The sequence below is a fragment of the Triturus cristatus genome, chromosome 1_2 (genome assembly GCF_964204655.1).
Source record: "Triturus cristatus chromosome 1_2, aTriCri1.1, whole genome shotgun sequence".
NCBI classification, from domain to species: domain Eukaryota; kingdom Metazoa; phylum Chordata; class Amphibia; order Caudata; family Salamandridae; genus Triturus; species Triturus cristatus.
In genome coordinates, this window is record NC_140580.1 from 436,249,172 (window position 1) to 436,321,260 (window position 72,089).

Sequence of the window (72,089 nt, forward strand, 5' to 3'; positions counted from 1 at the left end):
TGTATCCTTGATATCCAGAAGAGGCCCCACAGAGCCAGCATTTGCTCCTTACATTCCATTCTTTTACAATCCTGAAGTACATTTTCATAAGGTATTTATGGATGTCCAGATAAGATAGGCTCTACCTCATTCATCCCCACCCAAATCAAATTATTCCTTTACAATCCTAGAAGTTCACTCCCTGCATAAACTGAGCTTCATCAGCTTGAATTAATTTTATGTTGAATTTAGGAATTTGCTGAAAGAGATGCACGACCTTGAAGGAATGGACATTTTTACACCAACTATACTCCCCAACAATGTGATCAATTCATGTTTCCATTTTTTATAGCCCCCTTTTTTTTGTGCATCCTTTATATAGCGCGAACTCGACCCTAAGGTATTGGAGCGCTGTACATGAGCACCGTATTTACATTACATATTCAGGCACGGGGAGATTAAGTGATTTGCCCAGAATCACAGGATGTGGACGCGACCTCGAGGCTCGAACCCTGGTTTCCTGCACCAAAGTCGGCAGTTTAAGCCGACGGACCACATCCTCTCCCTTCTATGTGACTGCTGAATTTAAAGTAATTATGACCAGTAGGTAGCTGGCATCCCCTCTGAGTAGGACTCTCGTTGCATTTGTTTCTGACCAGCATTAATCATGAGAATGCCAACCCAAATCACAAATATGATTGCATTGTGAAAGGAAGAGCTTCAGTTTTCTTAAGGCCCCTCTATTTTTGCCAGTCTGGTTTTGCTAACTGTAAGACTGTGTGATATACCACTGACAAACATAAATATAGTGCTTATGCTTTCCCTCGTAAAAGGTGTTGTGCATAGACTGTTCTTTAAGGTCCTGGTGGATAGCACAGAAAATGTACCAACGGCATGGAACTTAAATTTAAATGCCATATACGTGCTGTAGTGTATATTTACACCACTCAAATATGGCTGCCAGGAGCAACACTGTGCCCTCCTGGCTGCACTGTAATTTAATAGCAATGTGATCTGTATAGAAATGTGAAGTGTGCTTCGAAAGCACATAGGGCTTGGAGCTTAATATATAAAAAAATGGCACATTACATATCTGATATAGTGTCACAATTTGAGTGTTTTATGAGAATCACAAATGTCTTAAAGCCGACAGTCCAGCTGTCCATCTGTTCCAACTGAGGCACATTTAGTGCAGTGGTCAGGCTTCAGTCTTTTCTATACGAAGAGCTACTTAAGCTCAAGGAAAATCCTTATGAGCCATTAGGAAACCACCAGTTTTAAATGTGTTTTGGAAATTGATCCTTTTGTCATCATCAAACTATCAGTTTCAGAAAATACACATATTTTCCTATCGAACACTACTTTCCATGTTGGGCAAACAAACTAATTTTTTCCCAAAAACGTTTCTGATAAAATATAACTTTTTCTTTCATAATGCCGTTTTTCATTTTAAGAAAGTGCACAGCCCCTAAAAATTGATTTGTCGTCATTTTTAATATATACATCTTCCTCATCTTTATAAGCATTTCAGTATTATTCCTTAATGTGCAGTGTGCTTTCCTACTTTTAATACAGGCATACAGCTTCTTATTTATGTTGTTTTCACCCTATCTGCTGACCCTATTGACGCTTTAGTTGCTTACATCTGCTACAGTACTACTCTACGCCACTCTACTCTACACTACTCCACTCCATACTACTTCACTCGACTATATACCACTCTACACAACTTCACTCTACGACACTCCACTGTACTCTAAACCCGGCTCAAATTAAGCACCGACTTTGCAGCAAACAGCTCGCTTTCATGCTGCCATGAGAATTAATTGGGTCCACCACCAACACACACAGGGAACACCAACTACTATCGGAAAGGACAGAGCAACTGCCCTAAATTTAACAGCTGTTTTGTGCACAACAATGGGTCTTTGCTTTGTTTTCAAATTACTTTTCATTGTGTTTTCACTTAGCATGGACTTTGACATCAGGGGCCATATCATTCTGCGGTGTGTCAATTCAGCACAGAGCTGTGCGCCTGTGTTTTTTGTGTGTGAGGCATCAAAGTTTATACAATTAACTCAGAATTTCTCTGAGTTCATTCATGAACTTTATCTAAACACATTTCCTACTTGTTCTATCTGACGTTGTGCATTAACTGTGAGAAATTTCAAATTAAATTAATTAATTTTAGTTCAGAAATTCCAATTTAATTTAATTAATTTTAGTTGCCTCTGGAGCAAAAAAGCAAGGTGATTGGCTATACGATGACTCAGTGCGCCTGTCATGATATGGCCCCATGTCTCCAGAACGCAGAGCACTGCCACAGTTTTATCACTTCATATCAAATGGTTGGTGTACATTGTCTACTACAACTTCATAAAGTTTAGAGCTATATTTCACGCTCCATATTCTGCTAAAGTCGAACCCACAAATTAGCCTCTATAGGCATACTGGTGGTATTGTTATAGTTGTTCTTTTTGTAAGTTATTTTAAATAGTATTTTGAATGTGAATCTACAAAAGTAACGCAACAGCTTTCCATTACGTAAAATGATAGGCATCACAATTTGCTCTTGTTGACGCAAATAGTTGTAATTCTGTGCAGTGAAACCGTTCTCTATTATTATGATGAGGGCGTTTAAATGATTACTAACAGTGGGGTTTTGAAAAATGAGTCAAATGCTATACCCTAAACACAAGAAGATGGGGGGACAGGAAGCGTTTAGAAAAAAAAATAATTAAACTGGTCCAGTACCAATGCTCCCAAGAGTCACTATGTATCACAAGGGGTAACAGTTCCCAAAAGAGTAGAGTCCGCAGCCAAACTTTGGTTGCGAGTTAAGGCCGAGAAGGAGAGAAAGTGAAAAAAGAAATGTCTCTAAGTGATCAGGTTGAGATCAGATGAAGCTGGGGGAATTTCTCCTTGAAGAAATAGTGCCCTCACACACTCTTGCAAGTGTCATGCTTCATCATCGGGTGTTGCTCCTCATGGGGGTGGCGCTACAGTCCTACACGGGCCCCGCGAGAGTGCTCTTTATCGGAGATCTTTTTTGGAGACATTTCTTTTTTCACTTTCTCGCCTTCTCGGCCTTAACTCTAATGCTATACCACCTGAACCGCAGTCATTAGATCATCCTGTCGACTGTTGAGATCACAAATTATTCAAATTTGTGGCCATCCAGCCTTTCAACTGACACCTGCAGGTACATCTTTAACAACTGGCGACTGTGACGAGTGGTATGTGGTGCGCATCAGTCTGGGGAATGGCAGCCCATGCGGGGCAGTGCAGCATGAGGAGGCTAGATGAATGCAGTGGCCAAAACATGGGTGTGAGAGGATGGGACCAGCACTGCACTAAAACATCGGAGAAAAATGCAGACATGTGGGGCATTTTGGTCCAATACAAAATTAACATGACTATAAACTTTAATGCGGTTTTCGCACAATCATGGTGGCCTGAAAGAAACAATGTATTTAGTTGCAGCCCTCCCATTGGCCACAGATCCATCAATGAGAATAGTGGTTAGAGTTTTTAAACGATCCAGAAACTGTGTTCTATTTTACATGCATTTGAATGCAAGGAAGAAGGCATTACGCTGAAACACATCTGCTGTGAATTGCGATTAATAAGCTTCAATACCTGTGGGTGCTCCTTATTATTTGATGAGAGTGGTTGTGAAATACACAAGTCCTATCCTCGCGAACCAAGGATGCACCCATCTGGGAGTTCTGCGGTGCTGCCATTTCACATCCAGTGTTACCCATTTGGGTCCATTGGGTTCTACATTATCCTGGCCACCCAAAACATTCTGGTTCTCCTACCTTGCTTTGTACTACTATATTCAGGGGAGATCTCCTTCCCGACTTTTCCGCACTTAAACCTTGACCAGAGGTTGGCTGGTGAAAGTGGTGGGGCATAAAAGTTGTGTGCGGTGCACTGTGGCGAGCGAGCGTAGCGAACTAGCCTGAACATATCAAGGGAGGTTTGGGGGGGGGGTTCTGCCCCTGAGGAAATTTTTAAAAAAGAGCGGTCAAATGGTGCATATTCAAGGTTATTTCAGAAAGCAAGAAGGTTAATAAAGCAATTGGGAAAGTGTAGCAATCACATCAATACTTACATTCATACATCATAGCATATCAAGTGCAACTAGGAGATTTTTCCATAAATCGGGCTTCTCTGAGACTGGTCAAACTGAAAGAGAAACTAACTTTCATTTCTGTTCGAGAACTGACTGGAGAAAATGCTGAATATGCTGAATATTTAACACAGCAGACACGATCGTAAATACATACATCTGCTAAGGCGCCACTTCAGTACTGGGAGCCAGGGGCCCACTCGCACTCCGAGGATAGAGGGGGTGTTGTTATGCCCCCGCCAAACCCTAAATAGTCCTTGGATATTAGTGCACATTTTTATTACAGCCTATCTTACACCGTGTGTTGTACAATTTGAAAATAATGACAGGTTTCTGGGAGTAAGACAGGTACCAGCCCTGCACCTGCACTAGTGCAGGCAGAAGGGCGTATGGAGGGGCCGTGGAGGCCATCATGAAAGGAGCAGATGTCACTCATCCAAGCAGTGCGGACACAGACCAGGCGAGCACTGCATATAAAGGTCACTGCGCCGTTGGTGCAGGCGAGGGCTTCCATGCTGTGGGAGCCACCACAGTGCTGGCAGGGAAGAGGCCCTGCCTTGTATCCCCAAATGGAAAGCAAAGCTTCTCGGAAGACTGTCTCCACGCCTCCGGATGTCAGCGACGGCTGGTCACTGGTCGGGGTGGCTGATGGTTCGCCCCCTAGGAAAAGCCCTGGTGGGATCTGAGAGAATCCACCAGTCCATCTGAAAAGCCGTCATGAGGGTTCAGAGTGGAAACTGGATCCACGCACAACTTCTCTGTACACCGCTCTTGAGAGACAAGGTCCTTCTTCTGGTGCTGGGGGGGACATGTTGACTGAAAGAAATCCCTTTTCTAGCCTTTATCCCTGCATTTCGCTGGCCCGTCCCTCGTTGGATGTCTTCAGTTCAGAAACAACACGGTGACAACGAGTTCTTTCTGACGATGAGTCGACTACTTCTGGTACTGCACGTTCACGAGGCCAGCCCAGGTGTCTCTGCTCTGTTACGTCACACCCTGAGGGGAAGGACAGCGAGCAGGGCTGACTGAACAGCCCACGCAGCAACGGTAGAAACGGCCAATCACTGCATGCTTTTGCAATAAGTTCTTTTCCTAATAACTTTGGCGCCGGTTGACGAATCTTCACGAAATTTTCAGAACTTGTGGTCCGCTCTAGTCAGCTCCTATCCCGAAAGTGGGTCGTGCTGGGGGTGGTGTCTCAGGGGTTAAGGCAGTGCAGTGTTGTTAGGGCAGTGAAGGGGGTCATGCAGGGGGTGGTGTTTAAGGGTTTAGGGCAGTCCAGTGGTGTTCGGGCAGTGTAGGGGGTTGTGCGGAGGGGGGTGTTTCAGGGCTTAGGACAATGGTGTTCGGGCAGTATAGGGGGTCTTGCTGGGGGCGGTGGTGCAGGGTATAGGGCATTGCAGTGATGTTCAGGCAGTGTAGGGGTTGTGCTGGGGCTGGTGTTTCAGGGTTTAGGGCAGTGCAGTGGTGTTCGGGCAGTATAGGGGGTCGTGCTGGGGCTGGTGTTTCAGGGTTTAGGGCAGTGCAGTGGTGTTCGGTGAGTGTAGGGGGTCATGCTGGGGCTGGTGTTTCAGGGTTTAGGGCAGTGCAGTGGTGTTCGGGCAGTGTAGGGGGTCGTGCTGGGGGTGGTGTTTCAGGGTTTAGGGCAGTGCAGTGGTGTTCGGTAGGGGTGGGCGGAATTTGAGAAAGTGACTTTCGCAAATTATCGCGAAAATGTTAAGAATCTCCGCAAACAAGCGGAAATATCGTGAAGATGCGGAAGTTTTTTTCCTGCCTGTTCGCGGTATTTTCTGCGTGGTCGCGGCTCGCCAACTTACCCATGCGGTTGCTCGCGGGCGCGGCCATCTTGTTTTCACTCTTCTCGCGGTGCATGATCGCGAGAAGAAAGACGTGATCACGCGATGAATGACATTACTGCGGGCGCGAACTGTCGCGAGACAGCGCAAATGGCTACCAACAATCCAACATCTCGTGGAGAACGCGACCGGATCGGGAAAACTTGTCGGCGAACGCGGGGATTCAGGTAAGGCAATCGCGCGCGCGCGTGAATGTATTATTTAACAGCGCGAGCAAGAAACAAATTATCGCTAAACTGCGGAATGCGGAAATTTTGACATTTTCGCGCTCTCCGCGGAACGCGAAAATGTCAAATTATTGCAATTTCCGTGAGCGGAACGGAAATTTAGCCCAGGCCTAGTCTTCGGGCAGTGTAGGTGGTCTTGCTGGGGGTGGTGTTTCAGGGTTTAGGGCTGTGGTGTTCAAGCAGTGTAGGGGGTCTTGTTTGGGGGTGATGATTCAGGGTTTAGGGTAGTGCATTGGTGTTCGGGCAGTGTAGAGGGCTTGCTAGGGGTAGTGTTTCAGGGTTTAGGGCAGTGCAGTGGAGTTCGGGCAGTGTAGGAGGTCGTCTAGGGGGTGGTGTTTCAGGGTTTAGGGCAGTCCAGTGGTATTCAGGCAGTGTAGGGGGTCGTGCTGGGGGTAGTGTTTCAGGGTTTAGGGCAGTGTTGTTCAGGCAGTGTAGGCGGTCGTGCTGAGGCTGGTGTTTCAGGGTTTAGGGCAGTGCAGTGGTGTTTGGGCAGTACAGGGGGTTGTGCTGGGGCTGGTGTTTCAGGGTTTAGGGCAGTGCAGTGGTGTTTGGGCAGTGTAGGGGTTCGTGCTAGGGCTGGTGTTTCAGGGTTCAGGGCAGTGCAGTGGTGTTTGGACAGTGTAGGGGGTCGTGCTTTTGCTGGTGTTTCAGGGTTTAGGGCAGTGCAGTGGTGTTCGGGTAGTGTAGGGGTCGTGCTGGGGCTGGTGTTTCAGGGTTTTGGGCAGAGCAGTGGTGTTCGTGCAGTGTATGGGGTCGTGCTGGGGGTGGTCTTTCAGAGTTTAGGGCAGTGCAGTGGTGTTCGGGCAGTGTAGGGGGCTTGCTGGGGGTGGTGTTTCAGGGTTTTGGGCAGAGCAGTGGTGTTCAGCAGTGTAGGTGGTCTTGCTGGGGGTGGTGTTTCAGGGTCTAGGGCAGTGCTGTACAGGCAGTGTAGGGGGTCTTGCTTGGGGCTGATGTTTCAGGGTTTAGGGCAGTGCATTAGTGTTCAGGCAGTGTAGGGGGCTTGCTAGGGGTAGTGTTTCAGGGTTTAGGGCAGTGTGGTGGTGTTCGGGCAGTGTAGGGGGTCATGCTGGGGGTGGTGTTTCAGGGTTAAGGGCAGTGCAGTGGTGTTCGGGCAGTGTATGGGGTCATGCTGGGGTAGTGGTTCAGCGTTTAGGGCAGTGCAGTGGTGTTCGGGCAGTGTAGGGGGTCGTGCTGGGGTGGTGTTTCAGGGTTTAGGGCAGTGCAGTGGTGGTCAGGCAGTGTAGGGGCCCGTTCTGGGGCTAATGTTTCAGGGTTTAGGCCAGTGCAGTGGTGGTCGGGCAGTGTAGGGGGTCGTGCTGGGGATGGTGTTTCAGTGTTTAGGGCAGTGTAGTGGTGTTCGGGCAGTGTAGGGGGTCATGCTGGGGGCAGAGTTTTAGGGTTTAGGGCAGTACAGTGGTGTTCGGGCAGTGTAGGGGGTCGTGCTCGGGTAGTGTTTTAGGGTTTAGGGCACTTTAGGGGTTTCAAAGCTTATGGCCTGCTACAGTCAGCTCCTGCCCTGAAAGTTTCGGGGTTTAGGGCAGTGCAGTGGTGTTCGGTCAGTGTAGGGGTTTGTGCTAGGGCTGATGTTTCAGGGTTTAGGGCAGTGCAGTGGTGTTCGGACAGTGTAGGGGGTCGTGCTTTTGCTGGTGGCTCACGGTTTAGGGCAGTGCAGTGGTGTTTGGGCAGTGTAGGGGGTCGTGCTGGGGCTGGTGTTTCAGGGTTTTGGGCAGAGCAGTGGTGTTCGTGCAGTGTAGGGGGTCAGGCTGGGGGTGGTGTTTCAGGGTTTAGGGCAGTGCAGTGGTGGTCAGACAGTGTAGGGGGTCGTTCTGGAGTAGTGTTTCAGGGTTTAGGGCAGTGCATTAGTGTTCGGGCAGTGTAGAGTGCTTGCTGGGGTAGTGTTTCAGGGTTTAGGGCAGTGCAGTGGTGTTCGGGCAGTGTAGGGGGTCATGCTGGGGTAGTGGTTCAGGGTTTAGGGCAGTGCAGTGGTGTCCGGGCAGTGTAGGGGGTCGTGCTGAGGGTGGTGTTTCAGGGCTTAGGACAGTGGTGTTCGGGCAGTATAGGGGGTCTTGCTGGGGGCGGTGGTGCAGGGTTTAGGGCAGTGCAGTGATGTTCAGGCAGTGTAGGGGTTGTGCTGGGGCTGGTGTTTCAGGGTTTAGGGCAGTGCAGTGGTGGTCAGGCAGTGTAGGGGGTCGTTCTGGGGGTAGTGTTTCAGGGTTTAGGGCAGTGCAGTGGTGTTCGGGCAGTGTAGGGGTTGTGCTGGCGATGGTGTTTCAGGGTTTAGGGCAGTGCAGTGGTGTTCGGGCAGTGTAGGGGGTCATGCTGGGGGCAGTGTTTTAGGGTTTAGGGCAGTGCAGTGGTGTTCGGGCAGTGTAGGGGGTCGTGCTCGGGTAGTGTTTTAGGGTTTAGGGCAGTTTAGGGGTTTCAGAACTTGTGGCCCGCTCCAGTCAGCTCTTATCCTGAAAGTTTCGGGGTGATTCACCAAGTAGTGGCTGAGAAAAAAGGGGGGCCCCAAAACGTGTTTTCTCCATGTTACCACAGAATGACACCAAATTCGGCAAAAAGGTAGCACTTGGTTCAGAAAGAGACCTATTATTTTAAATAGTCTAAATCCGTTCAGTAGTTCCTGAGAAATTAAAAAGATAGAAGTCAAAAAATCAATTTCCCATAGGAAACTTTAGACACGGTTACAGCTGAAACTGCTGAACGGAATTACACCAAATTTGGCAAAAAGGTAGTGCTTGGTTAAAAAAGCTACCCTTTTTTAATTGGTGTAAATCTGTTCAGTAGTTTTCGAGATATTCAAGGAAAAAATCTTGATATATCTGGGCGGGACCTAACTACACAATCACGAGCTTGGCTCTCATTGGCTGCCAACACTTCAGTTATGTTATGTTATGTTATCACCCCCAGCAAGACCCCCTACACTGCCCGGCCACCACTGTACTGCCCTTAACCCTGAAACACCACCCCCAGCAAGAACCCCTACACTGAACGAACACCACTGCTCTAAACCCTGAAAAACCACCCCCAGCACGACCCCCGACACTGCCCGAACACCACTGCACTGCCCTAAACCCTGAAACACCACCCCCAGCAAGACCCCCTGCACTGCCCGAACACCACTGCACTAACCTAAACCCTGAAACACCAGACCCAGCACGACCCCCTACACTGCCCGAACACCACTGCACTGCCCTAAACCCTGAAACACCACCCCCAGCACGACCCCCTACACTACCCGAACACCACTGCCCTGCCCTAAACCCTGAAACATCACCCCCAGCAAGACCCCCTACACTGCCCGGCCACCACTGTACTGCCCTTAACCCTGAAACACCACCCCCAGCAAGACCCCCTACACTGAACGAACACCACTGCTCTAAACCCTGAAAAACCACCCCCTCCATGACCCCCTTCACTGCCCGAACACCACTGCACTGCCCTAAACCCTGAAACACCACCCCTGCAAGACCCCCTACACTACCCGAACAACACAGCACTGCCCTAAACCCTGAAACACCACACCCTGCATGACCCCCTTCACTGCCCGAACACCACTGCACTGCCCTAAACCCTGAAACACCACCCCTGCAAGACCCCCTAAACTGTCCGAACACCACTGCACTGCCCTAAACCCTGAAACACCACCCCCATCATGACCCCCTACTCTGCCCAAACACTACTGCTCTGCCCTAAACCCTGAAACACCACCCCCAGCACGACCCCCTACTCTGCCCGAACACCACTGCTCTGCCCTAAACCCTGAAACACCATTCCCAGCACGACCCCCTACACTGCCCGAACACCACTGCTCTGCCCTAAACCCCGAAACACCAGCCCCAGCTTGACCCCCTACACTGCCCAAACACCACTGCACTGCCCTAAACCTCGAAACACCATCCCCAGCACGACCCCCTACACTGCCCGAACACCACTGCACTGCCCTAAACTCTGAAAAACCACCCCCAGCACGACCCCCTTCACTGCCCGAACACCACTGCCCTAAACCCTGAAACCCTACCCCCAGAAAGACCCCCTACACTGCCCAAATACCACTGCACTGCCCTAAACCCTGAAATACTACCCCCAGCATGACCCCCTACACTACCCAAACACTGCTGCACTATCCTAAACCCTAGAAAAGTAACCTCCACCCCATGCCCAATCCCACTTAAAACCTCTCACTCCTCGTCGTTCCTCTCTCCTCGTGGTTCCTGCTTCATGTCGTCTCTGAGGGGCGGTGTGTGTCGTTGTGAGGAAACGGAACAGCCTCTGTTTCCTTTCAACGGCGTTGATCGTCTACATTTTTTTGGAACTCATGGTCATTTACCATACATACCTTTACAACAAAATTCGTTGTAAAGGCATACGTGGTAAATGATCATGCGTTCTAAAAAAATGCGTAGTAATGACTTCGCGATGTACAATGCATGCGTGGTAATGCATGCGTTGTAATGGTATCGCAAAGTAAAAAAGTCGTTGTAACGGCTGTTTACCGATCGAAGCTGGCCCCTGTTCTTCAGTGAGTCATTTATTTGATAAATTAGGATGAAGGAATGTGGTTTTTTTTTTTACCGAAAAGTGCATTCCCGGCTGTTGTATTGTGAAAGTGTCCGCGTGGTCTGTTTTCACTTCCGGTGAGAGAGTGGAAGAGTCTGTTTAGATCTAAAGGGGTTCTGCTGTTGGACAGGGCCGGCGAGACACGTCATCAGAAAACACAGCTAATATCCGTGTATATCCAAACTATATCGCTGAAAGCTAATGGTGTTTCCATTTTATATAAAAAATTATCTAATACGTTAGGAAGTAACATAACGATGATTGCAACCTTCTGGAATAATGAACTTTCACTTACATTGTCTAATGATTCATGGGAAATTATATGGATTAGAAGTATTTCTGGTTGGTTACCTGTCTCACTTTATCAAACCAATTCCTATATTTTATTTAATGCTTTATGGACTCCAATACGTTTATTCCAGGCTAAACTCCTTCAGTCTGACACTTGTTGGCATTGTAAATTGCATCCTGGTTCGTTACGACATATGCTTTTTGATTGCCCTTTAATTGCAAAATTCTGGACAGAAGTTTGGGATTTTATTAAGAAATTGTTAAATATACATGAAGACTTATCATATAAAATGTTAATTTGCAAATCAGTTACATTATCACAATCTCTAAGTTCTCTTGAATGTAGGCTTTTTGATTTTTTGATTTCTGCTGCGTTAAAATATATTTCCTTTTGTTGGAAAGATGTTTCTAAGTTATCAGTTCATGCTTGGTGGTCTTGGGTTATCTTTACAAGAAGAGGTGCTCAATTATCTTTGTCTGGGGTTAATCATAATCCTATTTCCTATCACTCTTTTTGGATTCCTGTTGATTTCTATTTTGCATCTTAGGGGTATGTTTATGTATTGTAATGCTTTTTACGATTTTTATACTAGTTAATATGTCATAGTAGCTCTATTTATTGCTTACTCAATAATTTGTTATTAGATGTTTCCCTTCCCCCCCTCCTTTTAAGTTTATAAGAATATGACCACTTTCTTTTCTATTGGAATGAATTTGCTAATTTTTGTATGTCTATGTTGTTGCTGTTCATTATAAAATTTCAATAAAATATTTTGAACTCAAAAAAGAAAACACAGCTAATGGAAAGCGTTGTCCTTGAAGTTTGGAGCAGTTTCATGAGAGGTCAACGAGTGTGCGTCCCACCGCAGTATGACCGTACCGCGTGACCCATGTGCCGCCTCCAGTGTACGGAAGGCAGAAGCGGAATCCATCGCAGGTCCTCTTGAAGACTGTTGTAGCACTAATTCTACATTTTGGAACTAGGGCATTTTAAGAGAAGATCCTGTGTTATTCCTTGCCCTCGTTACCTTTTCTGTGGGTAGTGGTGCTTGTCACTTCGCTGCCCCGCCGGTGCACACGACTGGGCTCCCCACCTCGTGTGCCATCTGCAGGGCCTCTGCCCTCGGATCACTGGTTTCGGTTCCTGGAGTGGCAACATAAACAGTTGCTCCCAAAGGACTAGCCTGAACACTTAGGTGAATATTCCTAGCTCACCCACGTCAACGACGATGTCATAATAGCACGGCTCCGATCGCAACACCGTATGACGTCATGGGAGCAAGAAGAGGACCTCGTCAGCGTGCTGACGTCAGTTCCACCCATTTTTTCCGTGCCGCCAAGGTAAACAGGTGGACCGACACATTTTCACATGTATACATAGTATACTAAATATATATATATTCACTGAAAAAAACATAGGTTTCAGGCCTGATATAGTTAGGAATTAGCATTTAAAAAACCTTAGAAATTCACTGACAAAGCAATAGGCTTTAGGGGTGTTATAGTTAGCTCCACATTTCACTCGAACAGAACCATTGAAATTCCTCCGATATAGTTAGTTGTACTAACTACATCTCGCGCGCCCGCAATCCACTGCTGATGATGTCACATATTACATCATTCATGACATGGTCAGGGACATCACTGATGACATCTCAAATGACATCACTAATGACATCACTGATTACATCATCCAGTGAATGTGGTTTGGTTCGTTATTTAAATATGTATTATATATATATAGCAATTTGCATTGAAGAATGAGTGGATATATAAATATAAAAATCTGGATGGAGGATTTAGTAGCAGTGTGATTTACTGTTTACTTGACTAATTTATAGTGTCTCACTAAATATATTGGATAGTGGCTAAACTGTGTGAATATCTGTTATCACTTTGTCAGTTGTTGTGTAAACTGCTGCACCAGTTGGTTACTAGCTACGTGAAAGTCTATATTATTTATTGATTAGTTAACTGAGTATTTGTATGGGAGAGTGAATGTGTGTGTGGTTCGGTGCGGGGTGTGTGACTGCCCATAGATGTGTGAATAGTTGATTCAGTAGGTATATGAAGTTAAATCTACATGTTATAACAGTTGTTTGGGTGAGTGAATATCTTTATGGGTGTGGCGATGAGCCAATATATGTCTCAATGGTACATGTCCAACAAACTAGGAAAATAAAAGCCAGTGTTTGTGTCAGTTGTTGTATATAAATAAGTATACATAAGACTCAGTGATTGTATGAGTGACTATATGGATAACTGTATACTTGTAATAGTGTTTTTATAACACACTAAGTATAAGTTATTATCTATATGAATAAATGAAGTGGTGTTTTTATAAGTGCATAGCTAAGTAAAAGTAAATATGATCCATTGTTTGCATAAGTGAGTAGGATGACTTCATATGTGATTAGGATGTGTGCTGGTGTGTAATGTCTATATAGGTGTATAAGTATATTTGATAGTGTTCTATTGATCTTTGACAGCATGTATGAGTGAATCTATAGGTAAGTGATTAGATGTGTGTATAGATCTAGGAATCATTGAGTGGGTGTTTAGAAACTTGTATTGGTGTGTCAATGGTTTTAAATCTGGCACTCTGTATTTTACAGTGAGTGATGAAAGGTTATACTAGTGTATGATGAGGTGTATCTGATTGGCACGTGGATGATGCCATCAGTGATGTCATTAGTGATGTCATTTGAGATGTCATGAGTGATGTCACTGACATGTCATGAATGATGTAATATGTGACATCATCAGCAGTGGATTGCGGGTGCGCGAGATGTAGTTAGTACAACTAACTATATCCGAGGAATCTTAATGGTTTTGTTCGAGTGAAATGTCCAGCTAACTATAACACCCCTAAACCTATTGCTTTTTTTAAAGACGACTGCTTCCTCGACAGAGCGGGGGCCGCATTCTTTCCCTGACACGAGTGCTAGCTATACCTTACCTTAACTCCTCGCTCCTGGGACCAGGGCTGTGCATCACTGACGGGCTGCCTGCGCTGTGTGTCTCCCCCGCCGCCTTATCTTCACCAGTGGCCGCTGTTGGGGGAGACTACAGCTCCCGTGATCCTTTGGGGCAGACAACTTCCGGACTCCAGCGCGCCCGGAGGCGCTTTAAAGACGACTGCTTCCCTCGCGACGCGGGACGCGCGCGGGCGGCGCCGGGCTGAGCCCGGGCAGATGGCGGGCCGTCTGTGGCCGTCCGGGGCAGGAGGTGGCAGTGCAGGGCCATACAATTGTCATCTGGCCACAAACAACGCCCTTGCAGGACATAAGGTACTGTTGAGACTTATTAGTGTGCTGGTGCAGTGATTTGGGGGTGTGCATTGGATAGTGATTTAAACTGTACATTATGCCTAAGCCCACTCTCCCCAAGCGTGTCCAAGGGGCCCGCGCATGTGCTGCTAAACAACAAGCCATTCTAAGAGCCTCTGAGGATAAACTTCCGACTGCCATCGATCTAATGCTTCAAAAAGCTATCGGTGTTGTTACCTCGGAAATTGAACTAACGGAGCGCCGACTTTCTCTAACCCCTGATTTTCCATCTTTGGGTTCGCCCGTTCCTCTTACTGGGCCAGATTCCAACGAAACATACACTAGCAAGTCTTGTTTTTCACCAGCTGTAACTATCCAAGACCCAATAATAGCGCCCATAATTAACAAGAGCTCTATACTTTTACCCCCCAAATCTAAGGGAAAAAGGAAAGCTGCAAGAGTTGGAAGTAAGACCAGGAAGGCTAAGGGGAGTCCCACTAAGGAAACTACATGCTCCAGGACCCAGACCACTGGCACTACCATCGCACCAACACTCTCCCAGGACACATCGTACCCTGGTTGGGTCCATTTAGCGGTGACTAATATTGTTGACCAATGTAGGTCTATTATAAAGGAGGAGATAGCTCCTATTTTAAAACTAGTCCGAAGTCTATCGACAATTCCCACCAACCCCCCCTGTAGCCCTTAACCCAGTACATCCAACGCACAAAATGTTGGCCTAGCTACACCTCAGACCCTATCGATATCCCCAGCGACATTTCAACGTAAGACTAACCAAACTAAGGTAACCCAGCCCCCCCTACTAACTGAGGAACCCTCTATAATTAATGGCACTAAAAGATTCCTTTCCCACGCCCCCTCCGTACAAGACCTGAGCTCTAATAACCCAAATCCTCCAATACTGATTACTAACACCAATGAATCTATAGCTAATCCTACAATAGCATGTAAAAAAGATCTGGGAAATAATACGGTGACCATGGCTGCTAACCTTCCAACGATTAATCTCCCCCCAGCCGCATCCCCGTATGTGATTATACTGACCGGTGTCCCCGAACTTAGGGAAGGGACCAATGAAAACCATCTTGACCTTCGTAATAAAGTTCTTTTTTGGATGGCAAGATACAAACAGTTCCCCTACGAGATGGCCAATGAAATTCTGACGGTGAGAAGGGTTGCATGGATAGGTCCAACAGTAAAAAATCTTAGGGGGGATTGCGTGGTCATCAACTTTAGATATCCGCGGACTAATCAAAAGGTTTTAGACCATCCCACACTATCCTTAGATCAGCAAACCTCAATTAATGCATCCCCCCTTGAATTTTTCTATCCCCAGGCACCCTGGATTTCTGTCCCTCACCGAATTGGTCCTATTTTCTCAGATAACGGGTTATCCCAAAACGTGCAACATAGAATCAATTTGAATACACCACACTTTGGAATTTCTGTACGCAATCGATTTGCTCCGTTAGAGGACGTCGATTGACTGCTAGATCTGACTGACATCGGGCCATCTAATAGGGGTTTGTTTCATCCTCCGCTAAATGATGCTAATACCACGATCAATTTCAGCAATAGCTTGACCCTCTCTTGTCCATACACCGGTCCTCTAAACACCATCAATCCCACCAAACCCATCTCCATCAGACCAATCCCAAGTAAGGCGTCCAGCTACCTTTCTCCCCCTACGTCTACTATCTCACCTCCTGAAATAAAGAACCCTCAATTAAACAATATATTAAAGGTACTATCCTGGAATGTCGCGGGCATTGTTAACAAACTTCCTTGCCCGGACTGGGACTCTTTTATCAACCAGTACGACATTTGCTTTCTCCAGGAGACTTGGGCAAAGGAAGACTTTACTAAAAAGAGCTTTTTTACAGCTAACATCTTAGCCCTTGCGGGTCCTAGGGGAAGGCCATCCGGTGGGTTGTCTATTTTTATAGGGTCACATCTGGGTTGTGTAACTTCAGAAATTGCCACGCAGACACCTGATCTTCAATGTCTACAGCTTACGTTTTCCTCAGGTTCTCCCCTTATCTTGCTTAATGTCTACTCCCGCCCCACTAAGTCAGGCAGTGAATCACCTACATTAGACACTCTGGATAAACTTATCCAATCAGTAAAATATAAGGGCACTCTGATTGTCGCTGGAGATTTTAATTGCCAATTTGAGCCTCTACCGGGGCTCATCGATCCTATCACCAGGGAGGAAGATGAACAATGGTCTATACCGGCCCTCCAAATTTCATCTGCCAAGGCCTGGACACCTTTAGCCCTGCAAATCAATTCTCTAGTACTAGCTAACTCACTCAGAGCCTGCAACGGGCGCTCCTTGTCGGACTTAAAAGGAAATCATACTTTTAATCGTCCTGGTCAGACCTCGCGCATTGATTACATCATGGTTGAGGTCAAAACGTGGTCGAGGGTGATGGATTTTGCAATCCACCCTCGACACGATAGTGACCATAATGCTCTGACCCTCGATTTGTCCATAGTACTGGAGAATAGTTCCACACAAAATAGCGGTAGGCCCCGACCCTTAAACCTCTCTGGTGACCGTAGACGCCTCAAGTGGCCGTTGATCCTCAAATCTCCCGATAAAATTAACTCTATCTATTCGGCTGTATATAATGCCCTTGCACAAATATGTCTTACTTTGGACCAGGATATTGATTCCAGAGAAAAATGTGTGACCCAAATCCATGCAGATCTAGTCACTACACTGGGAACTCTTTTAAATCCAATGGCACCCAGGAAAAAGAAAATCCTGAGGGCCCTCTCCTGGTTTAACACTGAATGTAGAAGGGCTAAATCAGATTTACTGGCCTCACTAAAATCTGGTGATAGGAATAGGGTTGCTGTGAGTAGAGATGAATATAAGCAGGCTGTAAAAGTGGCTAAGCAGAATTGGGAACACGATAAATGGGAGGACATTAAAAGAGCCCTTATCAAAAAGGATATGAGAAAATTCTGGGCAATCATCAGATCAGAATCCAACGAGGGCTTAATAGCAGACGACCCTAATATTGCATCGAGCCAATGGATCGACCATTTCCAGAGCCTATATGCCCCTTTGGTTCCTGTTACTGAGATTTTATCCCTCCCTGATCTGAATGATGAAGTCATTGATAATATAACTCTTAAGGAGGTAGAAAGGGCTGTAAACAGACTTCCAGCAGGAAAGGCACCAGGCCTTGATAAAATTCCAGGTGACTTATATAAGCACAAACCGGAGGTATGGACCCCTTATCTTTGCTCTCTCTTCAACGTTATTCTCCAGGGCGCTTCTATTCCCAATACTTGGGCAGGTGCCGAGATAGTCCTGGTTTTCAAGAAGGGCTCCCCCCTCTTGCCAAGTAATTACCGCCCGATAAGTCTAATTGACGTCAGTCAGAAGCTCTTTGCACGTATCATCCTAGATCGAGTGCAAGCCTGGATGGATGAAAAATCAATACTAACTCCCTACCAGGCTGGCTTTAGAGAGAAGATATCCACGGTAGACCAGCTTTTTCGTTTACAACTGCTTCATTGGAAAACCGTGAGGGTAGAGGGTGGCAGCCTCTACCTTATCTTCGTCGATCTCAAAGCAGCTTTTGACTTAGTTCCTCGGCAAACCTTGTGGGCGGTCTTGGCTGAGATGGGGATGCCTGCCCGCTTACTGGGGATTATAAAAAGGCTTCATAACGACAACTTTGCCCAAGTTAGGTGTGGCAAGGGGGGCAATTTGACTCCAAAGTTCTCTGTTAACCGTGGTGTCAGACAGGGATGTGTCCTGGCCCCTACCTTATTTTCCCTTTATACGAACGCACTAGTGTCCCACCTGAGGGGAGTCAAGGATATTGATGCCCCCAAACTTAACAACGAGCAGGTGGTCTCACTAATGTTTGCAGACGACACCCTTTTGGTGTCAAAATCCCCTATGGGGATCCAACGCGCCCTCAATAGTTTTTCTGAATTTTGTTCCCATAGAGGTCATGAGGTTAATTCCTCGAAAACAAAATTTATGGTATGCAACCCACCTAAAAAAAGTGCCCCTAATCCGTCTCTTAATGGTGTTATCCTGGATAGGGTTTCAGTGTTTGAATATCTCGGTGTTACACTCTCTGATAGGATGGAATGGGGTCCCCAGCTAGCAAAAGCTAAACTTCGACACAAGCAGACTTGCGGTGGGATCCTTAAAATACACAGAGCATCCATCTCCAAACCAATAGCACCCACCATTGAGATATACAAAGCACAAGCTCGGGCTGCAACTCTCTATGGGGTTGAACTATGGGGGCATTCCCCAACTGGAGACATCGGCAGATCCGAAAATACTTTTCTAAGGTCATTACTGTCCCTACCACCTAGTACCCCCCTTATACCACTCAGAATGGACCTGGGAGTTAATTCTATCCAAGATGAAGTCGCCTTAAGGTCTTTATTGTACTGGCGTAGGTTGTGGGCAGCACCGGAGCTAGTTAATTACCAAAATGATTTAAAATCATTATTGACTCCCCGTGGCATAGATAACACACCCTGGCTACTTTACATTAGAAGGGAGCTCACTAGATTAGGGTTTTCTGCTCTATGGCACCATCCTGAATTAAATGCTACAAAAACCTCTAGAGCTGAATTGGTAAATGCATTCTGGTCAAATAACAAAAATAGGATGCTTACCAATAACAAATTGGGCTCACTGACCGTGGATTTTTTTAATACCAAGATGGAACCCAAAATGGAGCCAGTTTTGGACATAATTGAGCCCAATTTCTCCAGAAAATTATACATGCAATTCAGATATGGAACTTTGCCCCTTAGAGCGTTCACAGGAAAGTGGTCAGTAGATAATCCTTCTGATTGCCCTTTCTGTGGAGCCACAAGCGAAACAGACCTACATGTCCTCTTCCTTTGCCCCATATATAAATCTATTAGAAAACGCTGGCTCCTTCAACTATGTAGGAATTTGGGGACTACACATTGCAAAGTTGCTTATAGAATTCTGAAGACTGACACAGCATTACCTATAGTCTTCTCGGTATCACGCTTCTGGCATGCTGCGTGGCGAAGGAGATGTTCCCTCTTATTGCTTAAACCAGTGGTTCCCAAACTGTGCGCCGCGGCACCCCGGTGCGCCGTAATGACGAGCCAGGGGCGCCGCGAGCACAATGTTGAAAAATGAAGCGACGTCCCACGTCCCGACCCACCTGAAAAATGAAGCGAGCTGAAGGCAAAGCATGGTCTGTTCCTGGAGGCGTACTGTCGCGATACGTGCGTACATACGTATACGCGTCGTACGTGCATTCTCAGGCGTTGGAGGTAGTCGTCATTATTGGCATACGCATGCCATACGTACGCAGCTCTGGCTTAGAGAGGAGTAACTGCTGCCGTCTGCTGCCGTCTTCTGCCGCCCGCCGCTTTTCTACCGCCGGCCGTCTTCTGCCGTTCCCACATAAGGTAAGACTAGACTTTAGCACAATAATTATTAACTTCGACGTTCTTCCCCCTTCACTGAATCGATAGAGCACTTTTAATTCCCCAAAATGCGTACACTAGCAAAGACAGATTTGTGCACTGGTTCCTGTGTAACACAAACATAGCTAACCCAATTAGGGTCTGATTCTCAAAAATAAACTTGCATGTGTGTGTAAGTTCACTCTTTTTCAGTATGAGTATTCACAAACTACATTATGGTAACTGCGACTGCACAGACTCCACAGTCGGGGCGGAGAACTCTGCCCATGAAAAGATAACTACGATTCCAGTGTAACTTACGACTGCGGGTCGGGCCTATCTTTGTGTCAGCGGAGCTCTCCTCCTGACTGTGGTGTCTTTCCAGTCCCAAAGTTACTACTAAATCGCAGTTTGTGACAGTGAATCTGGCCCTTTAGGACGCGTGATAGAAGTCCATTTCAAGCCCTTTTAAAGATCGCCACTGCCACACACTCCCCCCCCCCCCCCCTAGAGTTCACAATGGTAGCTAACCAACACAAACATTTGAAAAAACATGGCATCAATTTTACAACAGTAAAGATTGATGAATAACTATGAAGGTTAAGCCCAAGAATTAAAAGATTATGGCGAAGGGCCGCACTGGTTTAAGTTTTCAAAACCTAAGACTTCCGTCCTGGAATGGTGGCCACAAGACCATTCAAACACTCTCCTAAATATTTCCTTTTTGATATGTTCACAGTCAGCATAGTAAACCTCCTGCCACACAGTTCAGGAACCCCACTGCACCTATAAACGCAGACTTTGCCCCTATATGCCTCTGACCAATTGTCTTGGTGCACAAGCACCAGGTAGCAATACTTTAGTAATGAGACAATGTCCTCAGAGGTGCCCAGTCCTCCCAGCAGCTCCAGTCCTAACAAGACTGAGGCTTCTAACGCAATCCCCGTCCTTCCTCGCAATCAATTCAGGCTCGTCGAGGAACAAGGAAAAGGCCATCCTAGGACCGAGTGTGTCCAACGCTATACACGAGTGTGAGCACATGCTCCTGTGGTGGGGGATCCTGGCATGAGGTAATGAAGAGAGCAAACCAGTAGTAAAGCTCCCTGCACGCCTGTCCGCGAGGCTTGATGCTGGAAATTTGCCATCTGCAGTGTCGCCCCAGATGTTTGCCTTCTGCTGCTGAAAACGTTTCGTTTTTGTTAGCCATAGGACTCTGCGCACTTTACCCCTACTAAACAGAGATAAAGTCTGCACGATCTTCCGTTTAAGCATGGTAAAATTGGCAAATACATGCATCATTCCGCATGCACACATACAAAATGGTGCAGGCACCTTTTTTGTTTGTTACCATGCTGAGACGGGGAATAAAAAAATGAAGTCACGCAAAAAGGCAAGGGAGGAGCTGGCGGTGCGGAGCAATGGGGAGTGAGTGGGGGAGGGTGAAAAGCATCACACAAACAAGAACAAAATAAGGAGCGGAAAATGTAATTGACACTCTCTTAAGTACCTTAGACTAGTTTGGCTCCTTTCCGTCCGTACAATATTGTTTCAATTACATATACGTGATGTACGAAAAAATACGATAGAACATTTGTTTTGGATAATTCTTTTAACATTTCCCTCTTCCTGCAATCTCACTTAAAATGTTTGCCTCGATGTAATGTTTTGCGTTGCATACATCCAGAAAGAGAAGTACTGAAATTACGACAAATATTCGTAAAAAATGAATGAGACAACGAACGCTAGGCTGATTTTACAGACGTTCTTTGTAAGTAGAGAAGAGGTAGTAGTCACTTGTATTGCCTCTCACATTTTCTTACAATTGGTACTTGTGTCCACAAAAGATGTGTTATTTCTCTGGGATGTCATGGTGTATTATTTGCCAGTAATATGGGACAGGTGTATTTATTGCTGTGTAGATGTCCTTTAGTTGAGACCGTACCAACAGAAGGAGGAGGCATGCTGTTTTTTCTCTGTGGTTGCCAGCCTATGCATTTCCCATGTGTGTTTAAGCTCCGGAAGTACATATTTACTAGCCACAAATAAATTGGATTTGGAGACATTCCATTAAATATCACCCACAGTGGTAAATGAACCGAACCATCAAAGTCCTGTTTTTCCTAAATAATGTAGTGAACATGTGCACAGTGAATAACACAACTCTATGTCTATGAGCATATGTGGTGCTGCTCCTGCTTGTGTTTATTTGAGAGTGCTGACCATGAATGTGTTAATGTGCCTGCTGCAAAGAATGTGTACCATGCACGTCACACAGTGAAGCTAGTTTAAATAGGTCAGTGCCTTTGTCAGATCTTTTGGTTAAAAGCAGTGTTGAATGTTAAAATCCTAACATGAGCTAATAACTGTCATTCAAGAGCTGCATGCAAACAGTCAATGTATGGATTATTAGAGCACTATGATGTTTTCCTCCATCTGTTTCAAAAAGGGTTCATTTCAGTAACAAAAATTCCTAATTATTAAATGGAACCCCCAACCCAGTATAAATTCTGAGTCTGTGCCTCTCCAGACTAAGCACACTTACTGCCTACCTACCAGTATGGATGACATGTGACTTACCTTGTAGTCCTCTGGCTTATGAAACATTTCTATACACTAATTTACACACATATGATTGATTGTCTCTGCTCTGTGTAATGTGTGTGTGATAAGTGCCCTGACACCTTACACTGGTATAGGTGGCACTATATAACTGATTCAATATATCTGAGAGAGAGTGGTCATGGAGACTTGAGGGGGGCACTGCTAAAGGGTTTTCTATTGTTGGTTCCAACCGCTGGGCTAAATTGCAGCAAACTTACAATTTGCCATTTTATTTGACCTTAGACTTCATTAGAAAACTGAATGCTCTTTCTGTCTGTGCGGGGTACCAATAAGAATAATAAGTCCAAATGGTCACCATCATCATGGGCTACTATTGCAAACTAACAGAAATAATAGATCCATCACTAGGCAGAGAATAACTTTAGTTCTACTTATACTTGTCTTACCTGGATGTTTTGTACTTCAGGCTTATTATTCCTTGGAGACTGTGGATGACACCTGGAAGAAACCTGGAAATACTTCAGCAAAGGAAAAGAAACGACGACCAGGGACTTTACAGATAGAAAGACGAGAGGAACTGATTCCCATCTTTGTGATTGACAATGAAAAGATTTCTAATGCCAAGTTCAAGTTCGTCTGAGCAAAGTGAAGTTGCAGGTTCTTCTGACAAAAAAGACGACGGGAAACGAAAGGCCAAGTACAGAAAGTACGATGACAGGTATTTGGATTATGGTTTCACGTGTGTCCGGGTTAATAACGAGGACCGTCCTCAATGTGCAATCTGTTTAAAAGTTTTGGCTCTGGAATCCATGCTTCCAAGTAAACTTAAGCGACATCTTGAAAGTCTTCACCCAAATGTGGTCGGAAAGCCAAGGGATTTTTTTGAAAGAAAAGTTGCAGAAGCCAAACTACAAAAGTCCACTTTCTCAAAACAAACCAAAACTAATAGTAACGCCCTCCTGTCTTCATATAAAGTGGCCTATCTAGTTGCACAGAGTAAAAAACCCCACACAATTGCAGAAGAGCTGATTTTGCCTGCTGCTGTTGAGATGGTAACAATCATGATCGGCGAAGATGCGGGTAAACAGCTGCTGAAAGTGCCTCTTTCTAATAATACTATCAGCCGGAGGATACATGATATGGCTGAAGATATTAACGATCAGCTCATCTGTAATCTAAGAGGCAAAGACTTTGCACTCCAGTTGGATGAGGCAACAGACAACCACAAAGACACCCATCTTATTTGCTATGTCAGGTTTCTATACGAAAAACAAATTGTTGAGGATTTGTTGTTCTGTAAAGAAATCAAAGGTGGAACCACAGGTCAAGACTTGTATGCGGTTGTGGATGATTTCATGCAACTGAATCAAATTGACTGGGAGAGATGTGTTGGAGTTTGTACAGATGGGGGCCGCTCAATGGCAGGATGCTACCAAGGACTTCAAGCTCGCATACGATCTAAAGCTCCTAATGCTGTTTGGACACACTGCATAATTCACAGAGAAGCACTGGCAGCAGGAAACCTCAGTGAAGAACTGCATGGTATTCTGAAAATTGTCATCAAAGTGGTAAATTATATTAAAACAAGACCATTGAAAGCAAGATTTTTTGCTAAACTGTGTGAGGACATGGGTGCGGAACACTCATGTCTCTTGTTCTACAGCAGTTCTCGGTGGCTGTCTCTAGGTAACTCCCTGCTTAGGGTGTATGAACTGAGGAATGAAATCTACTCATATCTACATGGTGATGAACATTGTTTTGCTGACAAGTTTATTGATGCAGACTTTCTAATACAAATGGCTTTTCTTTCTGATCTATTTGAAAAACTGAATGCACTGAACAAGTCCTTGCAAGGCAATAATACTAACATCTTGCAACTATCAGACAAAGTTTCAGGCTTTAAGAAGAAAGTGATCCTTTGGAAAAGCAGTCTAAGCAAAGGTGACTATAAATGTTTTCCTTCATTGGACCAGTTCCTGCAGGAGAATGAGATGGCGTTAAAGGAGGAACTGAGGACAGTTTTTGTTCTGTATTTGTCTCAACTGCGTTTTTACCTTGATAAATATTTTCCAGAGGATGAAGTGGAGCCAATAAAATGGGTGAGAGACCCCTTCAACGCTGAGATACCTCAGCATTTCAACAATGAGGAAGCAGAACAGCTTATTGATGTTTCAAGTGACTCAACATTGAAAGTAAGGTTCCAGTCTCAGTCACTGCTTGAGTTCTGGTGCCAAGCTGGAGATGAATATCCAATGATTAGCAAGAGAGCCCTGCATGTTTTGATCCCTTTTGCAACTTCGTACCTTTGTGAAGCAGGTTTTTCAGCAGTTGCAGTGATAAAGTCTAAATATAGGGCAAAAATTCACCTTGAAAAAGAAATGCGTGTTGCAATCTCAAAAATAACTCCAAGATTTCAGGAGTTATGTAAGGAAAAACAAGCACATCCATCTCACTAGGATTTGTAAGGTAAATTTCGGACTCTGTTTTACCTGTTCATTGAAAAGATATTTTATTACATAGAAATTTGCGAACTATTGTTGTGTGGTTAATAAAAGTTGCATGGAAACATATTTGGCTATTATCGTATCGTTTCACACTTAACAAAGTTTTATTAAACAGCTGTTATCTTCGTATTTTGTTACAAATATGATTATACTACCTTCATTGCATCCCAATTAATTTAAGGAAGACAACAGGAAGTACTCCCGAGGTCGGGCTTACATCCCCCCGCCACCCGCCCACCCGTAAAAAAATGTTGGGGAGCCACGGCCAACTGCCAATTAGGTCAAGGGAGCCATGGGTCAAAAAAGTTTGGGAACCACTGGCTTAAACCTTAATTTTAACCAAACAGTCATTGACTTTGTGTACCACTGTTTTTATCAAATTCTTAACCTTTTATTCTTTTATTTACTGTTTTAATCAATTAATCATGGATTTATGTAATCTTTATTGTACATACCTTTTATGAACTGTGACTCCTGTTTCATTGTAATATATGTATGCTCTTGTGGATCGATTATCTTTTATGGTCTATGACCGAAATAAAGATTACTTTGATTGATTGATTGATATTGCTTTTTCAGTGAATTTCTAAGGTTTTTTAAATGCTAATTCCTAACTATATCAGGCCTGAAACCTATGGTTTTTTCAGTGAATTTCAAAGGTTTTTTAAATGCTAATTCCTAACTATATGAGGCCTGAAACCTATGGTTTTTTCAGTGAATTTCAAAGGTTTTGTAAATGACAATTTTTAATGTATTAATTGTTATACTGATTTTTTGATACTGATTTACTACCTTTTTTAAACTATATATATTTTTTAATTACATTTTAATTATATTATACATTACAATACAAAATATACTTTCTCAGAATGAATTACTTTAGTTTAAATACTTTGCAAATAGGCAATAGGCTTTTAAGTACAGTAGTTACAGTTGTTGCAATGGGCAACACAATTTCAAACACAATGCAGCATTGAGCTCAATGTGAATTTCTAGTCAAATGCAATTAGTTACTTTATGGATTACTTTTCTAACCACAGGACTGGATCCTAGATTCAGTCCTTGGACATCTCCTGTAAACAGTTGAGTAAAAGCATTTTGGTTACAGTAGTTATTTTTAAGGAATATTATTCTATTTTAAAAGTTGACAGAACATTTTTCACATAGAATCACCAATGTTATCCTACGGCAGAAAATTCACTTAGCAGGTAAGTAGTGTTATCGTTACTTTTTCTTACTCAGTGGTGGATCCTGGATCCAGCACTCGCCAATCTCCTGTAAACAGTTGAAAGAATGTGTTTAAGTCATACAGACGATTTTTTAGGAATATTTTTAGTTTGTGAAAATAAACACAGAAACTTTTCTAGTGAAAACTACACAATGGATTCCTATGGAAGGAAATACAAGTTACTGGTAAGTACGCTTAGACTTACTTTTCAGGGTCAGTGCTGGGTTAAAAGATGCAGCACTGGGTTCTCTCCTGATAACAGGTGAGTAAATCGGAATTCGAGGTTCAGCTGATTTTAGAGGAATATTTGTAAGTTTCAAAAATGGACACTTAGAAACATTTCTGCTGAAAACCACACAATGGATTCCTATGGAAGGAAATACAAGTTACTGGTAAGTATGCTTAGAATTACTTTTCAGGGTCAGTGCTGGTCTAAAAGATGCAGCCCTGGGTTCTCTCCTGATAACAGGTGAGTAAATCGGAATTCGTAGTTCGGCTGATTTTAGAGGAATATTTGTACAATGGTGAAGGAAAGGGGCAGGGCCTGAGGTGACATGTGCAAACACGCCCTGTGGCACGTTTTAAGTTGGGGAAATAATTCCTCTTCAATCCTGAGGTCCCCTGGGGGCCAACTAGCCCACCAGGTACCACCAGTATGCACCAGGGAGCTGCATTGCAGAGAGGTGTTCAGAGGCCACGCCCCTTTTTACAACACTCTGCAACGCAGCTCCGTGGCGCTTACCGGAGGTACCTGGTGGGCTAGTTGGCCCCTAGGGGACCTCTGGATTGAAGAGTAATTAATTCCCCAACTTAAAACGCGCCACAGGGCGTGTTTGCACACATTTCACCTCAGGCCCCGCCCCCTACCTTCACCACTGTTCAAACGTGCCCCGTGGCACATTTTAAGTTGGGAGATTAAGTCCCCTTGAATCCTGAGGTCCCCTGGCGGCCAACTAGCCCACCAGGTACCTCCAGTAAGCACCACGGAGCTGCGTTGCAGAGAGGTGTAAAAAGGGGCGTGGCCTCATTACACCTCTCTGCAACGCAGCCCCCTGGTGCATACTGGAGGTTCCTGGTGGGCTAGTTGGCCCCCAGGGACCCCCAGTATTCAAGGGGAATTAGATCCCCCTCTGCAAGCCCGCCAGGGGTCGCGTTTGCAGAGTGGTGCAAGGAGGGTGCGTGGCCTCCGGCCCAATCCCTTCTTTTTTTTATTTTTTATTTTTTTAGAAGGGGGGCTGTGTAGCCCCCCATCTTTTTCTAATTTATTGGCCCTGGGGACCCCATCCCCCAGGGCCTACCCCCAATTTTTAATATTTTTTTAAACAAAAATTGGTAAAGAGGGCCTCGTGGGCTCCCTCCCGAGGCCTTAATTTGCCCCGGGGACCCCATTCCCCCGGGCATCACCCTTATTTTTAATTTTTTGTTTTTGGAGGTGGTCTGCCTTGCCCCCCTCCTTTGACACCTTTTGGCCCCGGGGACCCCATTCCCTGGGGCCGTTTAAAAAAAAATATATATTTTTTTTATTTGTATTTTTAGGAGGGATCCACGTGGCCCCCCTCCCGGGCCACTACTGGCCCCGGGGACCCCACCCCCCTGGGCCCGGCCACCTCGTTGGGGACCATGGGGGGGTCACCAATCCCCCCACGGTCCCAGCCGGCTCCCCGCCTCCTGCAGGAGCCGGCATTGCTTTTCCACATGGGGAGCAGCTAACAAAAAAGGTGGTGGTCCCCAGGGCCATCATTGGCTCCAGGGGGGGCCCCCCTCCCACCTAATTTAAAGCGCCGGGGGTGGTGGTCCCCGGGGCTTGGAGGTCCATAACGGACCCCCTATGTGAAATAATTAGTGCCACGGGGAGGTGGCGATCCCCGGGGCATGTGGGGGGGCTCGAGTCCCCCCACACAGGGTTTTTTCTCTTTTTAAAAAAACAAGCCCCAGGGGGTGGCAGTCCCCGGGGCTGCGGGGGGTCCATGAGCCCCCTGCATTCATTCACATAAAGCCCCGGGGGTGGCGGTCCATGGGGCTTGGGGGGGCCTTTGAGCCCCCCCACCCATCTATAATAAAGCCCCGGGGGTGGTGGTCCCCAGGGCTGGGGGGGCTGAGAGCCCCCCATAATTCAGATAAGCCCCTGGTGGGGGTGGCGGTAATATACAAATTGCCCCCGGGTCTTGGCCCCCCAGGGGCTAAATAAAAACGTTTTGTTTTTGGCAGCGAGATGCGCGGTTCCTAAGTGCATCCCGCGATTTAAAAAAAAACAAAAACATTTTTGGGGCCTTGGGGTTCCTTGTGGGACCCCCTGAGCAGGCCTAGGGGGTCAGGGTGTTTCTACCCTGCCCCCTTGTCGCGTTTTGCGCCTTTTTTGGGGGGTTTTCTTGTGCCTCGGTTCTACCGAGGCACAAGATGGCTGCCAACACTTCCTGATCTGGAGTATTGACAGCCAATTAGAATACAGCTCGTGCACGGCAGGGTGCGCGCTGGGTGCGGGGAGGGTGCGCGGATCCTCCAAGGCCATAGATATATCTATCTTTTTAACTCTAATTTTCTCAGGAACTACTGAACGGATTTACACCATTTTAGCAAAAGGCATGAGTCTGAACTGAGGACTACCTCTTTGACAAATTTGGTGTAATTCCGTTCAGCAGTTCGGGCTTCAGCTGCGTCAACAGGTCCTATGGGAAAATGCATGGGGAAAACGCGTTTTAGGACCCCCCTTTTTTCTCGGCCCCTGCTTGACGAATCAACGTGAAATTTTCAGGATAGGAGCGGACCGGAGCTGGACAAAAGTTTGGAAAAGTTCGCGATGATTCGTCAATCGGCGACAACATTATTCCAAATAGAATGTTGCAGATTTCCTATGGAAAATAGGTCCTAACTATATCTACCTACTGGCGACCGCCGGTAGGTAATATATATATATATATATAAAATAAAAAAACATAGGATTAAGTTACATTAGACTTACAAATTTTCATTTAAAAAACCTTTGAAATTCATAGGTTTCAGGCACATTATAGTTAGAAATTAGCATTTAAAAAACCATAGAAATTAACTGAAAAAACCATAGCTTTCAGGAACGTTATAGTTAGTTGGACATTTCACTCGTTCAAAACCATAGAAATTCCGGCGATATAGTTAGTTCAGCTAGTTCAGCTAACTATAATTCGCGCCTCTGTAACGCACTGCTGATGACGTCACATATTACATCCTTCATGACATGATCAGTGACATCACTGATGACATCACTGATGACATCTCAAATGACATCACTGATGACATCACTGATGACATCATCCACGTGAAAATCTGATGCACCTACTCACACCTGAATATAACCTTTGATACATCCACTGTAAAATACAAACTACCATTTTTGAAAAAATAGACACATCAATACCTGTTACTAACTACGCACCGACTGATTCCTAGGTCTACACACACATCCGCTCATTCACCCATACAGTCACTCATACATGCAGTCACTCATCAATACAACACTATCTTCTGCACTCATACACCTACACAGACACTCACACACTGCCACATATCCAGAGTTACTCACACACTTAGTCAGTCATGCAAAGAATCAATCATACTTCCATTTACTCACCTATACAGTTCTACAGACACAACCTCACTTATTCATACAGATACTAACACATAATTACTCTCTTATAAAATCACTGATACAAATACACACTCATCCATGCAGCCACTCTCACAATTACTGCCTCTCACATATAGTTACTTATATACACCGTCACTCATATATACTGCTTTTTACATATGTAGTTACTTGCACATGTACCACTGAGACATCCGTTCACTCACCAACACACCCATACACACACTCACCCACCCATACAGCTGTTTCCACATGCACTCTTGAACCCATACACCCAGTGAATCAACCACTCACACATCTATGCACAGAGTCACACACCTCCCACCCACCCACACACACACTCAGGCAGCCATGCAAATACTCAGGCTTGCAATCAATAACCCATATAAACACTCATGCAGCTACTCATCAACCCATGCAGCAGCTTACACAACAACAAACAGACTGATACAGACTTTCACAGAGATTAGTCACTAACCCATGCATTCAGTAAGACACATTTAATCACTCATTTATACAGTCAGTCACGTACCTACTAAATCCTCCATACAGCCACTTATACACCCTCTCATTCCTCAATACAGCTTGGCATATATATAAAACAAAATTAAACTTTACAGAAACACACAGTCACTGGATGATGTCATCAGTGATGTCATCAGTGATGTAATTTGAGATATCATCAGTGATGTCATCAGTGATGTCACTGACCATGTCATGAATTATGTAATATGTGATGTCATCAGCAGTGCATTGCGGGGGCACGAGTTGTAGTTAGCTGTACTAACTATGACGCCGGAATTTCTATGGTTTTGTACAAGTGAAATGTCCAACTAACTATAAAGTTCCTGAAACCTTTGGTTTTTTCAGTTAATTTCTATGGTTTTTAAATGCTAATTTCTAACTATAACGTGCCTGAAACCTATGGTTTTTTCAGTGAATATATATATAAATGAACCTTCGCCACTGAAGTTTTTTCAGATAAATAGACGAAGCAGACCCAGTATCGGTGCAAGTAGTTTAATAAGAACCTGTGTTGTCTGCCATCAAATGTATACATACATACATACATACATACATACACATACACGCACAACAGATGTTACATATGAAAAATGTTTACAAAGAAACCAAACGGTGCGTGAAATGCTTTACACAAGATGGTCTAATAATTGTTTGCCATTTTGCAGAAGGTGGGAAATATGAAGAACTTCCAGAAAAAATGAAACTATCATTTTAAGTGATTAACTAAATATTATGTCAGTGTATGCATATTACTCTATTTGGCCATTAGACAGGTTCCAACAGAAAATTAAGCTTACAGCTTATTCCAAGTGGATCGTGATGCCTGTACATGCACTGGCAACCTCCTTGGAATGCACCATTTTAATATTGGAAAATGACAGCTGTGATGTATGCATGCTCTGTGATCTCACGCAACGTAAGCACACCACTGCAGCCATCTTTGAATAGTGTTTTCTTTCCTGACTTCCTGTCACATGTGCATCTCCAAAGGGCAGTTTTTATTTATCTTTTTTTCCGCTGCCTTATGAAACAAACTTGACTAAGCAAATATCCCACACTGATTTTTAAAAAACGCAAAGCATATTGTAACTGACTTGAATGCGGAGACTTCTCCACAACTGCGGGGCCTCTTGAGGAAATTCGATTTTCGATCTTGCTCGTATTTAGCCACCATTTTGTGTTCCACCACCATTTTGTGTTGCCCTCACTCAGGCAGCACAATAAACAAAGTTTTTCTGCTGATCTCACTGCAACGTGTCAAAATAACCTCCTGCCTCTGTTTACGAGACTGATGTCAGGGACTGGCTGAGTCCACTAATTCCCGTCTGGTCCGACTGATCCCTGTCTCAACTGTCTGTTGGTTCGCACCATTCTTTCTTCTGGCCTTCGCTATTCTCTACTTGTATTCTCATTTCACAACTGTCCTCCAAAGCATACAAATGTGTTCTGCCACCTGCAAGTTGAGTTGCAGACACCACCACTGATTAACTTGTGGGGAGGGGTGACAAAAACAGTTGGAAAAGAGGTTTATTTGGGTTACTTGATTGTGCCCCATGGAGTAAAGTGGCAGTCTACTAAGAACATACCGAGTGTACTTCTGGGACAACTGTACTTAGCTGCAGCTAATAAACCTGATCTTCTACGCCCAACAGAGTGTCCTGTGTCTCTGTTCAACAAAGCAGGTGAACTCAGGAGATTAAGGCGTACCCTGCGCCGCCAGGCCAGTAAGGCCCTGGTTCTTCAATTGGTGCCCTCTGTGAGGCGGCTTCAGAGGTAGCGGTTTTGCCTGAGGATCGTGAGGAGCCTCGCAAGAAAATTCTGGAGGAATCGCGAACCACGTCAAGCGACCCCTGTATGTCGAAGTGGTCCGAAGGTCTCTTTCATCGCGGTTTCTCCTTCCTGACGGCTGCTGACGACTGCTGCCCTGACTGCCGCCTTGCTTTGGCCCTTTTTGGTAATGTATGGTAATGCGAGACGTTAGACGGGCCTCTGTTGGCGTAAGAAGACACTTAGTTAAGTATTGGTGGGTAGCTCCCACAATTTTGTTTGATTTGGGTCTTTGATTCGGCTATTGCAAAAGCCGAAGCCGAGGGGTGAGTACATTTGTGCTATATTATTTGATTTATTCTAAACATGGTGTTGGCCCCATTGCCTTTAATGAGGCATGGATCCGATACACGTAGAACGATGGTGTTCTGCAGTGGCCACAGAATGGTAGCTTTGAGCCTGACATATTAGATAATTTGGAAGCAATTTTGTTTAAAAGAAAAGCCCGGCGGGCAATGTTTGACTCTTTCCGCCTTTGGCGCAAGGAAGCCAAACAGAAAGAAATAAGACAAGCAAAAAGAGATAGGAAGGAAAAGGGCATGACTGTTATACAGGCTGCCCAGCAGTTTAAAGATAATGAGAATGATTATACAATTGAGGTTTTAGATAGACAACATCCTATGGCAGGACATATAGCAGTCTGTTGGGCTGGTTTTTTTGCAGTCTTTTGGAACACTATTAAGAAGCGTTTTTTGTAAATATGACTTGCAACTAGTATTTACAAATGGTTTGGTTTAAGTACAGTCTGTGGGCTGTCCTTTGTTTCTGTCCTAAGTGTTGATCTGTGGGTTAAAATGTGTGTTTCTGTGGGTTAAATGTATGTGTCCTGAGTGTTTGACCCCTTTCCGTTTATGTCTGAAATGAGCTCAATGTGTGTTTGTGGTTTTTCTTGATGTTTTCAGTCTGTTAAGCAAAATGTCAGTTAATTAATATTAAGTAGAAATTAAATAAAAATCCAGAAATGAACCATGTGATATGCTAAATAGCTATATGTTGCTATATATTTTATAGAGTAAGCAATTATGCACATGTACAAACTGTTAAATGCTTAAAAAAATAAAATTAAAATTCACATTCACTAGGAATACATTGGCCTCAAAAACGAAATTTTGTGTTTTGTAGAAAAATAAACTTATAGTATTTTTTACTTACATACATTTTATTAGATATTAACAGGCAAACACTTCAGCTGAAGTAAATTTTTGCTGAACTCAAACGCAACACGCATTGATATGTCTTAGTTTGAAAAAGACTGCCACCGTGCTCATGTTACAACACTGAGAGACAAGCTTTTATTGTCGCTAAGCAAGCAGCTCTAATAGACAGGAATGTTTACTCAGCCAGGACTTTGCCCTCAGATGAACACGGGTGAAACTTTGCATTTCAAAATGTTGTTTTAAAAAGGTTCCAAAACTAAGGTTCATTATTTTGTATTACAGGAAGACATTTCAATTAAGGGTTTCTTCTTTTTAAGCATTTTTATAAAGAATGTTCTTGGTTCTAATGTTAAAATAATTGTTCTGTTAAAAAAAAAAAGTGGCTCAAAAATTTGTCATGTTTTAAATTAGGCTTCTGTGCTTAATGAATGCATCTAAAATGATAGGCAAGGGATGCAGCTTGCTTTTATATGTGAAATTATCAAAAATGATTGGGTTTATCAAAAATAATTATTAATTATGAAAAATAATTATTAAAAATAAGTGCTTCTAAATTCATTTTTTTTACTATTTATAAAGCTTAATACTCATACTGTGACCTCCTAGCATTATAATTTAATTTAAGTTGTGTTGTACTGCATAATGAGGACATTTGTATATGGAATTTAACTTGGCGCAGGCTTTAAAAAACTCATTTTTCTAAAGGATTTGCAAGAGATATGTCTAATATCCAATATCTGCAATCTGTAAAGAACATTCAGAGGATGATTAATACGTAGCACAATTATAGGATATTTGTTTTTAAGTGCCCCAAATATCAAAGTCGAAATTGGGTAAAATAGACTATTTAAACAGCATTCTTGCCCTTTACAATAACTTTAAAATGCCTTAGGCTTCAGTAAATGCATATATTTAGGTATAATACAATTGTGCAGGTTGTTCCCATTTGGGGTTGCTTTTAATGTTTTAGTGAGCCAATGTGCCCAGTGCAGAAGTTTGGGTTTAATATCAAGATTGAAGGTTATAACTCTAGCTAGACCTACTGAGACGTTCATCCTTTTAAGGTTGATGAACTAAGTACCGTTGCATAGGGTAGTAACAAACATTTGTTCTAAAGCTAGTATGTTATGTTATTATGTTCTGTGAGTTATTCACAGTAAATGTTTTAATAATTTAAAAATAGAAATAAATTGTAGCCCCTAAAAGAAGTAATATATATAACATGTGTTTTTAAATAGGGTTAATTATTGCAGGTTAGGAAGAGTTAGGAAGTTATTTTTGTGTTGTCTGTGACAAGCTTCATGGTGAGGAGAGAGACAGGGCTAAAGAGCGCAGAATGCGATGCAGAAATTTAAGGCAGATTTTGACCTTGAACCCTGTAAGGTGGGGGCTAGAAATAGGAGCGAGTAAACCAGGAGGTGAAATCACTGCTTAGAAAGCTTCTCTGACATGAAAATGTGTAATGCTTGCAGCAGCAGAGCCTTGGAAAGAGGTGGGGGGCCAGGAGTTCCGCTATTTTTAGCTTTTCTGATAAGATAGGACAGCCGAGAATCATTACGGAGCCCTGTCTGTTCCCATATTGTTCAAGACAAAATAAAAAAAAAGGGTGCTGAGAAGAAAATGATACATTGGTATTTCTGCTTTTGAAAAATAATGTCCACGTAGTTGCCTTCATTTAACAAATGTGGCATTAGCCTCAGACAAAAAGTAAGATGAAGCTCTTTCTTAGAATTTTGTGGGCTACATGCCTAGGTAAAAACGATCAGCAAATTAAGATTCATTTTTCACAGGAGGAATTGTGGCGCAAGGGAACACAGAGTGTCTGTAAAAATGTTTTCCTTTTAGACAGTTAAAATTAAGGTGGCTTAACATGCTTACATGTTTTAGTCATTGCAAAATTGACAAGATGGTTACAGTTAAGAACCACTAGGTTTGTATTTTGTATTTTTTGTGTTTTGTTAATGTGTGTTATGTTTTGTCTCCTGATTAAAAGTTATAGTTGATATTTTTGTGTGTTATGTGAAGTGTTTTTCTTTTGTGTGTTGTGTATTTTTTTTTTTTTTTGCTTCTGCCCCCAGATCATTCATGGATTGTTCTGGGTGGTTCGAGGGCTGACAAGACTACAGTTGGACACGCAAATTGGTTTGACGAAGATGTCAGTTGTGAAGGAATAATGGTGAAATGAGTGCCCTGAATGGCTATAGGCAGGAAATCAGGGTGAGAGAAGACTAGAAAGGACTAAGAATGTTACAGTAGGTGAAGAGAAGTAGTGAAAAAGCAGGGGTTAACAGCCAACGAAACAGCGATGGTCCATATCATGAGGTGGTGGAACGAGTGTTCCATATGTCCCTGTGGGACCTAATCAATGTGCAAATTGCAAAAAGGAGGATGCTGTCAGCTGTGTGTTGAAACAGATGTGTTTTTGCATAACTTCTTTGGAAAGAAATGTTTGTGTTTATTTTTGTGCAGCCTGACAAATTAAGCAGGCCAGAATTTTAGTTGTTGAGTTGCAGGTTCATTGTGCATAAAGTGCATGAGATAGTGTTGTGCGTCACCGAAGATTGCAGGCCACCTGCCTGCAGTCCTATTGTTAAATACGATGAACTGTTTTTATACTAAACTGAGGGAAACTAACAACTGTGTCACATTTCCTACCTCACTAGATTCTGCGGGAATTAAGTCATAATAACCTGCAGAACACTGATTTGATGGGGGGTCGAATAATTTACCTGCCTTGCTGGAGGTGACCTGCGTGTGCATCCAAGCGGACTCTGTTTTGGGCTTGCCTCTGTCGCGTCTCCCTCCCGCCGCCGCGTTTGCGGCCGCGGTCGGAAGGGGACTACATCTCCCGGCATCCTCGGCTTCCTGGGGAGGAAGTCCCGCCTACCACCCGCCAACAGCGCCTGGAGGCGCCATAAATTCAAGCCTACCCTCGGTGGAGCGGGGGTCGAATAATTTACCTGCCTTGCTGGAGGTGACCTGCGTGTGCATCCAAGCGGACTCTGTTTTGGGCTTGCCTCTGTCGCGTCTCCCTCCCGCCGCCGCGTTTGCGGCCGCGGTCGGAAGGGGACTACATCTCCCGGCATCCTCGGCTTCCTGGGGAGGAAGTCCCGCCTACCACCCGCCAACAGCGCCTGGAGGCGCCATAAATTCAAGCCTACCCTCCGCGTCGCGGGACCGCGCGCGGGTGGCGCCGGGCTAAGCCCGGGCAAAGGGCGGGCCCTCTGAGGCCCTCAGAGGACGGAGGAGACTGGACTGGGCCACGGACATTGTATGTATTGTAGACAGTCTCTGTGTAGTAACTATTCATTGTTGTGTAACGTGGGTTTAAGATAAATTAGAGGGTTATATAGTCCCTGGTAAAAAAGAACAAAGCGCTTGGTTCCAAGGATTACTGCTAATATGCATAAGGCTAAGACGAATAAACCCACTAAGGGGGTTGGCACTATGGATAATTATCTGGTGCAAAAGGTGACCCAAATCAACAACACCCGTAGAGCGTCCTTAGGGCGAGGTAATGATGTTGCCGAACTACCGCCTCCTTTGATAGTCACAGCTCCTATAGATGGCCTGAACGGGGGAAGTGGGGCGGCTGTAATTACTACAGCGCAAATACACATAGATCAGATTGCTGATGACCCTGAAGTTGTACCTGAATTAATAGAATTAACTGAGGAAGATTCATCACCCTTATCTCCCCTTTCACCCAAGCAAAGACCAATAAGGCTGTGCAGGAAGGTACAAGTTAAGCGCACGGGCAACCATTGCAAGAGTAAAACCGGGAGGGGCAATAGAGTCTCTAACAGTGGGGGACTGCAAAAGATTCTTGGGGAGGGTAGTGGCATGGGCGGATTGAGCTCTAATATCGCCCCTGAATCATTAACTCTCCTATTTCATTCTTTGGAGGGAAAATTAGAGGAAAAAATTGTAGAGCTGATGCAACCACTGCTAGATAAATTAGATACTATGGCCTTAGAAGTTGATAGATTAGGTGGCCTGTTAAAATCCCACCTGGCTGGCGTATCTGGTAAATCAGATGCAGCCATTAATAATCCATTCGTGGCTGACCCGGGATTACCAAAAAGTAGTGTATCCAATATCCCATTAAATAGGCAGATTAACACACAGAATAAAGTGGTTGTTGTTGACCCTGTCTTATCAGGTCCCACGACAATAACATTGCAGAATACCACTAATACGAGATCTATTGAGGGAAATCTGATCCATACCCACTCAAAGAAAACTCGTCATGTAAATCTTCCCCCTGATTGTGCTCCCTATGTGGCTGTGCTTACGAATGTCCCTCCCATTCAGCCCCAAGCACATCAGGTGTCTGAAGAAAATCACGACTCTCTAAAGAATAGGACAGTTTTCTGGCTTAACAAGAATTGTGGGTTTCCCGTTAAGTATGCAGATCAAATATTAACGACAAGAAGGGTCAGCTGGATTGGATCGTCCAGCAAGACAACAAATGGTGACTGCATTATTATTAATTTTAGGCATCCTCAGCATGCTGCTACAGTTCTACTTAGAGCTGCTGCACTAGCCAATACTCCCAACAGTATTTGCATACGTCCTCTGGGGTTCTTTTATTCCCATTTTATTAGAAATCCACCAACCCCTGGCCCATTTAGAACACGTATACCCTCACAGTCTCTGCCCCTTAATGATGGGTTTGATTATAACGTGGGGCAACAGAGAGGTAATGATTTCAACATTGCAATTCATAATAGATTTGATGCCCTCTCGGGATTAGAGCTATGCGACTGACAGGAGGTATCGGGCGGGCAGGAAATTCATGGCTTAACGGATATGAAATGTTCGGAACGTAATTTGGCTGTCAATATCTCTAATAATATAATATCTTGGAACATTGCGGGTCTTGGTTCCAAAATGGAGGATTGCAATTGGATTGAGTATATTAAAAAGTACCAAATTATCTGTTTACAGGAAACTTGGTCAATCGATTGTAATTACTTCCTGGAAGGGTTTAAGGCCTACTACGTACCGGCAGTAGCAACAAATAGGGGCAGAGCTAAGGGGGGCCTGGTTGTGTTTATATCTATAGCTTTATGTTGTAAGGTTTGGAGAATTACAACTAACCACACTGGCATTATTGGTTTAGTTTTAAATGGAGAAAACTGCACGGCCGGTCTGGTTAATTTTTATAATTCCACTATTTGTAGCACCAATTCTAGTCAGATAGCTACACTGCATTCTTTTATTAGTAACTCCATGAAGGGTTGTTTTCACAACCTCATGGTGGTTGGGGATTTTAATGTTCATCCCTGTGGAGACCCTCTTTTTAAATTGATCACAGAAATTAATTGTCCGGTCTGTGAGAACTTTCATTTTGAGCACACAACTGAGGGGGAACATTTGAATGATATGCTTAATGAATTAGAATTAACCCCTATGATGGCATTGATGGCCCCAAATAAGCGTTTTGATACCCCAACGTTTAAGGGGAATGACAGGGCAACTTTTATTGATTTTATTATGTTAACTTCTGCTATGCAGCCTTTTGTAGGATCCTTCTCTATTGAAGTCAGTGAATTCAGTGACCACAATCCTCTCACTGCTCTTTTGAGGGGCCCACTGATAGCAAAAGAAAGAGTGGAATCTCTCATCGGTAGGGTGAAAACCACTGATGGCAGACGCCGTCTGAGATGGTCCATGGTAACTCCTGACCAGCTGTACACCAAAATAAAAACTACCTGTGCTGACGAGATTTCGTTATGCACGCAAGTAGATGCACTCCCAAACATTGTTCTAAATGCCTTCAACCGGATAGCAATGAAGGTATCTCAACTACTATCAGTTCCTACAAAAAATTCAGACTCCCTAAAAGGTCCAAAGTGGTTTAACAAGGACTGCACTCTAGCAGCCAAAAATCTAAGAGCAGCATTGTCATCCAAGCCTAGGATAAAAGCTGATGTCCAGCAATGTAGAACGATTTATAAAAATACTATTGCAAGACATAAGGAATCTCTAAGGGAAGAGGCGTGGTTAGCGATCTTAGATCCTGCCACACTTGGAAGTAGTACAGCTTTCTGGGCTTTGATGAGAAAACCATTTCTGACACAGGACCCGGGAAATGGTACTGAAAGTCATATATCTAAGGAGGAGTGGGAAGAGCACTTTAAAAAACTATATTGCTGTACAGAGGACACGGATACTAGTACTGACTGTAGTAAAACTGGTGTGCAGATTGTTTTTAATAGAACTGAGGTCTTAGAGGGCATACAGGGAATCACAGGGGGAAAAGCTCCTGGCCCGGACGGGATCCCCCCTGATTTGTACAAATCTGATCCTAGCTTTTGGGCACCGATTTTGGAATCAGTTTTTAACGCAGCTGTAAAAGAAGGATGCCCACGATCATGGGGTGTTTCCACAATCGTCCCAGTTTTTAAAAAGGGCGACAAGGGCAGCCCACACTGCTATCGCCCGATCTCTCTATTAGATTCTATGGTCAAGATTGTAGGAAGAATTGTACTGCAAAGATTGATAGAGTGGGTGGAGGAAAAGAACATTATGTCTCTTTCGCAGTACGGATTTTGTAAAGGCCGATCCACAATTACTCAATGCCTTAATCTCTTCCTGATCTTAAGTAAATATACCATAATACAGAAAGGTACCATTCATCTTGCCTTTATGGACTTGTCTTCAGCGTTTGACTGTGTCAATCGGTGTAAGCTGTGGCAATCCATGAGGTCTAAAGGGGTTGATAGCGGTTTGGTTGATTTTTTGGTTGCCCTGCACCATAATACCAGTGCCAATGTGAGATATTCCCTGGATTTGAGTGTATCTAATAATTTTAGTATTGGAAAGGGTGTCCGGCAGGGCTGCATCCTGGCCCCCTTTCTTTTTAACTTTTACATTAACGATTTAGATGGGGTGCTACAAGATGTTCATGCTGACTGTCCTAGAGTTGGCAGGCGAGGAATTCCAATACTTCTCTACGCAGATGATGCAGTACTTATATCTAGGACCGAGAGGGGATTGCAATCATTATTAACAGCTTTTAATACATTTATGAGAGATAGAGACCTCTTGGTAAATAACTCTAAATCCTTTGTGTTACAAGTTGGTCAGCAACCAAGAAAACCCTTCCAATTTAGGATTGGTGGAGAAATAATACCTTCAACTAAAACATTTTGTTACCTAGGAGTTCTCTTTGATACAAAATTAAATTGGGAACCCCATCTTGTAAAGAAAAAAGGTGAAATGGTGAGGGTTAATGCATCAATATTTAACTTTGCAACCAAATTGGGGAAAAAGCCAATCTGTGCAATGTTGAAATTGTACAATGCCAAGTCTGTGGCGACTGTATCCTATGGTAGTGAACTTTGGGGGTATGTTAATGGAGAGCAATTACAGATTGTTGAAAATCGTTTTATGAAGCGTTTATTGTGTGTCCCATCTGGTACGGCTAATTTCGCCGTCCATGAGGAGTTGGGGTCCCAATATATATGCGACTTGCTTTCCTTACGCCCTTTGATGTTTTGGCTTAAAATTTGGCTAAATGAGAACATACCCCTAACACACTTAATCATTAAGGACTTTATGTCACTGGACAAGGCATTGAGTTCTCCTTGGTTAAGCTATTTAAAAACAAATTTTGACAAACTTGGTCGCCCTGATCTTTTTTCTAATCCACAATCAATTATCAGGGGAGATCTGGAGCACATAAAACAATTATTTTTGTGTGATAAGAGGATCACAAGAGAAGACGTGGAGCTCCAGAAACCAAGTGTGAGAAAATTTGTTATGCTTAAGACTACCTTGGCCATCGAACCATATTTGGAAGGGTCTTTTTCTTCACATGAGAAATTTTTACTGACCAGATTTAGGTTTAACCAATTTCATCATCTGCTTATCCGACCCAAATGTGACATTTTTAATAAAGTGGCAGCGCCCTGCGGCTGCGACGGAAAGTCTCCGCAGGATATGCTGCATTTTATCTTTTTATGCAAATTTTATGAATTTCCTCGTAAATTATATTTAGTGACTCTTTTAAAAAAACTTGATTTTAAACAAATCAGACCGGCTCTTTTGTACTTGCAGCTTTTGCACAGTGACAGTGTTCTCCAAATGAAGGAATTTTTAAAATTATGTATTAGATTGAGAAACTGCCTGGACCAGTGAAACCATGCCCCTCGCTCTGTGTCCATATTTTAGATAGCAATATTCTTCGTGCACTAAAATGGTTGGTGTCCCTGTAATGATGAATTGTATATTTTATGTATGTCTTTTATGGTTAGCAATAACCGAAATAAAGATTTGAAATTGAATTGAACCTGCAGAACACTGATTTAAGCCTAATTCCCATCAGTGACAGCTACAGATGAAAGACGGACGTCTTGGCCCTACAGTCCCAGCACCCAGAAAGTAGCAAGGCTGGACAGCGATCGCCAGCGCGCCATCAATGGTATCTCCAAAGCATCGTACTTGCTCCATCAGACGGCGTTGGACATCACAAAACCAGAGTTTCAGCGTAAAAGAGCGTAAGAGAAGGATCCCTGTTGTTAATGGCAGGGCTGGTTTGAGGCTTCAGTTTTCTACCTGTCATGTGCTGGTAACCTCTGACAGTGTGCAGTCCCTTGAGCCCCTTGGCCTGAGTTTTGGCCACCCCCCCCCTCTCTTTTCTTTGCTCCAACGGAAGGGCAGTGCACCGGAGGATCTAAGGCACTACATGATGAAAGGAAAATTAAATGAAAGAGCACCCAAACATCCTCTGACACTGAATAGCGAGTGTTGGAGCCTGAAAGTGTTGCTGAGCGTGAAAGTCTGTCGCTCTTTCCGATTAATAGTACTTGGGTCTGCACGAGATGATCTGTGCCCATGACCAACGAAGAGCACAATATCTGTAGTGCCTGCCGCAGAGGATTGGTGCACTGCCTTGAGACATAATTGATAATCCTGTTTGTAATAGTGGTCATTACTTTCTTCTACTATCTGAATGTTAATTATGACCCGATGCTTTGTGCTCTTTGTATCCCTGTTGATAGAGTACATATACCTGCTTAAATGAAATGTGTAGAATGGAAAATGCTCACCTAGCAATGAATTAGGATTTGCCTGAGTAATGGCAAAAGGAGGGTCTGAGGAAATTCGATTTTCGATCTTGCTCGTATTTAGCCACCATTTTGTGTTCCACCACCATTTTGTGTTGCCCTCACTCAGGCAGCACAATAAACACATTTTTTCTGCTGATCTCACTGCAACGTGTCAAAATAACCTCCTGCCTCTGTTTACGAGACTGATGTCAGGGACTGGCTGAGTCCACTAATCCCCGTCTGGTCCGACTGATCCCTGTCTCAACTGTCTGTTGGTTTGCACCATTCTTTCCTGACTTTATCTTATCTTCTGGCCTTCGCTATTCTCTACTTGTATTCTCATTTCACAACTGTCCTCCAAAGCATACAAATGTGTCCTGCCACCTGCAAGTTGAGTTGCAGACACCACCACTGATTAACTTGTGGGGAGGGGTGACAAAAACAGTTGAAAAAGAGGTTTATTTGGGTTACTTGATATCTTGTTTTCAAACTTTTCTTATTGGTTATACCTTGTTTTCAAACTCTTCTCATTGGCTAATCATGTATGCATTGGGAGTGTTCTTGGTGAATCTTTGTGCTATAAAAGATTGTGCGCCATGGAGTAAAGTGGCAGTCTCCTAAGAACATACAGAGTGTACTTCTGGGACAACTGTACTTAGCTGCAACTAATAAACGTGATTTTCTACGCCCAACAGAGTGTCCTGTGTCTCTGTTCAACAAAGCAGGTGAACTCAGGAGATTAAGGCGTACCCTGCGCCGCCAGGCCAGTAAGGCCCTGGTTCTTCACTCTACCATGAGTGAGGAGACACTTTGTTAATCAGGCACATATTCTGTGTTACTCTACTTTATAGCGTAGTTTTGAAAATTGAAGCTGTTATGTTTTGCAGTAATGTCAGCATACAGCCTCAGAAAAGGGCACATGACTGGTGCATTGTGCATCCTTGCACATCTATATTGTTGCAGCGCAAACGTGGTAACATTTTAATATAATATGCTTACTCTCCTTACTACTCAAATCATACTGGGCCTTTTATAATTAGACAATCTGCAGCATTTCCACTTACTACAAAGGCAACGATCATCTGATAAATCTTTCTCCGCTGAGAGGAGGGGTGAAAATTAGGGTGGCCAAGCACAACGTTAGCTTTCCAATGAGGATAGTAGTTGACAGCCAACTCTCAAATTTGAGATCATAATTAGGTACACCACTCTTAAAACCTTGCTGTAGAAATAAAGAATAGCAATGAGAAGACCTAACCTTCTGAAGAAGTTAAGTCAAGTTAGGATTATATAGTCCAAAAGCTCGGCAACAACAGCGCAAAACAAGAGAAACAACACTTGGGGGCCGATTCCGATGGCCGGTCGGACAGCTGTCCGTAGCCTTACCGTGCGACCAACACGTACCCGGAGCCGGTCCGCCCTGTAGAGTAAGTACGATGCGCATAACTGCCAAGAACACGACCGACACGTAGGCTGTGAATCAAGCCCCATTCTCCGTCCGAGCCGTAACTCCTAAAGAGGAACCGAGTCGCCCGGAGGCAGTATCCATAGCAGTTTCCGGCATGACAAGTACGATGCGTACTTCCTACGCGCCGGACGGGTCGTCATGCACGGGACGTCACAGCATCCGGAAAACAAGCATATCAGCTACGATTCGCGCCACAAATCAATACACGGCAACGAGACGGAACAGCTTGCAGCGGGTACGAGACGGAGCAACAAGCAGCGTGTACGACACGAACACATCAAGAATCCCATCGCGCAGGTCATACCAGTACTCTACATCTATGACCGGATCAGGGACCGACGCCGACGGCGCAGACGGTAAGTCAGATACCTACAACACAAACAAACGACACGTACCTGCAAAATGGAACACACACAGAGGATCCACATCCTGGCCACTAACAACAGCCCACCATAGGGGTTGCATGGCCAGCACCACTAACACCCCCACCCATAGGGGACCTGTTGCCCATCACTGCTGCCAACCCCAGCCATAGGGGACCTGTTGCCCATCACCCCTGCCACCCCCACTCACAGGGCTTATGTTGCCCATCACCCCTGCCACCCCCACCCATAGGGACTATGTTGCCCATCACCCCTGCCACCCCCACTCACAGGCCTTATGTTGCCCATCACCCCTGCCACCCCCAGCCATAGGGCTTATGTTGCCCATCACCCCTGCCACCCCCACTCACAGGGGACCTGTTGCCCATCACCCCTGCCACCCCCACCCATAGGGACTATGTTGCCCATCACCCCTGCCACCCCCACTCACAGGGCTTATGTTGCCCATCACCCCTGCCACCCCCAGCCATAGGGCTTATGTTGCCCATCACCCCTGCCACCCCCACTTACAGGGGACCTGTTGCCCATCACCCCTGCCACCCCCACCCATAGGGACTATGTTGCCCATCAACCCTGCCACCCCCACTCACAGGGGACCTCTTGCCCATCATCCCTGCCACCCCACCCATATGGACTATGTTGCCCATCACCCCTGCCACCCCCACTGACAGGGGACCTGTTGCCCATCAGCCCTGCAACCCCCAGCCATAGGGCTTATGTTGCCCATCACCACTGCCAGCCCCACTCACAGGGGACCTGTTGCCCATCACCCCTGCCACCCCCAGCCATAGGGCTTATGTTGCCCATCACCCCTGCCACCCCCCCATAGGGACTATGTTGCCCATCACCCCTGCCACCCCCACTCACAGGGGACCTGTTGCCCATCACCCCTGCCACCCCCACCCATAGGGACGATGTTGCCCATCACTCCTGCCACCCCCACTCACAGGGGACCTGTTGCCCATCACCTCTGCCACCCCCACCCATAGGGACTATGTTGCCCATCACCCCTGCCACCCCCACTCACAGGGGACCAGTTGTCATCACCCCTGCCACCCCCAGCCATAGGGCTTATGTTGCCCATCACCCCTGCCACCCCCACTCACAGGGGACCTGTTGCCCATCACCCCTGCCACCCCCAGCCATAGGGCTTATGTTGCCCATCACCCCTGCCACCCCCACTCACAGGGGACATGTTGCCCATCACCCCTGCCACCCCCACCCATAGGGACTATGTTGCCCATCACCCCTGCCACCCCCAAACATAGTGCTTATGTTTCCCATCACCCCTGCCACCCCCACCCATAGTGCTTATGTTGCCCATCACGCCTGCCACCCCCAGCCATAGGATGGGTGATGCGCAACACATCCAGCATACGCAAACATCAGGTATGTCCGCAAAATACATCCCCCATAACATCATGACAACAGTGTGTAGTCTGTGACAAATGCCCACAACAGTGATTATGGCTACGAGCATACAATGTAAGTAACAGCACATGTGTGACCAACACATGAGTGTGACATACACAAGGCAAGCATCATCATAACACTGTGGCAATGTAAAAAGAACACCCCCTCACTGTGTAGAACAGAAGTTAAGTGGGGGCTCACAAAATGCAGCAGATGTGGAGCATTGTGGTGATGGTGACCAAACCCCCCTCATCACAGTGACCAAAAAGTAAGTGTCATCATGGTCAAAGCTGCAAATAACAAACAGCATGTATGATCTATGCTCCCAACAGATCAAACACTTCTGGGGCAAACTAGTAGTTGTGTCCCATACACACAGAGATATGGTGAGGCTAACAGTGCTGTGAAAACATAACACTTTCAGCCATGTGCAGACAAGCACCACACATGGGGGCTAACAATGCATACAGCGTACAATGACACAACAGCAGAAGTGACCATCACCAAGCATGCACACATCTCGAAAATAGACACACCAAGCAACACAACATGTGTAGACTGTAGGTGTCAGCTCACAAACTCACATTCCATGCCAGCAATGGCACCCAACAACCAGAATGAATGTGCACAATGATGTGAAATGACTCACAGGGACAGCATGCAAAATCACAGAAGCAGCATCCAGACAAAGGCCCACAGCAGCAATACCAATGCACTGGTGCAGATGCACAAACACAAACAGGCAAACTCACACTGCACATCGGACACAACATGTGTGTGTGTGTGTCACAGTATCCCCAGGCAACTACACAACACATGAGGGGGGCTGAACCACAGTGACACAGATGTGGACACTGTGCCATACAAAAGTAAACCATCATTGGGACACCCTCAGTGGGCAATCAGGCGTTGGGAGATGAGAGGAAGCACAACAGACACATGTGACACAAGCTGTAATGAACACCAACTAACACAGCAAGAGACTGACACATAACACCACGACCCCCAGGGACCAGACAGTGGGGTGACCCAAGCATGCATGACACCTCCACTGTGATGACAAAGGCAGATGTCGTACAAACTGGGAAACCCAGACATGTGTCCTGTGCCACAAACGTACATCACACATACACAAACACAAATCACTCAGCATGGCCCCTCATCCATGGACAAACGGGAGCTAGGGGACCATCCATGCAAACATTCACATCAGTCCACCCTCAACACCACACAATTGAACTGCAACAATGTGTATCTGTGAAGTCCACATGGACAGGTGACATTGCACATGCACCCATGACAAACACAGGAATGTTGGCAGGAACTAAGGTGCACAGACACATCACACAAGGACTGGTTACAACCCTGGGAAATGACAGACATACTGCACAGTATGCGGTACATGGCCATGACCTCAAAGCTCATGTAACCTTCAGAATCCCTGCCACAGTCCCAGGACAATGCAGATGCCAAGGAGAAACACAAGGCACCCATGCTGACACCTGCCAGCATCGCAGCCGTGAACCCGACAAGTGGGAGCAGTCACACACACATACAAATGTCTCAATCACTGAAAACTACCACCTAGGGACAACTACATGATATTGCGAAAAAACAAGTGCCTTGAGGAACCCTGACTGTGTCCCATCTGTGTCTGACAACATCATCACCACTCTGAACTGACAAATCACAATGATGATACACCAATTAACAGTAGTGTGTCATGCACCCACACATCTGGTAGCCCATTGGAAAAGTAGTGGGATGAACCCAGTACCACTCAGCAAGCATCAACAACAGGAACATATCAAGGGAACACTGTCTGTGTATGAACAGGGTTGTGGACACACACAGATGCACATACAACACATACCATGGGCCCATGCCATGTCACTGGACAACACACTAACTTGAGGGGACACAACTCCTGTGGGAGCCCAGCTGTGCCAAACATAATCACTGCAAGTCCCACTCATGTCTGCAGAACACTTGGTCAGTCAGCCATCAGTTACCACATAATGAAGGCTCTGGTCACAACAGCCTGGGTACGTGAGTCTCCCCTAAGTCATCTGTACATACCCAAAACATATGTCTAGCAAGTTGCACAGAGGCCCCAGTTGCTCCTATTACAATGATGTCCACACCTGTAGGTCCAGTCTTGATGAGCACAAAGTATGTGGAAGTGACAATTTGGACAATGGGAAGCACATCATATGTGCAGGGGTGCAAGCCACAGATGTGACCATGCTAATGAAATGCTCAGAGAGAGATATACACAAATAGTTGATCCTGACACACCCAGGTAGCTGCAGAGGATGACATGGATACCCACCAGAATAGGAAACATATCTCATGGACCACAGGGAGTACCTCACATCAACACATCAGAATGCAACATTGTAAACCAAGCATTACAGGTGCAAGGGCATGTAAAACAACATCAACATGATGTGCAGCTAAATCAAGTTCACAGGGACAAAGAGAAAAGCTTTATTCAGCATATTAAAAGTGAAACGTCTGTTCTAACAAAAGGCCAATAGCCAGTCCATGTCCAAATGCCAAGGAGTGAACTAGAGTGACAAATTCAGTGTATGAAAATCTAAATGTCTGTGCAAACAAAAGGCCAATGGCCAGTCCATGTCCAAATGCCAAGGAGTGAACTAGAGTGACACCTTGCTTGCCTGCACTGCTAAGGACCGGGGTCATCCCCTCGGAGGGGCATACATGGGGGCAGGCCAGGCACCACAAGGGCAGGATCAGGGCGCAGCAGAAGGAGGCAGTGAAGAGTTGGGGGATGCAGGCGAGACACTTGCAACTGCAGTGGAGCTGACTGAAGTGGTGGGTGCTGTCACAACTGTGGGGCACAAGTCAGATGGGGTGGGTGCCGGCACAACTCCAGTGGGCAGGTCAGATGGAGTGGATTGGCTCACCACTGCAGTGCCCAAGTCAGACAGGGTGGTCGTGGACTCCAAAGCAGTGCCTACATCCATGGGAGCGGAATGGGGGACAGGTGAGGTCGGCAGGTCAGGGGGGGGAAACGGTCACCATATCAGTGGCACCAACTGTCTGACCAGGTGTGGAGGAGCAAGTGCTAGGGGGGGGTGGCCTTAGCATTTTGGGGATGGTGTATCTGTGTGTGGGGGAACCCGGGGCAGGGAGTGGCGGGGGAACCTCTGGAGTGGTGGCCTGGGGGATGGAGGACGGAGACTTTGCCTTGGAACTGCGTGGTGGCGGGGGGGTCTTGCTCTTCTTGCACCGGGGGGACTTGCGGGTGGGCGTCTCGGTCTGACTGCACCTGGGGGAGCGTGTCCGGGTGTGACGGGCCCTCCCTTCTGTGTGTGGGGACTTCCTCTTCCCCTTGTAATCAGGATCTGCAGGGTCGGTGGGGAAGAGGCCAAGGTCACAGAGGAAGAGCTTCTGGGGGGATGGGGTTGCAGGTGAGGCAAGGGAAGGGGGCTGGGAGGGAGAGGTCTCGGAGGACTGTGGAGTGGTTGTGGATGACTGTGTGTGTGTCAGCAAACCAGCCCCTGTGAGTGTGGAATCAGTCCCCTGCACTTGCTTGTGTGCACATCTAGCCCTTGGTTTGGGGGTTTCTGTGCTTGGGACAGGTAGGGTGCTAGGAATCGTGGGTGGTGCAGGGGTTTGGATGGTCATGGGACTGTTGGAGGAGGGACACTGCTGCCGTCAGGTAGGAGGCCAGGGACTGATTGGTCCTCTGTAGGGCAGACATGCCCGAGGAAATGCCCTCCATGAATTACACCAGTTGTGTCAACAGACCTGTGTGTGCATGGAGGACCTTCAGCATCGACTTCTGCCCTACATGGATCTGTTGAAGTAAGTCCACAGACTCCTCACTCAGGGCACCAGGGGACACAGGGGCAGGGGGTGCGGTGCCTGTCACAAAGGAGACATGCTCACGAACACGGGAGCCCACAGGGACCAGTGGGATGGGAGCCGATGGGAGGGGGGAGGTGGTGGTGGCGGTGGCGGGGGTGGAGACAGCCTCACTAGCTGGGGTTTGGTGGCTGCTGACACCCGCATTCACAAGGGAGTCATTCTCAGAGCTGCTGTGGCCTTCAGCTGGGGGGGACGGTGCTGACGACTCCTCTGTGTGGCTCAACTCGCCCTCCGTGCCACTGGGTCCACCCGACTTCTCTCCTTCTGTCCCTGAAAGGCTCTGTGCCTCCTCCTGGTCCGTGGAGCTGTCCCCTCCTTTGGCCGTGGATGAATCTGGATAGGAATAGGAAGTAACAGAACTACATCAGTCACCTGCACCGACTGCACACACCACAGTGAGTACATCACATCACCTGGCAAGCCCTGGCATCATCAGCAGAACACAGCTCAAAGTGCCAACACTGTTTAGGATAAGACAATTGTCATTCTCAACATCAACCATGGCACACATATCCCTTCTTGACTTTCACACACATGTCCGTTGCATGTTGGATGCTAACACACCACTGTGCCAACATGCACCACCCACACATTAGTTGTACATGCAAGTGAACATGTAGGAGTATGTCACTATACACACAGCACATCTCTTGCGACTGACTCAGCACAGGTGTCCGGATGAAGGGATGGGCAGAGACTCATTTCACATGCTTGGGATGCATGCCAGCAACACACACTATGATGTACTCATGTCCTGATGGGCAAGACCACAATGGGGTGCATGGTGCACACTTGAACACAACGCAGGCTCACTCATAGCAAGTTAAATGCCATGGCACTGGGATGCCCTGAAAGTCAGTCAACACTGTCTCCTGTCACAGGGGCAGGGCATCCAGACAACAACAATATGCACTGACTCACAATCCTAGCTCAGGGGTAAAGCTGACTCTGCAGATGACCGGCGCACTTGCCCATCCCATGCAAACAACATATCCAGGACCCTGAAGACCCCACATCATGCAAATCATTCATATGAGTGTCAGAAAACACAAATCCCTGTACATTAACACATCACAGTCTGCCATGCATGTAACCCAGCTGCATGAAGGACACAGTTGCATACACCATTGTGCGCTGTCAGATGATCACACACCTATATGTCAAGACATGTCTTGTCAAGACAGGTCTTGTCAGGTCAGGTCTTGTCTCTCACAGTCACATCGCAGATGTCATGCTGACCCTCTGAATCATGGACACCCCAGTTGTACGTAGCAACAAGCCACACCCTAATGACACAGAGGCAGACACCTGAGGGCACATGTCACTAAGCACAACCTGCAATTTCATACACAGGAGTGGGATTACAGAGTGTTTCTGAATGCCCTTGAGGGGGCATGACTGGCCAGGACTAAGTGAAACAGTGTTTTGCCCCGGACAGTAGTCAGGTGGCTAAGCAAGTGTGACATACTTGATATACATACTCCTGATGCCCAAAAATTGGAGTCCCCTGCTGCATGGGTTTGTTTCAAATACCCCAGCCACATGTTGCGAGTCAGACCAGCAATTGGTACACATCTCAAGGGCACACACATATCACATGTCATATCTCAGGCATTGTGTAAACAATTAACCCACCCATGAAACACACAACAGATTCACGGGAACTGAAGCATAGCTGACTGCAGGGACACAGTGCCCTAGTGACACAGGCAACAGACTGGAGGGGCTACACCTGTGGAACAGATGAGGAGGGTGCATCACAAAAAAGAGGGACCTGAGTTTGGGACTACAAGACCTACGTAATGTGGAAGTGTGACCAGGACAAAAGACTGCTATTTGCATGTCAGACATAGTACACAGATCAGGCATGGACTTACCCCTTCCTGCTGCTGTCTGGCCTTCAGCTGCCTATCCAGGTCCAGGAAGAACACCGCCAGGATACGGAGCATGTGGGGAGTCAAGGTCCGGTGTCCGCCCCTCCTGCGTGGAGGTGACAGCTTTAGCTGGACTCTAGCTATCCTACGGGTCCAGCCACGTAGGTCCTGCCACCTCTTCTGGCAGTTGCGGATGCGGAGTTTGTAGACCCCCACAGAACGAACAGCCCGGGTGATGGTCAGCCAGATCTCCTGCTTCTGGTGGGCATCAACCTGTGAGGATGACAAAGTGAAAAGTACATTAACACACATGACCCAGATTTGTGCAGCACACATTTGGATATACATGTCATCATCACAAAGGGAATAAATTACACAGGTAGTGCAACCATGGGGAATGAAAACTCACATGCATGTCTGACATGTTAACAATGCCTGGATATTTTAAGCTTGAAATAATGCACTTTAGCAGCAGGAAAACTATTCATTACATATACCTACCCACTTTGGTGGATGAAAGTAGTCAGTGAGAATGCTTGCCACTGCTGTACACACTGCTAGTACTGCTAGTCAGACACCATGCATAATTAGGAAGGCAGTGGACAGCACACTCACCTGCTCCCCTAATGTCCCATAGACATTTCTGTACTCTGGAAGGAGTCCGTCCAGCAGGGCCTGGTTCTCCTCCTCAGTGAAGGCTGGGGCCCTCTCCAGAGTACGTGCCATAGCAGGAGCCAGAGGATGCATAGACAGCAGCAGTGGTAGCAGGGATGTGGTCCAGTAGCATGTAGTGCCGGCAAGTGAGCTCCCTGGGGACCAGCCAGCCTTATATGTGTGCTGCAGAGGCAGACTCTGTGCCATGTGTCCCAAGTAAAAGGTCCAACACGGTTGCATTCTATGAATCTGGCCAATCCATTCAAAAGTACGAATCGTACACGCCTTCCGCATCGTTCAAATCTTCACCTTCCTGGAACACTTGAAATTCCAACATTGTTGTAGGCATCCAACTGAATTTCGAGTGCACAACTCGTACAAGTTTTGAATCCGCATCCGTCTCCATGACAGTCCTGAGCCAATGGGTGCGCCCGGCTCGTACAACTGACTGCACAACGAGTATTTTGAATATACACATGCACTCGTCTCCATATGATTCAATGGCCAAGGCGTACGCCAGTCTCGGACCATGCCTGTCCGATGCGTATGCATGATAGTCACCCGCGTCGGACCTCATTGCATACAATGACAAAGCGTACGCACGGCTCGGTCATCAACCGTGCAATGCGTACGCATTGTCACCCGCGTCGGACCTCATTGCATTCAATGACAAAGCGTACGCACGGCTCGGTCATGAACCGTGCAATGCATACGCATTGTCACCTGTGTCGGACCTCATTGCATTCAATGACAAAGCGTACGCAGGGCTCGGTCATGAACCGTGCAATGCGTACGCATTGTCACCCGCGTCGGACCTCATTGCATTCAATGACAAAGCGTACGCACGGCTTGGTCATGAACCGTGCAATGCGTACGCATTGTCCCCCGCGTCGGACCTCATTAGTGTGACTATTATACAGATGCAACACACATATACTGGCCATGGACACCTGCGCACACCTGCCACACTATAGCATTGGCCACACAGTGTCCCATGTCATGTAAGGCTGCATTCCCTGGGTGTTTGGGGGGGCCACATCTGTTTTTTGGCTGGCACTTTGTGCAGCCACTCCCAGGCTGTGCACATGTACATGGGGACAGAATCCTTTGTGTGTTGTGCACATTATCACTGTGATGTGCAATTGAACAGTAATGGGCATGAGTCAAGGCCACAGTGTCAGGTTGGATATGTTTAAGACATGTCAGATACAGCCTGAGTCCTGGGGGTGATGACATGTACGTCACAGTGAGACCTGTAGCCCCAATACTGATGTGCCCCCACAGTCTGTGTGCATGTTGTGTCTCAGATGTGTCTGATCCCATGTTACCAATGGGTGACAGTCTCCACATCCATGTGGTATATGCATCAACCTTGATGGGGTGTGTGTCTAAGAGACGTACATGTAGGGCCGGCAGGAACAACAGTGGCCACTACCTGTGGAACTTACGCTTGCCTTGTGGTGTGTACGTGCTACGCCATGTCCATTGCTGTGTTGATGTGGCAATACAGGGAGCCTGGGTTTCTGCATGGCAAAGATCTGTGATGCCTGGAAGACATGAGGCCTCCATTGTCACTGGGGTGTGTTTTTTTAACGTTGCAGCAGCATATAGGTTGGGTGACACAGCCAGATGATTGGTCCATTGCACTACATGGCACTCATGTGGACATGTAGAATTGAGATGTGAGGTGGTGGTCTTGTAGGTGACATATATGTCCATGCCCAACAGCACACACCTCAGTACATTGTGCAATGTCATGAACTAGCATGTGATAGTGATGGTGGTCATGGCCACATGGGTGGATGTACTGACAATCTACCTTTGTGCATCTCTGTACTGCAGTGCACCAGCTGTCCATCGTCCGTTCCCAGACCTTGCAACCATGCAGGAACCCGACTGCATCAGACGGTACCGCTTCACCAGGCCACTGATTGCAGAGTTGGCGGAGCAGTTGGCGCCACATCTGCTACCTGGCCGGACATACCCTACAGCACTGACCCCAGAGGGGAAGGTGATGGCAGCCCTGCACTTCTTTGCTACCGGTACCTTCCAGTACACTGTGGCTACTGCTGGTGGTATGTCGCAAACGATGTTTAGTCTGGTGCTACGCGATGTCTTGGAGGGGATGTTGCACTTCCTCGACCTGTATATCAAGTTCCCGAGCCCAGATGAACTCCCTGAAATTAAGGATGCCTTTTATACACTGGGGAGGATGCCGAACGTCATTGGATCTATTGATGGGACACATGTTGCCCTGATACCACCACAGGCACATGAGCAGGCATACTGGAACAGGAAGCACTACCATTCGATCAATGCTCTACATTATGAGGAGTAGTCGCATTGCAACGCTGATGTCACCGATGCCAGCTCAGCGTGCCTGGCTTGTCGGTGTGTACTGACTGTTTCTCATTGTGTGTGTTTGTCACTGTTGTATTCCGCACTCCTACAAAACTCAGCTACTTGTTCATTTTTGTGTGTGTAGGTGACTCCGGATACCCCAACATGCCGTGGTTGCTGACACCCCTCAGGAACCCTGTGACACCAGCCGAGCTGCGCTACAATGAGGCACATGGTCGGAGCAGGAGGGTGACTGAGCAGACATTCGGCCTCCTGAAAAGCCACTTCCGCTGCCTGGACAACACCGGAGGTGCCCTCCCATATGAGCCAGCAAAGGTGTGCAAAATAATACTGGTCTGCTGCATGCTACACAACATGGAGGTGCGGAAGGAGGTGCCTCTCATCCAGGATGACGACGACCAACCTTCGGCACCTGTGGAGGATCCCGGCCTGGGCCAAGATGCCAGTGATGATGAAGATGATGGTGACTTCCGCTCCCAGCTCATCAACAACTTCTTCACCTGAATGTGAGTTTCCAGGGTTGTTATGTGAATGTATGGAGGTAGCCTAGAATGTTTTGAGCCAGCTCTGTTGCTGTCTGAGTGTGTCTGTGTGCCACTTGACTGGATGCGTGCTGTGATGTGTCCATTCAGCTGGTGTGTACTCCACAATAGGGTAGTACTGCTAACTAGTGTTTGTGTAGGTGTTTAGCAACATGTTTAGTGCATGTGTATTGCATTTCTCTCCTGTTCTTCTGTGCTTCTGACTGTATCTTGTCTGTCCTTCCCAGGGTACTTTGCCTGTTGTGTGGTCAACACTGACCCCCAACACCCAGAAGCCAACACCAGTGTGGAAGTTGACAATTCCCATCAACTGATGTACCCCACATCCATGGACTTCCATTCTCCAACACATTGTGAGCGTGTGTCCACTGTTACGTAGAATTACCGTGCAACTATTGTGGAATAAAAGTGTTGCTGATGTGTAATGAACCTGTGCTATGCTTTGTTATGTGCGTTGTCTGTCTTCCTACATCTGAGTGACATCTGCTTACCTCACCTGTGGACTTGTTACCACTGACTGGGCTTGGTGTTGTGTCTGTGCATGCCACTGTTTTTCAGGTCAACATCATTGTGTGTGATGAGTAACATGGCCATGGTGAGTATGTTTTGTGTTGCCATAGTGGTGTGTCGCCCTCACATGTGTCACATCCCCATGACTCACCTTACGTTGGTCACATTGTTGCAGTATTTGGCATGCACTGTGTTGTGTAGCAGATCGACATCTCCCTGAACATGACAAGTTGGAATCACAATAGAGGCAAGTATGGTGTACTGGTGAGTTTATTTACAAACATGTGTGAGGGAAGTGCACAGGATGGTGGGTGCTGTACAGTGGTTTGGGAATCCAAAGTTCACATTGGAGTTGGAAGTGCTGGTAGATGAAATGTCCAGAGTACAGTCCACAGTCATCTGATACATTGGCCCAACATGAACCCTCCATGTCATGTGGGCAAGTTGTGTGCGATTGGACAAGGTGTACGGGTTGCGCACAAAGAACATTGTCCAGAACAGGTTTGGAGGCCCTGGGGGATGTGCTGGGACATCTGCCTCTCACATGTCCTTCTTCGGATGCCCCCTCTTCTTCCGTGGGGGGGATCCTCATGTGCAGGCCTCTGCGGTGCAGGGGACTCTCCGCCAGAGTCCTCCTCCCTCCATGTGGCGCTGGCAGATGGTGTTGCGACAGATGTTGTGGGGACACAGGGGGGTGTGGACAGGTCCGTGTTGATCTGGCAGAGGCATTGTAGTATGTCCCGATGCACCGCAGTGATGTCATCCCACTTGGTCTCTATGCGGGCATGGTGGGCGACCTGCTCGTGTTGCATGTCCTTGAGGATCCCCACTACCTGGCCAAATCCTCCGGTGCTATCCTGGTACGCATCTAAGATGCGTGCCAGTTGGGGGTCATCATGCTGTCCAGACACCTCTGCAAGGCGTGCCCTGTGCCTCCCACCCATCCCAGCATCCCTCTCCACACGGTCAGGACCAGCGGTGGTACGCACAGGTGACACTGGGACCCCTTGGGTGGTGTTGCTGGTGGTGTTGGCTGTAGCTTCCGAGGGGTCCTGTGTCCCTGTGCTGTGGGTGTTGATTGTCCTTGGTCTGTCCGTGTTGGCGGGGGTGCCCTGTCGATGTCCAGATGCTGGAGGCGTGGGTACAGGGGGCGCAGATGTTGCTGCTGCTGCATGATGGCTCACACCGGAGGGGCCAGGTTGGTCGTCGTCATCCAAAGAGGACAGAGAGAGAGTCAGACCAGAGAGCTCAGTGTCCACCAGAGTCTGGGCCTGGGTATCCTCGTCATTTGGTGCTGGGTGCCCAGCACCACCTGTGTTTGGAAGAGACACACAATGTGATTTATGTTTCTACATGCATCGTTGGTTCACAAACATGACATTTTCTACTTTTTAAACAGATGCCTGCCTGTACACTGCTTTTTCCCAGCTTGTCACGGACAGAGTTTGATATTGTTGTTGGCCATTTCCCAGCATGGCCTTGTGCTCCCCGTGACAGAGCCCAGTGTCAGACATCTTGTCAGTCCCTTCCCACTCCCTGTGAGGCAAGTATGTTTCAGTTTGATCTTGCTGGGCCATGTGGGTGGGTGTAGGTTGTCCGTGACTGCGACTCCCATCATACTCTTGGCTACACCCCCCTTCCTAGCATGCCCATGCTTCCTCCCTCCCTCTTGACTCTGCTTCCCTGTGAGGGGATGTGACAGCAATGGCAAGATGGCAGACTGTGAAATCCTGGTGTTTGTTTGGCTACAAGTGCCAAGTGAGCCCCTGTGCTTCACACAGCAGCACCCAGTACGGGGTATCTTTTGCTGATATGTCAATGAGGTGTGTGTCAATGCATTGTATCCGGTGAGTTTGTGGAGTTTGTGTTGGGGGGGTGTCTCCCCATGCTGAGTAGTCTGGTCAGGGCTGTCATTTCTCCTTCCCATCATGAAACGTGCTCCCATTGTAGGGCGTGCAAGTTTTCTTTCAGGATGTCGGTCAGTGGTGTCCTGCTTGTGATTTGCACACAAGCCCTAGCAGGGCCTTGTGCTCCCCACAGCAGGACCCAGTGTCAGCCATCTTGTCAGTCATTTTCCACTCCCTGTGATGTGGGCAAGTTTCTGAGAGGTCTTGATGGGCCAATCAGGAGGGGGAGCATTATCTGTGACTACAGGCCCCATCATGCTTTTGGCTACACTCACTTCACCTGCATCCCCACTATTCCTTCCTGACAGTCAGCTGCACTGTGAGGTGGTGTGTTTGTGGTGGCAAACTGTCTGGCAGTGTCTATTTGGCTTAGTGCCACTGGCTTGCTCTATTTGTTTGTAGGTTGGTGCATGTCATGACACAGTCCCCAGTCACTATGAGATGGCAGGTATTGTGTGTGTCTGACTGGCATACACATCGTGGTATGTTTATCTATTGGTTAGTGTAGCTTTGCTTGCGGTGCATGGTTTCACTGTCCCCTTGCCACACAATCTTGGGTATGTTGTTTGTGTACTCACCAGGCTCTGGGATGTGTGTTAGGCCATGGACGCTCTCTGGTGGTAGGATGTCCCGAACCTTCTCCTCCCAGGTCCTGAAGTAGACTGGTTTGGCAGGAGGGCCACCGCCAGTGCACTGACTCAAGGCGTGATCTTTCTCGATGAGTTTCTTGACCCTCCTGCGCACGTCATACCACCTGTTCTGGATATTTCAATTCAATTTAAGTAGCTTTATTTCAATAAACAAAGTATCATAAAAGTAGAATTATCATAAAACGTTAAAAGTCGAACATTTATATACAATTGATCCAAAGAGGGTTTGGAAAGACATAATTGTTTTGTTAATAAAATAACAATTACATACCCAAAAGAATATCATTTATATACATAATGAGTTTTTGGCAGACTATAATAAATAAGTTTGGATAAAAAAGAATAAAAAAGACTTACTTCAAGTACGACTATCTAATATCAATTAAGAGAATAAAAATATGGGAAAAGCCAACATAAGGAACACAATCACATTTCAAATTTCATTTTACACCTTCCTGCGTAAAAATTTAGATCTGATGAGCCAAATGCAACCAAGTTACTTCGCCACATACAAAAAGATCTCTAGAATCTGATTTCAAGATCCGCAGGGCAGAGGTGTGAGCCGTGGTGCCCAATTTTCTACAAATTGGTTTAAGACACTTTGATCTGGCTCTTGAGTATACTGGGCAGACAAACATGAGATGGGCCACACTCTCTTTTGGTGCCTCGCAGCAAGGACAGTTCGCGATTGTCTGGCGCGGGGGGCTCCATTTTGTGGTAAACTCACGTACCATTAAGGAGCCCACTCTAAACTGTATGTAGAGTGCCCTATCTCTTGGGATTTTGATGAAATCAAGATACGGTTCTAGGAAAATATACTGTTTAAACTGGTAAAAATCCTCGGCCATCCTCCCCAGCTTCAACCCAAAACCAATAAGCCTTTTTTAGCTCATCCCTACTTGGCGGATTCTGGCTTTCCCAACAGCTTCTGAGACCCAAAGTAAACACAAGTTTCTTAACGTTATTGAGCCAGCTGACCCTATGGTTAGAATCAAGAACAATTACCTCCTTAAGTGCGGCGGTGTAGCAAGCAAGTTCAGGGGTTCGTAACAAACGGGCCCAAAAAAGCAATGGCCTTAATCTAGCAATGTCTTTAAAAGAGCGTCTTCCCATATCGCTCATCAAAGGCTTAAGCGGAACATTGCAGGGAAGGGACACAAGCTCTCTCAAGAACTTGTGTTCCGAACTACTGATCTCTTGCATATTGTCGAACCCCCAAAGTTCCGAACCATACAGGGCGGAACTTACTGCCCTTGCTGCATAGATCGTGAGCGCTGGGGCAACGGGTCTGCTACATGAGCAACGATGTTCCCTGCCTATTGCCCCAGTCACACGTCTATGGTTCAGGAGCATCTTATTAATCTGGGGTCTCCATTGCATTGGGTCGGAAAGACGAATACCCAAATAATCAAAGGTGCTAACTCTTTCTAAAGGTGTTCCGCCCAAAGAAAAGATGTGCCTAAAGGGCTTATAGGGATTGAATGTCATTAGTTTGGTCTTTGTGGTGTTGATGGTCAACCCTGAAATGAAATGAAATGAAAGAAGTCTTATAATGTGCTACTAAGCCCAAAGGCATCAAGGCGCCTAACCAAGAAAAATAATATGGACCAGGGACCAAATTACGGGTATGCCTTGGCAAAGAGCCATGTCTTTAATGCCTTCCTGAACGTCAGTACAGAATGTTGAGTTTTGATTTCAGGGGGAAGAGTGTTCCACAGTTTAGGGACTAAGGACGAAAAAGCCCTTCCTCCCCATTTAGCTCTTCGAAAACGGGGCACTGACAACAGGCTCTTTCTCGAAGAGCGGAGGTTTCTGCAAGGGGCATAAGGTACCAGCAGATCCTTCACCCCCCCAGCCCCATCGCCGGATAGCGCCCCATAAGTCAGGCAAAGGGTCTTGAAAGCAATCCTGGCTTGGATCGGGAGCCAGTGTAGACTCTTCCTAGCAGCTGTAGTGGAAGAAAGCCTAGGGGAATCGAGCACAAATTTAGCCGCCGCATTTTGGGCAGTTTGCAGGCGTTGCACGAGGCCCTTATTTATGCCGGCATAGAGAGCGTTGCAATAATCAAGCCGTGAGGCGACCAGTGCAACAACAATCTGTTTACGAGCCTGCAGAGATAGGTAATGTTTAATTTTCCTGAGGATCTTGATGATGCCCCAGCAAGTAGCAACCGTCCTATTTACCTGCTGAGCCATGGAAAGGGCGGGGTCGATCATAACTCCCAGGTTACGAGCCGAGTCCGTAGGTGTGGGACACGCTCCCAAAGAAAGAGGCCACCATTCAGAAGACCAAATGGCCATATTTCCACCAAAAACAAGGACCTCGGTTTTCTCCCCGTTCAGCTTCAGTGAATTGTGAATCATCCACTGAGAAACTGCCTCCATGCAGTTCCTGAAGCTGAAAGCGGAGGTACTGACCGAGTGGGAGAGGGACACCATAATCTGGGAGTCATCAGCATATGATACCACCTCCATCCCGTAAGATCTTATTAACCCGACAAGTGGGGCCACATAGATATTGAAGAGGGTCGGACTTAAAGCCGACCCCTGTGGAACCCCACATTGCACCAGTGTGGATGGAGATAGATACTCTCCCAATTTGACCCTCTGTTCCCTCTGATCGAGGAAGGAGGCCAGAAGGCTCAGTGTCGAACCTTCCACCCCTATCTCACTAAGACGAGATGTTAGAACCGAGGGAGATAGGGTATCAAAGGCGGCTGTCAGGTCTAGTAGAACCAGAAGGGTGGTGTGGCCCAGGTCGACCTCAGTGCGGATGTTGTTTAGCACTACCGTGAGAGCCGACTCCGTACTGTGGCACCTCCGGAAGCCATGCTGAGACTGATCCAAAAGACCCGAAGTATCCAAGAAAGCCGCCAAATGCTGATTTAGATGAGTCTCCAGCATGGTTGCTGGTGCCGGAAGCAATGAAATGGGGCGAAAATTCTTAAGGATTTCAGGGTCTAATCTTGGCTTTTTTAAGAGGGGCTTAATCACAGCACTCTTCCACGGGGAAGGAAAAATACCCTCCTGCATCACCCGGTTCATAATGTCCAGGAGAGGGGGCAATAGGGTTTCCCTACAATCTTTAAGAACTTTAAGAGGGCATGGGTCCAGTGGGGACCCCGACCTAGTCTTACTTAGGAGCAGGTCCAGTTGTTGTAGGGAGAGCGGCGGAAAATTAGACAGGCTCGCAGAGGAAGCCAAGGTTCCACATCCTCTGGGGGATGTGACCAAAGTGGGGGGGGAAGGCATTGATGCCCTTTGCAATTCAAGGGCCGAATAAATGTCGGCTATTTTAGAATGGAAGAATTGGGCGATCTTGTCACAAAGATCTTGGGAGCTAACAATAGGGTCGGGCATTTGCAGGGTGCACAAAGAGTCTACAATTCTAAAGAGTTCTCTGGGAGAGGTAAGGGCGATAGTTAAATTAGAAAAATACTACTGCTTTACTTTGATTACCTCCGCTTTATACCCTTTGAGAAGAAGTTTGTGCTTTTCCCTCTCTTGATAGTCCCAACTCGCTCGCCACAGCCTTTCCTGCTTCCTGCAGCCCTGCCTTAAGAGTCTCAGAGACTCTGAGAACCAGGGGGCCGAAGGTCTCTTCCTGGCGGAGTAGTGAAAAGAGACAGGGGCCAACAAATCCACTGCCGCGGTGATAGAACTAGTCAGTTCAAGCGCCGCCATACTAACATCCTTCGCTGTGGCAATTGCAATGTTAGAAATTAGAGGAGCAAGGGTGTCGTTGGAAATCCTCCTATAATTTCGCTTAGATTCTTTCTTACGAGGACCGCTCAGCTTAGTATCTGCAGGAGAGGCCTGAAATTCCAGGGGGACAGCTAAATGATCAGAACAAACCAACAGAATAGGCAAGTCTGTCGTTAACCTAAGATCATTTGAAAACACCCCATCCAGAATGTGACCCGCCTGATGGGTAGGGCTTTTTAACCAACTGCTGAAGGCCACAAGCGGACAGCGAATCCAAAAGGGAGAGAGTTTCCCTAGAATCTAGGTTTTCAAGATGAAAATTAAAATCTCTCAGAACCGTCAGATGAGCACAGCCAAAATAGGGTTCTAGGATATTAAACAGGGTCTGGCTGAAATTTGCTCTGGGCCCTGGCGGTCTATAAATCAGTATGCCCACAAAAGGAGCAGCACGGGGAGAAATTATTGAGAAATGTAGGGCCTGAAGAGTATCTGAGGGGGCAGTTAGGGTAGTAATGCGACAGATGTGGGATATCTTATAAAGAATCCCCAGCCCTCCTCCTCTGCTTCCCACTCGGTCCATCCTGGCTAGCGCATAACCATCAGGAATGGCGTCCACCAGATCAGGCCCAGAGGAATCAGAGGCCCAAGTTTCTGTAATAAAAACCCAGGTAGGCTTTCTTACAGACACAAACTCGCTAAAAGCAATATTGTTCTTCACCAGCGATCTTGCATTGATGAGAAAGCCATGCGGAGATGAGGTGGGTTAAAAACAGGGGATAATCTGAAATAAAAAATTAAACATATACAGCAAAACGGGGTATTAAAATATCCAAGTGTGACGCGAGATTCTGCAGGAATTAAAGCGCCCGATGCCTAAGCGCTAAGCGTAATGATAGTTGCCTTGTCCAAAACCCTCTTAATGAACAAAACAGATGATACCTATCTAAGAGCTTCTGCAGCCCGACCTGTTCTGGATATCGTCCTTTGTGAGCAACGTTGGTGCTTGTGCGTTCACCTTGTCCACGATCCTCACCCACATCTTGGTTTTCTGTGAGATGGGGGTCCTTTGAACCAATGTACCAAACAAATGTGGCTCTATCCTGATGATCTCGTCTACCAGCACTTCTAACTCACTATCTGTGAACTTTGGATTCTTCTTTAGAGGCATGGTGATGGGTGGTGGTGGTGGTGGATGTGTGTGTGAGGGTGCAAGTGATGTTGGGTTGGTGTTGGATTTGCTGTGTGTATGTGTGTGTGCTTTTGTGTGAGGTGCTGATGGTGTGTGTGTTGTGTGATGGGTGAGTTGTGAGTGTGTCTGTGGTTGCTGTGTACTGGTGTTTGCTGCTGGCTGTGTCCCCTGTTTGCAAGGGATGATGGTAGTGATTGTAGTCCTTTATATAGTTGGAGTTGAGGGTGTGTCTTTGTCCCATTTTTTTGTGGTATTTATTGGCTTTGTCATTGCTTGTTTGGTCCTTTTTTTGTCTTTTTTCCTTTGTGTTTTGTAGGGATGAAGGAGACGTTCATGTGACGGAAACGGACACTGCTGTTGTCTCGTGCGGGCTTCTCTGCCTCGTTCACGCTGCCTGTCTTCTGTGTTTGGTACGCGTCGTTCGCGGCGGTCTCTATTGCTTGTGTGCCCAGTTGTCTGTGCGTGTCGGTCGTGCGGCTTGGTCTCCGTGCGAGCCGGTTTGGTTTTACACGCATTGCATCGTACTGCGCAAATCGTACATCGCGGGTACGGGTCGGTCGGGTTCATTCCGGGTTTGTGTCCGTTGGTGAAAATCGCGACGGTTTTCCGACCGGATCACTATTTTCCCTACGGCTCGGTCATACGGCTTGTATTCCGTACGTGTCGGTTGTAATTCACTCGCGTTGCATCGTACTGCACGGGTCGTACGACGCTGGTCCGTGTCGGTCGGTATTCGGTCCGGGTCCGTGTCGGTCGGTTCGTTTTGCGGCCGGAATCGGCCCCTTGTTGTTCTGCCAAAGCTCGCTGATTCTCCCTACAACACATATATATAGTTAGTAAACAGTACAGTTTGAATGGAAGAACCAACAGGACTCAATAATAGACTCAGACATATATTAGATTAATTTGGTTATTGCATTAAAGATTCAAAGTTCATTGCCAAGAGCAATCATTAGAGAACTTCGGTTAAGAATATCACAGCTTGTATAAAAGCAGTTTACAAGGTTACAAAGCCCCACCACCATTAAGGCAGAAGGATAGTTTGTTGTCTGACAGCTCAAATCAATACAAAGGGGAAACTGTTTCAGATTTAAAGTCCATTTAAGGGCGAGTCCATTAGCATAGAACTAGGAAATAAAAGTAATGAACACGGTTTGGCAAAGAACGTTTCAATCCATCAGCTACTGACTATAGCATTAGCAAAGCAGTCCTAATTAGGGAAACGTTCTCAAAAATTGATCAACATAGCATCCTCTCGCAAATGGGGACAGTAAAAGTATGGGGATTCCTTAAGAAGCAAAAATCAATGGCGTTGCTCCTCCTTTGGGATTTCTTCTTTTATAATGTCTCTAACAGAATCCCGGTGATGAAGCATCACACCACCATCGAAAGACTATTATATGTTCAGCTTCACATAATGTCACCTAGTACACTTGCAACAATGAGATGCTTTCCCATGCTGGCCATAGGCCTTTCACTGTGAATGTTGAAGAAACTTTCTGGAATATTACTATACTTTCACAGTTCTGTGGGAGATGTAATATGGGGGCCTTTCTGAGCTTCTGCTCACTGCCTCTGTCCTGGAGCCCCAGTGGTTTTACCAGATGTGTTTTGGCTCCTTGTAAAATCAGGCATATAATCACCACACATTTTTTGTTTGTCGGTGTTAGAATTGGGGATCTCTGGTTGGCACAGGTAGGTACTTGTGACAAGCAGGGACCCTCTACTCTAGTCAGGGTAAGGGGGTTACACTCCTAAAACAACCCCTGCTCACCCTCTAGGTAGCTTGGCGCGAGCAGACAAGGCTTATCTCAGAGCGTTATAGGTTAAGCATTTGTGACCATATACAGTAACTCAGTGACAACACCATAAATTGACACCACACTAGATTTATATAAAAAATAGTGATCTTTTATATAAAGACTTAGCACAAGACCAAATAACGACAAAAATGACATACACAGTTCAAGAATATGATTTTAAAAAGAGTTCCTAGGTTAGCGACAAAATCATTCACCTTAGCGTCCGTTTTAACCCACAGTACCTTATGATGCGATAAAAAGTTCCTAGCGGCACTCCAGCGTTGAAAATCAAGGTGTAGCTTATCCGGTCGAAATTTACTCGCTAAGGCACAATGCGACAAAATTCGGCCCGCTAAGGAGCGGGGCGACAATTTCACTAGCGGTTATCTTGGTTGGGTCTGCGCCGATTTTCGCAGCGATAAAATTACTCACGCTAACGAGCGGTGCGATGATCTTGGCTTGTTCTGCGACGATTTCACACAGCAGCGGCAGGCTCTGCGACGAAGTTCGCAGCAATGGAATTCTTCCCGCTAACAGGCGGAGTGTGGATCTTAGGCTGGTAGCGATCAAATTCGGTCCGCTAACGAGCGGTGCGACAATTTTCCCAGCGCTGATCGGGCTAAGCGGCAGCAGGGTCTGCGACGATGTTCGCAGCGATAGAATTCTGCCCGCTAACAGGCGGAGCGGGGATCTGGGCTGGTAGCGATCAAATTCGGTCCACTAACGAGCGGGGCGACGATTTTCCCAGCGCTGATCGGGCTCAGCGGCAGCAGGCTCTGCGACGATGTCCTCAGCGATACAATTCTGCACTCTAACGAGCGGTGCGATGGAAAGTTTCTCGCTAAGCCGGCTGTGTGTGAAAAAGTGGAGATCTTTGGTTTCTTTCTTGTTGGCCAGCTCCCCACAGCAGGCACAGCTCCCAGAGGCCCCAAAACTGGTTCCAGCACTCTAGGAGGGGCAGAACTCACACAGCAGAGTTCAGGGGGAAGCTGGGGGCGAAGTCCTTTTGTTCCTGGGACTTCTTAACAGGAGGCCAGCTCTACTCAGGCCCTTGGAGATCTTTTTAAGCACAAGTTGAAATAAAGTCTTTTGTAGTATTTCTCCTCTCCTTCAGCAGCAAGGCAACCACTGCAGGCCAATCCCCCAGGTCAGGGACAGTACTCCTCCTTACAGCTTTCCCAGTTCCTTCTCCTCAGGCAGGGGTTCTTCTTGTCAAGCAGGATCTAATTTCTTGGGAGCAGGGTCCCAATACTTATACCCCTAATTCCTTTGTTCCTCTAGGGTAGAGGGGCCTTTGCCCAGTCCAAACCAGTTCCTGAGCACTTTGTTGACATGACTCTGACTTTCTATTCAGGGTGCAGGGCAGAGACATCAGCCGCTCCACAGGAGGTGTAGCCAGCATTGTGGAGGCAGAGCACAGCCCTATTCAGAGTCCAGGTGCACTCCTCCCACCTATCTGGATGTCAATCTCTCTATTCACCACCAGGCTACCTAGCCCTGCCCATCTGGAATTCCCCAGCCCTGTCACTCACAGAAACCAGACAGGCAGATACACATCATAGCAGAGGCGGGCTGAAATGGTTAGGCAAGCAAATACCAGCTTTCTAAAAGTGGCATTTGCAAACACAGAATATTAAAATAAACTTTACTAAAAAATGTATTTTATTATTCTGAGTTCAGGCATACTAAACTCGAATTTCTACCATGTTCCCTGGGTCTGTTAGGATCATAGAATGTAACAATTCTAACAGCCCATTCTGGCCTATGGAGAACAGGTAGCCTTACAATAGTGAAAAACTAAAATGGCTGTAATTCACTATTAGGACATGCCACACACTTCAGGGCTTGTCCTACCTTATGCTTACAATGCACCCTGCCCTTGGGCCCACCATAGGGGTGACTAATATGAAGTTAAGGGAAGGTTTAGGGACTGGCAAGTGGGTGCACTTGCCCAGTCAGCATGACAGTACCAGACTGCATGCAGGTTCTGCAATGGCAGACCTTAGACACATTTCACTAGGCCGCTTCTGTGGGTGGCACAACCAGTGCTGCAAGTCCACTAGCAGCATTTGGATTTACAAGCCCTGGGCACTCCTGGTTCACTTTACTGGGGTCTGACAGTAAACCAAATAAGCCAATCATGGAATCCAACCAGCATAGCAATTTACAATAGGGAGAGCATATGCACTTTAGCACTGATCAGCAGTGGTAAAGTGCCCAGAGTCATAGAACAGCCAACAACAGGTCAGAGAAAATACAGGAGGAAGGTAAAAATTTCAGAGATGACCCTGCAATAAGGGCCAAGTCCAACAGTCGGAATACTGGCAACAATCAGAATTGGCCATGGCAGTCTCCCCTAGGATATCAATCCAACTGACTCAGAATGAGTATTAAAATGACTTTATATGCCATTGTAGTACTTTGTCGTTGCCAAGACACTGAATTTTTTACTTTAGGTAAATAATTTGATTTTTGTGGAAAGGTTATAAACATTTAAAATTAACATTTAAATTAGTTAATACTTCCTTGCTCTGTTATACCTCACGAGAGCTAAATAATTAGGAATTAATTAACTGTGGGCAAAAGGGTAACTTTTTATTTCATTGTTTTATTGTTGTGCTTTGTCATTGTGTAATTATTGATGGACTTTTAATCGGAAATACATAATAAACTATTGTGAAAGTGTGAAATATATTTAAATATTTAAAACATTAACGCTGTCTGTGCTCTGTTTGATTTCCAAATGAGATACATAATTAGGGATTTGTAAAATTGAAGTAGAAGGTTGATTTCTATGTAATTGTTAAACTGCCCCTACTTCGGGTCCAGGAGAGAAATCTATTTGGAACATTCAAGTCACTCATGGACACTGAGATCAATAATTTTGCTTTAAATAGAACCCTAATCTATCACATTTAATCCGTTATGAAGCCATTAAATATTAATAAGGAATTCAGCTCCATACATTTTTATGATTAAATGCGCATTTTAATAAACCCAGTTCGAGCAAAATGTTCACCCTCCCCTCCACAATTTGTCGGTATTCAGATCACAGTGAAGTTTTGGAATGTGCGATCTGTAAACACTACTGAGGTTTTTTACATTCAGTGTTGTTACTATTGCCATAATCGCAATCAGAGGTTCCAGGGAATATGTGTGATGTGAACAGTTTTCATCCAAGTGAGTCTAATCTTTATGGAATCTTAGCCAGGAACCCAGTGCTTAATTTGAGCTGGCAGTTTCTGGTGCTCAGCTCCAGCACTTAGGGGCTAATTACGATGATGGTGGGACCACCACCGACAGCCCATCGGTGGTGGTCCCACTGCCATTGGAATCAAATTGATTGCACACCACATTATAATGGCAGGCGGATAGTTGGCGGTCGGAGAGACCATCTGCCATGGATCCAACGGGCTGAAGGAGCCTGTCGGACCGTCGAATGGAACTACAATCTCCACGATGGTTGCGGTGTGTGCCAGGCACTGCCATAGGGATTATAATATCCCTTCCTGCCGGCCGTTTCATGACGTTTTACTCGCCATGAAAAGGCTGGTGGAAAGGGACAGTAGGGGCCCGTAGCGGGCCTCCCTTCCCCCCTGGCCCTCAGCTTTGGATATTGGGTTGCAACTATGGCACCCCCCTACACATTACTGCACCATGTGGCAGGCACTGCATGGTGCCTGCCACATAGTGCAGGGATATGCAAGAAGTATAGTTTTTGTACTGAAGCATGTGCTGCAGCCTGCAGCACACGCCACAATACAAAAAATACACTTTGCGACTGCCTTGAAGGCAGTCGCATTGTAAGTTGGATGGCAGGGCCACCAACAGCTTGTCGGGTGGTCCCATCCCTGATACGATGGCAGTCGGACGTAAGTACGACCCCCACCGTAATCAGCCCCTTAATAATCAACACCGGTGCTTTTCATGATCACCAGTTAATTACATTAAGGAAGATTAAGTAATTTGTCCAGAATCACAAAATGTTGAGCCGAGGCCAAGACTCGAACCTGGTTCCCCAGAGCCGAGGTCGGCAGCTCTAGCCATTACGCCACATCCTCTCCCCACTTTAATGATTAGTAGTTTTTTCTGTTATAGGCGGCACAAACAAGAGGATTGCTGGTGCAAGCTACCTCCTGACAAGAGCCCTGGCACTTATTTTTTTACAAATTAACCAGTGCAGGAACCATAACCCTATAATGTCCTATTTTGCCCTCCAACTGGCAGACAACCTGTCTAGGAACAAACAAATCAGCTCAGACAATTCTCTTAATGGCCTGCTCTGCATCTGAAGACATATACGTTGCCAGTGGGAAGTGAAATTATTTCCCCTCAAAAGAGGCCAACAAAGAAACCAACTAAGCATGCGTTTAATTGTTCCCATTCTAGATACACATAAAACCTAGTGAATAATTTGGGGTATAATGAAAGGGATTATATTGAGAAAACTGACGTCACATTAGAGGCTTTATTTCCTTGGAGCAAAAATACACATTACATCCAATCCAGGTAATTTCCATGTTAATTTACTTATTTTCTGTTTCCTTTTCCCATCTTTCTTGAGCCAAGGACCAAGCCCAGCATGTCTCTGCTCCTCTAGCATAATTCTCCTAAAGCCTTACATTCCATGTGTGTAAGAAATTGGATTATTATTTGGGGTGGTTGGTCACTCATCTCAAGGAATAATAACTCTAACTCATCTGGACGAACCCCAAAGACACTAAATTAACCTGGACTCAACCACCTGGTAGCTATGGAACAGAGCAGACAAGCTTAACTTAGGGCAATGTGTAAAGTGCCAAAACAGTAATGAAGTCAAAACACCAAACAATAAAAGTTCAAAATGGAATTTGAAAGATGGGCTACATTTTTATTAAAAACAATGACATCAAAACAACAAACATACAATATGGGGGACCAGAGATATGGATTTTTAAAGCTGTAAATGAAAATAGTGACAATAATCGTCTATCGAAGTGGGAGACCGGCACTTCAGATTTCAGGCTGACCGTGATGAACTGTGGGTCAGATACACCATTAAGGATCATCTCAGTCAAACATTTTACCTTCTGACCTAGTCATTTTTTATGGAGCTCAAAATACAGCAGCAGGATAAAGTTGCATCGGATACCCTTGCCACTAGGTAGAGCTGACTCTGTAGAGATCTTGGGAGTCCTAAAACTTTTCAAGTCCCAGCTTTTGAGTTTTTTTTAGAGCAGCTTCTCTGGGACACGTGTACGGCTTCCTAGACTTCGGAAATAGAACTTAGGGGGTGTGTACCTGCTCCAGCAGCGGCCACCCACTGGGTTCATTTCAGGCCTATTTGTTACTGGTCAACTGCTCACTTCAGGAAAAATACCTTTTGCGGCTTTTTTCATCCATGCAGCCACACATGAGGTCAGCCAACTAAACTTTGGAATCCAGTTCTCAGTTCTGGCTAGAAGTGGGAGCAGGGCCAGCCATTAAGGTCTGCACACGTCACAGACAGAAGGTGTATGGGAACAGCTTCCTTCCCCCCGGACAGAACCAGGCTGGCTAGCATTTTGTCTCACCTTACCCTAAATTATGAACAGGCATGCCTCGCCTCTGCCCCAGAACAGTTAATGAAGTTCCTCAAACCTCCCCAGCTGCCCTTCCTGAGCTGGAAGGGATCACATGCCCCACACCCAGCTCATCCTCTCTCCAGGCCAAAGCAGCTATTTTGCCTTTGGAGCAGTTTCCTCACTACATTATGGGCAAGCAGTGGATAGGCAGCTGCAGATCAGTTACAGATTAAAGTTTATAATCTGTACTTTAACATTTTCCACAATCTTGCTACATCCATTCCAACGAAATGGTACACGATAAATTTCTTCCGGGCCAAGGGCTACCTGTACTAAAGGATTCACAAAATCACTGGCCAAACTGGACCCGGATATTATTGCCTTCAACTTAAGTGAAATCTTTCAACTGATGTTTAGGACAGGGATCTTTCCTACCACCTGGAAGAGAGCATCGCTGCTTCCATTAATTAAAAAGCCCTCTCCTAACCCTTTGGACCTGAATAGTTACTGTTCCTTATCGCGGCTATCTCTACCAGCCAAAATAGTAGAAAAATAATGAACAAATAATTGTGAAACTACATTATGCATAATATTTCATTAGATTCTACCCAATTTGGATTCTGCAGTGGCCACTGTACAGAGTCAGCCTTGATCAAAGCCACAGAGGAGATTAGATGGTCCCTTGATCAGGGAGGCAGAGCAGCCCTCATCCTCTTAGATAATTCATCAGCCTTTGATACCGTTAACCAGGGGCTGCTAATAGATCGGTTGGCCACAATTGGCATTACTGGGCCAGCCCGGTACTTGCTGAGATTGTTTCTCTAGAGTAGAGTACAGTCAGTGGCATTAGGTGAGTTTATTTCCCAGCCTTTCACACTTCCTTGTGGGGTCCCCCATGTGTCCTCGCTTAGCCCCACCTTGTTTAATGTCTAGATGACCACCTTAGCAGAAGTAATAAGATCACATGGTGTCTCTCTCACACCTTATGCTGGCAACACTCAAATCATTGTCTCTTTGGCCAGGGACAAAAATGAGACAGGATACAGATTCCATGACTGCATGGTGGCTGTGAGCACCTGGATGAGTAGGAACTGTTTGAAATTGAACTCTGTAAAAACTGAGGCTTTGCTATCTGGCTCTAATTCGTCCTTTTGGACCCCTAGTTGGTGGCAACAAGATTTTGGTGTACTTCCATCACCGTTTACTAACGCCTGGAATTTAGGAGTAGTAATTGATAACTGATCAAGTCAATGCTGTGACATCCTCTTCATTTCATACATTAAGAACTATAAAAAAAATCCTACCATTTATTACCTCTGACCTGCAAAATACTAACTAAAATAAACTACTGCAATGGACTGTATCTAAACCTGCATTAGCACTTACTGAATAGGTTGCAAAGTCTTCAAAATGACACAGCAGGACTATTATTGATGATTTCAAAATATCAGTCAGTGTCTAAATCTATCAAGAAGTTACACTGGCTGTGAGTAGGACAAAGAATTACTTTCAAAGCTCTATGCACCACTTATAAAGCATTACACAACCAAGGTCCAGTTTTTCTTTAAAAATGTTTCCGCTGGTACATCCCAGGTAGAACATTACAGTGCACAACAGCCAAATGTGCAGCAGTCTCCAGGTTTAAAAGATCTTCCTGAAGTGAAAAGTGGAAGAAGTTTTATAATTGGAGCAAAAAAGGCTTGGAACTCTTCCCGCTGCAAATTAGAGTCATGCCCAATCTACTTATGTTCAGGAAGGTTTTGAATACCTGGTTGTTTCATGCAGAATGAGCTTTAATCCTCCTTGTTTCTCGGTTTCTTGTTGATAGCATCATAGCTAGTGCTAAGACTCCTCTGGGCAATCGAGCGCTCTTATAAATTTTATTAACATTAACTGGCATTGTGTCTGTGAAATCTCCATGTTATATGCAAATCCAT